The following is a 71,608-nucleotide window of genomic DNA, read 5'->3' as shown; positions in this document are numbered from 1 at the left end:
CTCCTGGCAATGGCAACGCTGATGAAAGTACAGATAATGTATTAATGATTGTGACATACTTTTGTTAATTATACTCTGATGGCACTGTAATTATTGTTGTCCAGCCCAGTGAATGAAACATAAACAGGTGTCACAACAGAGTATTGAATCACGTCTTGTTACCCAAAAGAAAGGGCACGCTTATGCACTGCTCGAGTTTTGAGAGGAGCGATAATGAATAACGACTAAAAAACCCAATATTTTGATCAATCTGTTATACATGGGAATTTTTTTCCTACTCGAGACAAATCCAAGACCTGATCCGTCTCGACTAAAACCCTCATGGAAGAACTTCCTCCAATGGCCAAGAGACAGATTAAAGAGTTGAAAGCAAAGACAATCTATAAGAGGTGGGTGTAGTGTCATGTTGCTTAATACTTGTGGTACCTAGAATCTGGTAGTAGTATGAGAGGTAGAGCCTTCTATCATCAGGCCCCTTCCCTGTGGTAACATTTAGTCGTCTAGTTTGGGTCTGGTAGACACCTTCTCCTAAGAGTAGGCTTCAAACTTTCCTTTTTGATAAAGCTTGCTTTAGCTCTGGCTTGGGCTTGGCGTGGACCAATCTTGGAACCCATCGGCTATCGTCTGACGTCGATATAGCTTCTGGGGACAGCGGTGAACATGTCAAGCACGTGTGGTTTAGCTAGCAATTAGCGATAAACAACTTCCAGCCAAGACTTCCTTTTTCCGTGTGCTGCATGGTTTACAGTCAAGTTAGCAACTTGAGAAGCAACCAGGTGTTTGGACTGCAGGGGTACATAAACACCCATCTCCTCCTCTCTTTCTATCTGTATGCATTCATAAACACGCGTGACTTTGTATGTTCTCCAGTGTTTTTGTGTCACAGCTTCCTGTCGGTGATCGCCTGCTGCTGCCAAATTAGATGATCTACTTTAATCACACAGCTACTGTAGTAATTATCATGCTTGTATGGTTGTTACTTCTAATATTATTGAGGGTTAGGGTTAGCCCTAATCTTAACCCATATTTCTATTATCATCATAATTGATCTTGTTATTATTAGTCTCTATTATTATCGTGGTGTCTTTGTCCAATCTATCACTGCCTACCAATGACTGAATCTTTCTGCTCGAGGTTTCTTCCTGTATCAGAGACGTTTTTTCTTGACACTACTGCAAAGTGCTCTCAGTGGATGAAGTTCAGACCTGGTAAATAATATTACAAAGACTGCAGTTAGACCTTCTCTGTTTGAACTGTCATGAGATAGCTTTTGTAGTGATTTGGCACTATGCAAATACAATTGGTTATTGATGGAATTACCCTAAAAGTGGATTCTTTCTATAAGCCACCAGCTAACATCTTTACCAGTTACAAAAAGTGTTAATTTTGTTAAATTTTACTGTAAATAAAACCTAAATTGACTATAAACTAATGTATGCTTTAGGGTGTGGCTATCTTTGATTGATATGTAGCTCCCATGGCCATCTGTCAACCACAAACATAACAATACATATCCACCGTGTTGCCAAATATGGTCGATTTTGTCTCATAAAAAAAGACGCGAAACCTAAAGCTTCAAAACTGCAGTTCACAAACCAGTGGGTGATGATGTCACAATGGCTACGTCAACTTACATACAGTCTGTGGTTGAAAGTCCGACGTACAAAAGCCGTTAAGTGGGATGACGTCAATGAATGAATGAATGAACGTGCTTCTGAGAGGGGTTTCTGTGTGTAATAGGAGGTGGTTATAATATATTTTGAGTTGCTCGTGTCTTTCTTGTGACACCTAACACTTAATGTTACATTGTTGTCTGCATGCCATAAAGCGGCCATCTTGTAAGTGTGATAGTGTTTCTTCATGGCATGCAGTTCAGCGCCTGAGATAATTAAGGGGTGAATTAAAACATGGAGATAAATTCAGAACAAAAAAAACACTCTGTTGACAGAGCGGAGGTGTGTGTGCTTTGATTAAAAAGCCACTTTGTCACTGATGATTGATCTGCGCGTACATGAGAATGATTGGCACAATGTCATACTTTACATTCTGTAGGTTCCATTTGTATTTGCAAAGACACTTTTGACTCTTAACTCTTATTCAACAATTTCTAGATCAGGGTTTTTGTAACAAGCAGTAATAATTATGACTTTTTTTTCAGTCAATGCAGAATCTATAACTTGACATGTGCAAGATGTAGACATAAACCTAAGCTGTTCTCAGTCATATGAGAAAGCGAGGTGAACCCATGCCGGATACTTCAGTGCCACCTAGAGGAGAAGTCAAGACAGTGCAGACAATACTGGCAGATTGTTGTTTATTCATTTATTCCAATATTTCTTTTGTCCTTTGAGTAAAGAGGTTTGGGAAATACCTTTAATGGCAGGGTAACACACTTATGGTGCATTCGTGAGCATTTGCAGCAACAGGACAGTGAGCATTAGTGATGAGGAATCGTGTCACTTACTGTGGTGCACCTCCATTTCCACCTTTTCATGGAGTAGTAGAAAATAACTTTAATCTTAAAGCAGTGCATGATATAAGTTTAGAAATGGGTCAATAATTATGATTTTTTTAATTAGACATTTTAGTTATCACAAAATACAGTCACACAGAAACTAAATTCCTTATTTCAAATATTAATTTAAAAAAATACCTACAACCATATATAGCATGGAAATACACTATATACTAACAAATAAGTATCACATATAAATATATTTTATACTACATACTCAAAAAATGTATGTGAAATATAATTTTCCCCTGATGTTGGAGGTCAACACACCTGTTTCCTGTGACACCCGGACACAAAAAATCTGGCTTAAAGTTGTGTTTAACAATCCAGGCACATGCATAATGAATAGTGTAATGCTGAATGTATAGATGTTTATTGTAAAACAAAGTTGTATCAGTTTTAAATACGGTCATAAATAGTTGGGTGACTACTTGGCTTTCAGAGAAATTGAACATGCACTATGTAATTAAAACAAAATCAAGAGATGTAGTTTGATTAAGTCTTGGAGCAGCATGGATTCATGGGAGTTGTTGTCCTCATTGGGAAACGACCACTGTAGTGACTATCCAAAGTTCCACTGTTCTAACTTAGTCACTTACACAGGTGTATAAACTTTGGGACTTTGGTTGATGTTCCTGTTTATTGCAGAACAATGAAACAAACAGAAAGTGAGTACCGTTCTATTGAGCTGAATGATGATGAATCCAATACTGTTGCTGTCAAGGTGATCCTGTGTTTGCAATAGGTTTACCTCCACCTATACCCAACTAACTTCCTATTCACCTGTGACCTATAAACACCTGACCTTGTCATGTGACCAATTACCCCAACCCAATACACACCCTAGTGGTCAAAGTGAATCATTCTACCAATATTTATGCACAACTATTTGCATCATAAGACAACAATAAACATCGGCTCCTACAACCACCATGCTGGATGAAAATCTACCTTTTGACAAACAAGATGAAGTTCAAATCAGCAACATTATCCTCATGACATAGCTGCAAGTAAAGTCAGCTGACGTAGACACTAAGCAGTCTTCCATTACCCTTCGTCATGTATCACATTGTTACAATGTTGTTGGAAACATTTGGGATAATGTAAAATACACAGCTAAATATATAATAATAATAATAATAATAATAAGACTTTTTTAAGGACACAGCGTGAGGTCCATAGCACTAAAAAAAAATATGTATATATATATAAAACATAACAGACAATACATACAGCAATACATAAACTGCATCCAGACATTTAAATCAGCGAATGTTTGATACCTTTAAACTTCTGTCTACACTAAATCGTCATTCTTTTCTTCTTTGTGGAAGATATTTTCATCCGGCTTCTTTATCCAGGAAATATTCAAATCTCGTGTAAAACCCTTTTCTTTCAACTTCTCCTCAACCTGAAAAAGAAAAACATGAAAAATTATATCAAAAATGCACAGAAACATAACTTGAACATTTGTAATGTGAAGTTGAAAAATGGTCTCTAAATGGTATGTTACTGTTTTTAGAGTACCCCAATGTATAGTCGTTTCTGATAAATGCAAATGGCCACTCCTACAGACCTGTACAACTACTATGAGAGGCAGTATGTGATGCTTTTGTTGGCCTTCCAGTCACATTTATCTGAATTGTAACTTTTTGCTTGGCTTCAATCAAATTCTCCCCCAATCAAACGGTCTCTCCTTAATCTTTAGCCCCAGAACACTGTGGGCATGTTCCAGGCTACTTACAGCCCCGCCAATACTGCAGGACTTAAACAAAATATTTACCTTGTTGGCTTAAAATAATCCACTTCACTTGAAATGCTCGCAAAACACTCATAAGTATAAAAAATACAAATATAACATGATGCGTTTCCATAATACCAGATTCAAGATGGCCGCCGTCACAGCAGGGTCATTCAGGTCCATCGTGGATTCCCTTGCTGTCAGCTTGAAGTGAAATACCTGCCTTCTTTCTAGCCATAAAAATAGAAAGATCAGAAGTTATCTGTGTTGAGAAATGTATGTATTCAACATTAATAAAGGCACATAAGGAACGCAGGATAACTCACTGTTGTGGCACATGAAATGAAGTTTTTCAAAACAGTTGTCTTCAACCCACTCTCCAGTGTGGTTGGCACCAAACACGCTGGCTGCACAGCTCTCGGATACATTTCTCGGGTGTCCTTTTACCCAGTTTTCAAATGTGGAGCGAGAGTGATCTGCCCACCAGGCCCAGGTCTGTCTGTGACGGCCGATTATTACAAACTGGTCATTTCCTACCAACTCCTGGATGACCGAGTTCTCGTGATCGTTCCTCACACTGGCCAGGTTCGTGTGCTTCTTCCTGCAGTAGGTTTGAGCGCTCCACCAAGTCGATGTTTGGTTTATAAAGACAAATCCCTCATTGGACTTGGATGGTGAGTCTGAAATGATTCACTTAGATTGATTTGCACATAACAATAAATAAATAATAAATAATAAAATATGTGTTTTAGCTTGTTTCATTTGGTCTGTTTTTACACATTTCAATAATATTTGATCAAATTCAAGCAACTATTATGAACTATTATTATGATTACTTACCAATTAGCTTTTTGTCATAGCAGACAAAGGAGAATGTTGTGTTGCACCAATAATCATACCAGGTAAGATTTCTGAAAACAACACACAGTCTCCCACGTTTTCTTGTCTTATCTGGTTGACCTGCGTTCCACCTGGAAAATTTATACTCCCCGTCTCCATAGAAGCTTCTGTCTGCCAGAGACCACCTCCATCGCGAGGGAAAGTCACGCAGGCCTATCCACACTTTTCCCTCATAACCACTGCCGGCAACTGCGACCAGCCGGTTCATGTCCTCTGCGTTGTCTATGGTGGCCAGATCTGAGTACCTTTGTTTGCAGTACTTTTGAGCTTCCTTCCAAGTCTTTGGTTCGTCAACTAAGTGGTACTCATGAAGGCACGAACAGAGAGCTGTAAACAAAGACAGCAAAGGGAAAGGGGTTTTGTTCGGTGGCACTTACAACACCAAGCAGCCATTACAAGTTGATTTTTGGACTAACAGAGGTCAAAAAGTGTCCACACTGTCCTTAGCTGAATGTCGATGTTTCTCATTCTTTGGATTTGAAGTTGATTTTGGACTTTCAACCTATCTTTTATTTTCTTTTTTACAGCCATAACCACCTACTAATCGACCTACTATCTCTCTGGTGGTAGAACTACTGATGGAAGATGGACGCACATTGTGATTTTTCCAGGGAATGTTGACTCAACCGAGTGTATAATACCAAAGAATACCGCCAATGTGAAGGGCTTTCGTCAATGGCCCATTGGCTTAATCATCATGGTGTTTACCTATTCAGCTAAAGATAGTGACAGACATTTATTTAACAGAAACTCTTCCTGAGTGTAGCTTAAATATAAATAAGCTAGGCTAAAACTTTTGTGAGAGTCCAGCGACCTGTTTTTAGCTTGCGTTTATTTTTGGGCACACCAAAAAATCTGTGTAGAAATGGCAGAAATTAGAATTCTTGCAGGACAAAACTTGCATATTGCACATTTGGATGGAAACCTAAGTTGGTAAATCAATACTGACTGTTGGTTGACACAGGTGAAATACTTGAATGTAGTTCTCCAATGCACAGAAACGCCAAGTAGTGTTCATTAAAACCAACCAATCCCCAGTCGTCTGATCAAACCAAGTTGACATTTTGATTTATAATATCTGCGAACTTTGGTCACCTTACAATTCTGACTTAACATTAGCATGCTATAATAGCAGGAAGCTTACAGTATTTCTGAACACAAGTATACATTCAAACTGACCTGATAAAAGCAGAACAGACAACATGGTCCTTCTTAGATCTGAGGATGAGAAACAGTAATTACAAACGTTTAAAATATATACTATTAGCAATAACCTAATGTGGTTTTTAAACTTAGAAATAATGGCAAGTTTTTTTGGCTTTCAATAAATTGATTAATGGGATTATCCATTTTTATTCAAGTCCATATTTTTAAACATATTTCTTACCTGTCCAGCAGGATGGTGTCATCATTCAAATTCTCCTGTCTGCTCAGTCTTTCCCTGAAATTTAACCTACTACATGGACTAACATCGCAACTATGTTTACTTTTAACCCCTACTCCTCCTCCTTCTTCTTCTTCTTCCCTCTCTTGAAAGCAAATTTTCATGCAAAGCATTGACCGTCTCAACTTCTGACAGATGCCACGCAATCTTGCGCAACTCCTTTTGAGACACCAACAGTGATTGAAGAATTTTAGAGAATCTTTGACTTTAAACTGATAATCTTGAAGATCTTTATTTAAATAAATGTCTGTTAAGTCATTATCTATCGCTGAATGAGGTAACACAATGGTGATTGAGCCTATGACCCAGTGATGAAAGCCTTTGCATTTGCAGTATTTCGGACTGGGTGTCTGTGTCTGTCTAAAAAGGAAAGCGACCGTCAGCGAGGAAAATCAAGAGTTACTACCGTAACAAAGGGAGACAACCGACGTCTGGTTAAATTGGGAAGTGTGAAATAGATTTTTCAAATAAAAACTCAACTTTGGAGAAGGACTTCAGTTAGTTAGTGTATTTATAAAGAAAAAGAAGTTCTCCTCTGATTGGCTTTGTTACATGGTGTGTCTAAATGGTACGAGCTTATATGAGTCACTAAACAAGCGTTCAACTTAATGTTGTTAAATGTTGCACAGCGGTAAAAGTAAAGCTAACTGTTAAAACTGAAGTGATTGATAATGTCATGGATGGTTTAGAAAATGTTTGCTGTGGTCTTGTGCCAAGTTCAACGATGTAAATCAGATGTAAAACCACACAGCCTCACCTGATGCAAACAGAATGCTAATATGAGGCGATGTGTGGTTCCTAGTTTGGCTAAGTAAACACACATTTGCAATAAAATCAAGACATGGTGGTTTACAACAGTAGTTGGGAAACCTTTCTTTGAAACTTCTGTTTCACGTCTGTAGATAAAGATGAAGCAGTGCCAGCTGTTAAGTTGTCACTGTCTTGAGTCTAATAGGGACTTAGCAAGATGTTTGTCATCTGATTTAATATTGGGATGAACAACACAGTTCTCATTACGCTATTTATTTTTAAGGTTAGGTTGAGCTGACACGTCAAACCGCTAAAGTTGAACATCATTAAAACTCTCAGTCAGTCAGGAGAGCTGCCTGTATACAGAGGCTGTAGTCTTCGCAGCATAGGCCCCTGGATGGACTGCGACTCTCGGCCCTTGGTGCACGTCATCCCCACTCTTTCTTTCCATGTTTCCTGTCTATCTCCAGCTGTCCTCTTTTAAAGGCTAACAAAGATTGATAAGCTAAAAAAAAACTGTATTATGTTAGCTCAAAATTCCAAACAAATTTAACGTCTGCCCAATGTTGAAGGTTTATGTCAACTCAACGTTGGGTTTTAAAGGATAACCAGTTGTAAATTTTGGTGGTGGTTGGTTTTAAGCCAGTTTTGATGGATTTGTAATTTAATTACAACCTCAATTTAACATCTGTCAAATGTTGAAGGTTGAATTCAACCCCACATTGGATTTTTATGGATTTTCAAATATTCAATTTCAAGCAGAATTCAGTGTCTATTAAATATTGGTGGTTGATGTTGAGCCAATGTTGTGTTTTGATATAAACCCAATTTTAATTTTCAACCACAATTCAGTGGCTGTTAAATACTGGAGGTTGATGTCAAACCAATTTCAATGGATTTCTTATTTAACTACAGCCATAATTTAACGTTAGGCTGATGTCAACCTAGCATTAGGTTTAGACAGATATCCAATTTTAAATTACAACCACAATTGATGGTTAATGTCAAGCCAGATATTAATATCTATACGACGGCCATGGTTGATGTCAATGTTTGTTTATGAAGGATATCCAATTTTAAGCAGGTGTTGCGGCTGCTTGGTGTTTTTAGATTGAAACTTAGGAAGAATCCATACTGACATCACAACCAACCAGTTTGGGGTTAATTACCTCGCCTAAGGATACTTCGACAAGTAGACTGAAGGAGCTGGTAGTCTTCCAAATGGAGGGTAACCCACTCTTCCTCTGGGCCACAGCCACCCCTGTTGCTATGTGTTTTTGATGGCACCTTTAAAAACAACTAATAATGTATTTTGTTTGATCTACTCCAAAGTTCAGCCACATCTATGCTGAAATTTCTGTTACTTAATGCATGTGGAAGGTATATTTTGTGGTTATTGTAGTAGTTAGGTTCATTTGTATACGTGTGTGTTTTATGGACAAGTGAAGTCTGTTATCGCAGATCCTTGTTTTTTGTTTATGGCCTTGTAAAAGGTCCTATCACATGCCTTTGCCACATGAATGAACATCTATGAATTACTAAACTTGAGCCACCAATTTCAGACTACTGTTCTTGTTCAAGGCACTCTGGGTATAAAATGTCACTACAAACCTGCCATACTAACAGAGAACATTTGTATTACAATGCTGAGCTGCAGCATTCTTCAGGTCAGGCTGGTGTGTGTGTGTGTGTGTGTGTGTGTTTCAGGTGTGTCATAACTGGAAAATGTTAACCATTGGACTCGAACACCACACCCATGAGCCAAACACACTCCTTCCCTGTGTCAGAACTATTATTATGTATTCCCATGATCACATATTCGCTCACACATGCACACAAAGTTTGTGCTGAAACGTGAGCATAATACTACCAATGCAGGAACTAATAGTAGGTTTAAATGCCACTGTTGTAAGATGAGGTAGTTGCAGTTAAGGAAACAGTCAGCAGAAAAGAGCTGCTGGGCTCTGGAGAGGGAGGGCCGAGCTGATGAATAACTGTGTTGACGTTACATTTTCCTGTTTGACAGCTAGCCCTGTAATGTATTCATAACCATTCATACAGCAGGAGAGTCACCTGCTCTGCCGTCACTGACGACGAGAAGTGTGACTGACCAGCTTCGCCTTGAAAAGTGGCTGTAAGTATGAGCAATATGCAGAAAGAGCAGAAAAATGATGAATGAATCACTTTGTATGGCTGAGACATGGATTGTTCTAAAAGGGGAACAGCGCTTTTATAGTAAGCAATTGAGGCTTAGGTTGCAAAATATCCGACAAGTATGCAAATATCTGTTCACACAGACTGATGGAAATAGACTTGGTTATAATGTGTGGTGTCTTTGAAATGTTACATTACAGTACATATAGTGTGAGCTAAAGAGGTTTTAAAGTTGCTATACCCAGCTTCAGTTGTGCTAGAGAACTTTTCTTGTTATCGTTTAAAATGTTAACAGCAATTTTGGATCGATATTTAAGTTGATTGATTGTTCAATTTTCTGGTAATTCCAGGGTTGAATCATGAGATTAGCTGTCGTCCTACAATCAGGGCCGGTTTGATTAATCAGCTCTGTTTTAGGCCTTAAGCCTCTGTTGGTACTGTACTAAGGGAATAATGGAAATAACATGTAAATTAGCTAGTTTTGCACTTGCTAATAGGTGGTTTATACTGTTCATGTTGTCACTTTTGGATAGAGCCAGGCTAGCTTTTTCTTACTGCTTCCAGAATTTATTCTAAACTTATTAGCTGCTGGGGAAATAAGCACATTTCCCCAAATGTCAAACTATGAGAAAGGTGGCATCCTGTGTGTTGAAAAACCATTGAGCCAAGCAGTGAAGTAGCCGTTTAAGCATTAAAAAAACGAGAAATAGCATGTTAATTATTCGTTTTAGAAGTGCTAGAGCTAGGCTAGCTGTTTCTAATTGCCTCTAGAATGTATGCTAAACAAATCAGCTGCTAGGCATATTTCTGTGAATGTCAAACTGTGAGTCAGGGCTTACACTACTTGCTGAATTACCCTGGGGCAAACTGTTTCACTTTCATGCCACTTTTGTGTACTTGAACCTGATCTGTGCTCACTTAGCTAGCTTTTGATTGTACCACTAGCTTGCAGTAGCTTGACGAATGTTTAAACCTTCTGTGGTTAGTGTTTCCTCAATTCAGCTTCACAGATCACTACATTAACTACTTCCTTGAAAGATTAAGTTGCTAAATTTGTTAGTCTCAGTAACAGCAAGTGTACCTGTTTTGTAGCTGAGCGGTACAACTTTAGCGTTAGCTTGCTAATATCTCCCACTGAATAGAAAAACAGATACTATAAACATGGTGGATAAATCTGATCTGTGACATAAAATCTGTTAAATTTTGTAAATTCTTATTCTTATTAAAATTCAGTTTATTTCTATCTTCTCACTCTATACAAGAAATAACACAATGTAACACAATGCTAATGTTTGATACTAAGTCTTTATAGGCTAGCACGCTAGTTTAGCATAATTGGATCTTTTCCTCTCATTCTAAACTGCATAAAAACTACTAACTCTGAAACGTATATTTCATTTATGTATAAAGGTCAGTTCAGTTTAATATGTTACTTGCCCTTAAAATAAACTTTTTTGGCAGCTACTGCAAGTGATTTCACAGTGACTGCTGTTTACATGACAAATAGTAGTTAGCAATCTATTTAATCATTCATAATGATTTTATTTGCGAACATTTCTTTACTTGTAGCCTACAGCTGATTTTTTAAATCACTTGCTACTAATGGGGTCGAATTACATAATGACTTTACACAACTATAAAACAAATAGCTTGCGAAACCAAATCCTTCCTTCTTCTTTTACTTTCTTCTTTATCTCTTTAAGGCAAGGCGATTTCTTTTTGTAGCAATGTTATAATTTCTAACTTTATTTAATTACTGGTAATAGCGTCTTGGTGCACTGGTGTAATTATGTGGATATTTTCTGTGGGAAGTGTGGGTGTGTCTGGTGTGATTATTAAGCTGAGAAAACAATGACTCATGTACCATGCACACCAAACACTGCAGGGTGTATGATTCCTGAATTTCAAGCTGTGCATTGCTCTATATTTTTACTCTCAGCATGAGATAATAAGTAGATATTTTAAAGGTTGTTAACTGTGTTTTTATTCTGAGAGCAAACATGTGATCAATGTGTTTGTTTTTTCACAACTTAATATCACATTTAAGACGATAACAGTTGGAACTTCTTCCTGTTAGCGTACCTGTTTGTTCAGTTGATAGAAATCTTTGCCTGCACTTCCTCAAAAGATCACAGATATTTCTGAACAAGCGATCGTCTAACTTCCTTTTTTTTCTTTGCAGGCAATGGCCTCCACAGGTAACATGCTATCAGAAAAACAGTTCCAGTGCACCATCTGTCAGCAGGTGTTTACCGACCCGGTCACAACTCCCTGTGGACACAACTTCTGCCAGTCCTGCATCCAGCGCGTGTGGGACAGCAGTGACGTCTGCCAGTGTCCCACCTGTAACAAATCATTCAACCCCCGGCCTGAAATTAGCATCAACACTGCTTTCAAAGAGCTGGCCGACACATTTAGAAACATCATAGTCTGCTCGTCGGCTTCACCGCTGTCCGCAGCCAAACCAGGCGAGGTGGTGTGCGACGTCTGTGCTGCGACGTCCCTGCAGGTAAAAGCTCTGAAGTCCTGCCTGGGGTGCCTGACTTCGTACTGTAAAGCCCACCTGGAGCCGCACCAAAGGGTCGCAACCTTAAAGGTCCACAAGCTGATCGAGCCGATGAAGAACCTGCAGGACAGGCTGTGTAAGAAGCACGACAGGCTGCTGGAGATGTTCTGCAGGGACGAACAGAAGTGTGTGTGCCAGTTCTGCACTGAGACGGAGCACAAAGGTCACCGGGCTGTCACAATAGAGCACGAGAGCGGAGAGAGGAAGGTACTCATAGCTTTTTATTAGTCTCATTTAAGTGCTAACAATCTGGTCCTCATGGTCAACTCCCAACTCCATCTCAATTCTGGCATCTCTAGTTGTTTGTTGGAATGTAAACAATGGAGCACATGGAAGTTAAGTCTTGGCATGGATTGGCCACACAGGCCTAGTGGTGATATTGAGATTAGTTAACTTTTTCCTCATGATCTGTGTTTGTGCTGCCTTCAGCTTTGGGTATTTGGTGGTCAAAATATCCATAATTGAAGCACTTGGAAGGCTAAAGCTAAAGATGTAACTACATGTCAGAGAGTCTGTGTCTGTAAGTGAAAAGCTTACAGTCTGCAGGTCTGAATTTCTTGATTCCTGTTCTGCCTGTTTAGGTCCATATGAAGAAGACAGAGGCAGACTTTCAGCAGATGATCCAGGAACGACTGAGGAAAGGGGAGGAGATCAAAAACTGTCTGAAGCTCAGCACGGTTAGTCCAACTGAAAATATCCTTTGCTGACTTACCCCAGGTCTGTTTTCAGTTTGAATACACACCTCACTTCCTACTCGAACTAGCTTTACAACTTTTCTTGAATCGTTCCAAAAGGCTTTTGGGAATTGTAGGTGAAAAGAACACAGGGTAGGCTAAAGGAAATAGTTTGAGGGTGGAATATAATCACATCTAAAAGGTATACATTAATTCCATCCATCCATCTATCCATTATCTTCCACTTATCTGGGGCCGGGTCGCAGTGGCAGCAGGCTCAGCGAGGTGACCCAGACGTCCCTCTCCTCAGCAATGTTTTTCAGTTCCTCCTGGGGGATTCTGAGGCATTCCCAGCCCAGACGGGATATATAATCCCTCCAGCGAGCTCTCGGTCTGCCCCGGGGTTTCCTCCCAGTTTTGCGTGCCTGAAAAACCTCCAAAGGTAGGCGCCCAGGAGGCATCCTAACCAGATGCCCGAACCACCTCAACTGGCTCCTTTCAATGTGAAGGAGAGGCGGCTCTACTACGAGCTTCCCCCGGATCTCCGAGCTCCTTACCCTATATCTAAGGCTGAGCCCAGACACCTTCCGAAGGAAACTTATTTCAGCCGCTTGTATCCGCGATCTCATTCTTTCGGTCACTACCCAAAGCTATACATTAATTCTATGTAAGATATTCATGGTTACAGGCCTGCATGGTGTTGCAGTGGCTAGCGCTGTTGCCTCTCAACTAGACGGTTCCTGGTTCGAGGCCGGGTTTAGACGTAGGGGGCATTTGTATGTGGAGTTTGAATGTTCTCCCCATGCATGCATGGGTTCCCTCCGGGTACTCTGGCTTCCTCCAACAGTCCAAAGACATGCTCGTTAGGTTCATTGGTGACTCTAAATTGCCTGTAGGTGTGAATGTGACAGCCCTGTCCGGGGTGTACCCTGCCTCTCACCCAATGACAGCTGGGATCAGCTCCAGCCCCCCCATGACCTTGAATAGGATAAGCAGTATAGATAATGGATGGATGGATGGATGTTAACACTTTTTATCCCTGTTCAGACAAGTGCAGAGAAGGAGATGAAGGAGAGCGACAGTCTCTTCAAGTCCATGGTCCACTCCATCCAGGAGAGACAAGCTGAAGTCAACACTGAGATCACAGAGAAGCAGAAAGCGGCAGAGAGGAGGGCAGAGGAGCTCACCAACGAGCTGCATCAGGAAATCACTGAACTGCAGAGGAGAAACTCTGAGCTGGAGGAGTTGGGGAACAGCGAAGACCACCTGCACATCTTACAGGTTACAATCAACCTTAGAATGTGGGGAATATTTGGGATTTATGGAAGCCTAGAACGGACATTTTTGTTATTATTCTTTTAATGCTGTTATCTGGAGATCAAGAGGTAACAGGCATACAAATGATTGCAAGCAGAACAAGATTTTAGCCCTTTTACTTTAAATGGTTTATCAGTGGTTTGAATAATCTTACACTAGTGAAACTCTCCAGGTCAAAAGCATGGTACCTCTCTTTCTGAATCAATACCATACATGAATTCCTTCAGGAATATTCAACCATCTTATCTCTGTCTTCCTCTGCTAGAGGTTGCCCTCTCTTACGTCACCTCCACCTTCCAAAGAGTGGACGGAGATTGGCATTCACCCTGAACTATGTGTGGGGACAACGAGGAAAGCTCTGTCCAAACTGGACAACGTCATGAAGAATAATTTGGATGGTCTGAAGAAGCTAGGTAAAGTGATCCGACAAGTAATTTCTGGGCAGAGTATTGGCATAAATTAAACGTGCTTTGCCTAGTATTATATTATAAATGAATACAACAGAAAGCAGTCAAACGTGGTCCTTAGTTCTGACTTAAAAATTGAAAGGTGATGGAACATTTTTATCTTCCTGACAGAGATGAAGAAGATGATGAAATATGCAGGTAAGACCTGACTCAACACAACCATGCAGTTTCAATGTACACATCTGTATTTAGGTGACTGGACTAATGATCGCTACAGAAGTATTTGAAAACAGTTGTATTTGTATATTTTATACTGCTTAACTTTTATCCATCTTATATTCAAAGTCGACGTGGTTTTGGACCCGGAATCCGCCCATCCGAACATCGTCCTTTCAGCTGATGGAAAGCAGGCAGGCCGTGGGGAACTGCTGCACATCGTGCCTGACAATCCCCAACGCTTCGACCCTGTCATCTGCGTGGTGGGCAAGAGAGGCTTCCTGTCAGGGAGGATCTACTTCCAGGTCTTGTTTGATGTATTCATTTGTTAGAAATCTTGACTGGCCACAAGATTAAGCTGCAAAGCACTGAAGTTGCATTCAAAATCAACTTGCTCAATGTTTTATATCCTCTCGCATCATCATTCAGGTTGCAGTGGGCAAAAAGACCTACTGGGATCTTGGCGTGATCAAAGAGTCCGTCAACAGGAAGGGTATGATTACCTCCAAGCCAGAGAACGGCTACTGGACTATGCGGCTGAGGAACGGGGACGAGTACCGCGCCTTGGACTCCCCCTCGGTCCTTCTTTCCCCCAAAGAAAAGCCGCAGACTGTCGGAGTGTTTGTAGATTACGAGGAGGGGACTGTGTCGTTCTTTAACGTGGAGGCCGGCTCTCACATCTACACCTTCTCTGGATGTTTGTTCTCGGAGAGGATCTTCCCCTTCTTCAGCCCGGGTGTTTGTGATGATGGGAAGAATACAGCGCCACTGATTATCACAACTGTTAATCACGAGACATAGACCTCTGGATGAGCCTTTGACTGTTTTATAAGACGCAAGAAAGATTTTGACTTAAAGAACAGATCCCAAATTCAATACAAGTATTGTTTGTTTTGTCTTCCCTGGATTCCTACTGTTCACATACCAGCAGTTCTCAGTGGTTATAAGTTCCAAGACCTAGAGACCTAGAGGAGTTCCAAAATCACCTGGTCCTTCTTGATACCCATCCCCATACTTAGGCTTGAGTATGGCAGATACCGAGTACCCCTCTACTATAAGTGCCATTAAAAATATATACATACTATTATATATATTATACGTTTTTAATAGTTCTATACTAACCATATATGGATGTGATACGATTGCTATCTCAGTATGGCCTGGCTCGGTACACTAAAGGAATCCTAACCCAGAAACAAGCTGTGTTTACGTTAGCGGCATCTGAGCTCGCAGCCTTACCAGACGATCTTTATCCTTCATTAAGAACAAAGAACCCTGATTTATCCTATTTTTATATTGCAAAAAACTACAGCCTTAATATGTGTGATGGGAAAACACTTTTTGCTGGCATTTTCCTAGCTTGGACTAAAGTTACCCTGAAGTCCATCAGCGCAACGTTGTTGTTTGCTAACGTCACATGATAATTTCCTTAATATCAGTTATTTTTTCTGCTCTAAACAGTAGTCACAAGTGGCAGCCATGATATACATTAATTCTGAGAAGACTACTGTTTTGGAGAGGAACAAACAAGTCCATATTTGAGTAATAAATTGTTGTTTGGATCGGTGCATCAACGCTCTCCCGGGTTCCCGTACCCACATTTAATGCTGTATTTATGTTTGTGCTTGGGCTAAGGAAAGCATTGCACTATGCTTTTGCAGTTTAGACTTTGAAACTGTATTTAGACGTAGAATTTTAAACAGGTATTAAAGAGGTGCTAATTTCGTTGTTATTAAAAATGGAACCAGTTTCGATCAGTGTTTCTATTCTGATTTGTTTTTAAATAAAGATGGATTACTTGTTCTTCTCTTTGCCTAGGAACCTTTTCTGTTTTGCAAAACCTTTGCATTTGTCTCTGCAGAGCTTTAGTGTTTCCATGTGCTTTGCATTCTTAGAGGCCATATTGCCAACCACGCAAGGATCTCAGTTGTAAACTTTAATTACTCTGACAATATAATTTCCTTTGGGATTAATAAAGTTTTCTTATCTTATCTTATGAGCACTTCACTACGCATGGCCCCTTTAATGTTATTCTTTTATCCATTTTTAAATATATAAATACTGATTAGGAAAGGTAAAGGTCCACAAGCTGATCGAGCCGATGAAGAACCTGCAGGACAGGCTGTGTAAGAAGCACGACAGGCTGCTGGAGATGTTCTGCAGGGACGAACAGAAGTGGGCTTTTTATTAGTGTCATTTAAGTGCTAACAATCTGGTCCTCATGGTCAACTCCCAACTCCATCTCAATTCTGACATCTCCAGTTGCTAGTCAGACTGTAAATAATGAAGCACATGGAAGTTCAGTCTTGGCCTGGATCGGCCACACAGGCCTAGTGCTGATATTGAGATTAGTAAACTTTTTCCTCATGATCTGTGTTTGTGCTGCCTTCAGCTTTGGGTATTTAATGGTGGAAATATCCATAATTTAAGCACCTGGAAGGCCGATTCTTGTAAAGATGTCATTACATGTCAGAGAGTCTGTGTCTGTAAGTGAAAAGCTTACAGTCTGCAGGTCTGAATTTCTTGATTCCTGTTCTGCCTGTTTAGGTCCATATGAAGAAGACAGAGGCAGACTTTCAGCAGATGATGCAGGAACGACTGAGGAAAGTGGAGGAGATTAAAAACTGTCTGAAGCTCAGCACGGTTAGTCCAACTGTAAATATCCTTTGCTGACTTACCCCAGGTCTGTTTTCAGTTTGAATACACACCTCACTTCCTACTCGAACTAGCTTTACAACTTTTCTTTAATCATACCAAAAGGCTTTTGGGAATTGTAGGTGAAAAGAACACAGGGTAAGCTAACCACCAGTTTCGATCAGTGTTTCTATTCTGATTTGTTTTAAGATAAAGATGGATTACTTGTTCTTCTCTTTGCCTAGGAACCTTTTCTCTTTTGCAAAACCTTTGCATTCATCTCTGCAGAGCTTTAGTGTTTCCATGTGCTTTGCATTCTTAGAGGCCATTTTGCCAACCATGCAAGGATCTCAGTTGTAAAGTGTAATGACTCTGACACTATAATTTCATTTGGGATTAATACAGTTCTTTTTTATCTTATCTTATGAGCACTTCTAAAAATATATTAAGAATATTTTGGAATATTTTAATATGTTTTTCTGCAGTGTCAGCAAATGATTTTCCCTGCTTGTCACTACGCATGGCTCCTTTAATGTTGTCTTTTATCCATTTTTAAATATATAAATACTGATTAGGAAATGTGCCTGACTTCGTACTGTGAAGCCCACCTGGAGCCGCACCAACAGGTCGCAACCTTTAAGGTCCACAAGCTGATCGAGCCGATGAAGAACCTGCAGGACAGGCTGTGTAAGAAGCACGACCGGCTGCTGGAGATGTTCTGCAGGGACGAACAGAAGTGGGCTTTTTATTAGTGTCATTTAAGTGCTAACAATCTGGTCCTCATGGTCAACTCCCAACTCCATCTCAATTCTGGCATCTCCAGTTGTTAGTTGGACTGTAAATAATGGAGCACATGGAAGTTCAGTCTTGGCCTGGATTGGCCACACAGGCCTAGTGCTGATATTGAGATAAGTTAACTTTTTCCTCATGATCTGTGTTTGTGCTGCCTTCAGCTTTGGGTATTTAATGGTGGAAATATCCATAATTGAAGCACTTGGAAGGCTAAAGCTAAAGATGTAACTGTGGTGGCAATTTTCTGATGACGAGACCAATAAAGTTCTTAGGGAAACAAAGTTGTCTTTTGATGTCATTTAATTGAAGAATATTAAAAGATGAGTAAAAGCAAATAACAACTCGAGCTGGGCCAGATCAGTACTACACAGAACGCAGCTGTCTGACTGACTGACACAGACTCAAGGTTCACAGTGTATTTTATACATTACAGAAAGAACTCCTTCTCACAGAGACAAAGCTACATGTCATTGTTATGACTTCAGCTGAGGCGCCTGACTATCTAGAGTTTACCCTTGGCCTTGGAGGTCTCAGCCCCAGACAAGGCTACCAACTATCTCTCGAGGACAGAAGGAGCAACAGTAATTCATGCACAAGACCCTGGAGAGGAGCAGACAATACATATCCTTAAAATTAACCTTAGCTGATTATACCATGATTATTGATTCTAGAGTAATAAAGAAATTAAACGCATGATCAAACAGGTTAACATAAACATTTCCTTCACAGTAACTACATGTCAGAGAGTCTGTGTCTGTAAGTGAAAAGCTTACAGTCTGCAGGTCTGAATTTCTTGATTCCTGTTCTGCCTGTTTAGGTCCATATGAAGAAGACAGAGGCAGACTTTCAGCAGATGATCCAGGAACGACTGAGGAAAGTGGAGGAGATTAAAAACTGTCTGAAGCTCAGCACGGTTAGTCCAACTGAAAATATCCTTTGCTGACTTACCCCAGGTCTGTTTTCAGTTTGAATACACACCTCACTTCCTACTCAATCTAGCTTTACAACTTTTCTTTAATCATACCAAAAGGCTTTTGGGAATTGTAGGTGAAAAGAACACAGGGTAAGCTAACCACCAGTTTCGATCAGTGTTTCTATTCTGATTTGTTTTAAGATAAAGATGGATTACTTGTTCTTCTCTTTGCCTAGGAACCTTTTCTCTTTTGCAAAACCTTTTGCATTCGTCTCTGCAGAGCTTTAGTGTTTCCATGTGCTTTGCATTCTTAGAGGCCATTTTGCCAACCATGCAAGGATCTCAGTTGTAAAGTGTAATGACTCTGACACTATAATTTCATTTGGGATTAATACAGTTCTTTTTTATCTTATCTTATGAGCACTTCTAAAAATATATTAAGAATATTTTGGAATATTTTAATATGTTTTTCTGCAGTGTCAGCAATTGATCTTCCCTGCTTGAAACTACACATGGCTCCTTTAATGTTATTCTTTTATCCATTTTTAAATATATAAATACTGATTAGGAAATGTGCCTGACTTCGTACTGTGAAGCCCACCTGGAGCCGCACCAACGGGTCGCAACCTTAAAGGTCCACAAGCTGATCGAGCCGATGAAGAACCTGCAGGACAGGCTGTGTAAGAAGCACGACAGGCTGCTGGAGATGTTCTGCAGGGACGAACAGAAGTGGGCTTTTTATTAGTGTCATTTAAGTGCTAACAATCTGGTCCTCATGGTCAACTCCCAACTCCATCTCAATTCTGACATCTCCAGTTGCTAGTCAGACTGTAAATAATGAAGCACATGGAAGTTAAGTCTTGGCCTAGATTGGCCACACAGGCCTAGTGCTGATATTGAGATTAGTTAACTTTTTCCTCATGATCTGTGTTTGTGCTGCCTTCAGCTTTGGGTATTTAATGGTGGAAATATCCATAATTGAAGCACTTGTAAGGCTAAAGCTAAAGATGTAACTACATGTCAGAGAGTCTGTGTCTGTAAGTGAAAAGCTTACAGTCTGCAGGTCTGAATTTCTTGATTCCTGTTCTGCCTGTTTAGGTCCATATGAAGAAGACAGAGGCAGACTTTCAGCAGATGATCCAGGAACGACTGAGGAAAGGGGAGGAGATTAAAAACTGTCTGAAGCTCAGCACGGTTAGTCCAACTGAAAATATCCTTTGCTGACTTACCCCAGGTCTGTTTTCAGTTTGAATACACACCTCACTTCCTACTCAATCTAGCTTTACAACTTTTCTTTAATCATACCAAAAGGCTTTTGGGAATTGTAGGTGAAAAGAACACAGGGTAAGCTAACCACCAGTTTCGATCAGTGTTTCTATTCTGATTTGTTTTTAGATAAAGATGGATTACTTGTTCTTCTCTTTGCCTAGGATCCTTTTCTCTTTTGCAAAACCTTTGCATTCGTCTCTGCAGAGCTTTAGTGTTTCCATGTGCTTTGCATTGTTAGACGCCATTTTGCCAACCATGCGAGGATCTCAGTTGTAAAGTGTAATGACTCTGACACTATAATTTCATTTGGGATTAATACAGTTCTTTTTTATCTTATCTTATGAGCACTTCTAAAAATATATTAAGAATATTTTGGAATATTTTAATATGTTTTTCTGCAGTGTCAGCAATTGATCTTCCCTGCTTGAAACTACACATGGCTCCTTTAATGTTATTCTTTTATCCATTTTTAAATATATAAATACTGATTAGGAAATGTGCCTGACTTCGTACTGTGAAGCCCACCTGGGGGCAGGGACGAACAGAAGTGGGCTTTTTATTAGTGTCATTTAAGTGCTAACAATCTGGTCCTCATGGTCAACTCCCAACTCCATCTCAATTCTGGCATCTCCAGTTGTTAGTTGGACTGTAAATAATGGAGCACATGGAAGTTCAGTCTTGGCCTGGATTGGCCACACAGGCCTAGTGCTAATATTGAGATAAGTTAACTTTTTCCTCATGATCTGTGTTTGTGCTGCCTTCAGCTTTGGGTATTTAATGGTGGAAATATCCATAATTGAAGCACTTGGAAGGCTAAAGCTAAAGATGTAACTGTGGTGGCAATTTTCTGATGACGAGACCAATAAAGTTCTTAGGGAAACAAAGTTGTCTTTTGATGTCATTTAATTGAAGAATATTAAAAGATGAGTAAAAGCAAATAACAACTCGAGCTGGGCCAGATCAGTACTACACAGAACGCAGCTGTCTGACTGACTGACACAGACTCAAGGTTCACAGTGTATTTTATACATTACAGAAAGAACTCCTTCTCACAGAGACAAAGCTACATGTCATTGTTATGACTTCAGCTGAGGCGCCTGACTATCTAGAGTTTACCCTTGGCCTTGGAGGTCTCAGCCCCAGACAAGGCTACCAACTATCTCTCGAGGACAGAAGGAGCAACAGTAATTCATGCACAAGACCCTGGAGAGGAGCAGACAATACATATCCTTAAAATTAACCTTAGCTGATTATACCATGATTATTGATTCTAGAGTAATAAAGAAATTAAACGCATGATCAAACAGGTTAACATAAACATTTCCTTCACAGTAACTACATGTCAGAGAGTCTGTGTCTGTAAGTGAAAAGCTTACAGTCTGCAGGTCTGAATTTCTTGATTCCTGTTCTGCCTGTTTAGGTCCATATGAAGAAGACAGAGGCAGACTTTCAGCAGATGATCCAGGAACGACTGAGGAAAGTGGAGGAGATTAAAAACTGTCTGAAGCTCAGCACGGTTAGTCCAACTGAAAATATCCTTTGCTGACTTACCCCAGGTCTGTTTTCAGTTTGAATACACACCTCACTTCCTACTCGAACTAGCTTTACAACTTTTCTTTAATCATACCAAAAGGCTTTTGGGAATTGTAGGTGAAAAGAACACAGGGTAAGCTAACCACCAGTTTCGATCAGTGTTTCTATTCTGATTTGTTTTAAGATAAAGATGGATTACTTGTTCTTCTCTTTGCCTAGGAACCTTTTCTCTTTTGCAAAACCTTTTGCATTCGTCTCTGCAGAGCTTTAGTGTTTCCATGTGCTTTGCATTCTTAGAGGCCATTTTGCCAACCATGCAAGGATCTCAGTTGTAAAGTGTAATGACTCTGACACTATAATTTCATTTGGGATTAATACAGTTCTTTTTTATCTTATCTTATGAGCACTTCTAAAAATATATTAAGAATATTTTGGAATATTTTAATATGTTTTTCTGCAGTGTCAGCAATTGATCTTCCCTGCTTGAAACTACACATGGCTCCTTTAATGTTATTCTTTTATCCATTTTTAAATATATAAATACTGATTAGGAAATGTGCCTGACTTCGTACTGTGAAGCCCACCTGGAGCCGCACCAACGGGTCGCAACCTTAAAGGTCCACAAGCTGATCGAGCCGATGAAGAACCTGCAGGACAGGCTGTGTAAGAAGCATGACCGGCTGCTGGAGATGTTCTGCAGGGACGAACAGAAGTGGGCTTTTTATTAGTGTCATTTAAGTGCTAACAATCTGGTCCTCATGGTCAACTCCCAACTCCATCTCAATTCTGGCATCTCCAGTTGTTAGTTGGACTGTAAATAATGGAGCACATGGAAGTTCAGTCTTGGCCTGGATTGGCCACACAGGCCTAGTGCTGATATTGAGATAAGTTAACTTTTTCCTCATGATCTGTGTTTGTGCTGCCTTCAGCTTTGGGTATTTAATGGTGGAAATATCCATAATTGAAGCACTTGGAAGGCTAAAGCTAAAGATGTAACTACATGTCAGAGAGTCTGTGTCTGTAAGTGAAAAGCTTACAGTCTGCAGGTCTGAATTTCTTGATTCCTGTTCTGCCTGTTTAGGTCCATATGAAGAAGACAGAGGCAGACTTTCAGCAGATGATCCAGGAACGACTGAGGAAAGTGGAGGAGATTAAAAACTGTCTGAAGCTCAGCACTGTTAGTCCAACTGAAAATATCCTTTGCTGACTTACCCCAGGTCTGTTTTCAGTTTGAATACGCACCTCACTTCCTACTTGAACTAGCTTTACAACTTTTCTTTAATCATACCAAAAGGCTTTTGGGAATTGTAGGTGAAAAGTAAACAGGGTAAGCTAACCACCAGTTTCGATCAGTGTTTCTATTCTGATTTGTTTTAAGATAAAGATGGATTACTTGTTCTTCTCTTTGCCTAGGAACCTTTTCTCTTTTGCAAAACCTTTTGCATTCGTCTCTGCAGAGCTTTAGTGTTTCCATGTGCTTTGCATTCTTAGAGGCCATTTTGCCAACCATGCAAGGATCTCAGTTGTAAAGTGTAATGACTCTGACACTATAATTTCATTTGGGATTAATACAGTTCTTTTTTATCTTATCTTATGAGCACTTCTAAAAATATATTAAGAATATTTTGGAATATTTTAATATGTTTTTCTGCAGTGTCAGCAAATGATTTTCCCTGCTTGTCACTACGCATGGCCCCTTTAATGTTATTCTTTTATCCATATTTAAATATATAAATACTGATTAGGAAATGTTTTAGCTCATATATTTGTTTTGCAATCGTGATCAAAAATCCACATTTTTTCATTTCTCTGAAGCCAACAGGGAAAGTGAGACTCCCTGACAGAAAGTGGATTTTGCATCAGTGAGATAGGGAAATTTCTTGCGGGATGAAGTGTTTCAAATATAAATGCCGCCTGTTACTTTAAGAGACAGAACGAAGATACAAGAAATAAGAGAGTACTCACATTAGAGATCTCCTGCTTTCTCCTTCACAGGTGAGTTTTATTGTCATTAAAGTTTTGTAATATTATCAATGATGATTTGAATTATGCTGTGTCTCTTTCCTATATTTGCCTGAATCTTGAACTTTCTACATGAGTTCTTCTATTTTCTCATAGGAAACAGACCATGGAGGGGGGGATGTTTGGCATTTTGGTACTTTCAGGTGAAGTATTAATTTAAAAAATCATCAATTTCAGACGAATATACAAATAAATTACACTTATAAAGCCTTAACTTTGCATTGTCCTTAGGTCTGTACCATTTAACATCGCCTTTTCTTCATCGGCAATATCACTTCATCAACACGCCACAAACTTGGCATGAAGCTCAACAATACTGTAGAGAAAAACACACCGATTTGTTCACCATCACCACGGAGCAGGACCTGGAGGAGCTAGCTGGTCTGACTGAGTCCGGCGTTACACACGTCTTCTTAGGTCTGTACAGAAGTTGGGGTTGGTCCCGGTCAGAAGCCGACGACTACAAAGAGGGAGAATCGGCCTACTGGAACTGGGCGAGTGGTCACCCTGTAAAACAATACTGTGGGAGCATAGGAGTGACAGGGCAATGGATTGCTCTAGACTGCAGCACAGTTCTGAATTTCTTCTGCTACAACGGTAAGAGTATGATAAATGTTATAATTTTTATTAGTGATAAAACTCTGCTGTAACTCCGTCTTTCTGCAAATACTATATTTTGTATCAATGGCAGTTGATACAATGCAATGGCAATGGAATGTGTAGTGACAAATCTAAAAAGTAATAGCTACCCAACTCCAGTTACTTCCCACTGTACAGAGAAAGAAAGTAGACTTTGGAATGGACGGTAGAGTCTAGAGAATTCACCCCAGCAATAATTTCAGTAATGAATAAAAAAAAATGTAGAAAGGCCAGCATGGGATGGTAAGAGCAGTGACCTACAGTATGTCTACCAATGTGGAGACCATTATTTCAAATTTGGGGGCGGGCAACCCTCCCAACGCTGAAACGACCATGACAGAGGATTGAATGTTTTTTAGCTTGCTAACTTTTTATCTCATGGGACAGCTCTCTTTAACATCATTTTTAGCTTTAGTAGGAAGCAGTTTTCTGCATATGTTTTCGATTAAACCCTCAGCTCAGCACCTGCTCAGCAGGGGCTGATCCAGAGGGGTGGCTAAGGGTGGCCTGGGCCCCCCTTGAATTCTGGTGCCACCCAAAAATCCTGAACTATGATTGGCTATTTGCCTTGTTAAAATCAACTTTTTGGGCTGTGTTTTAACAGGCTGCTAGTAGATTTTAAAGAGGCACATTTCATTCTTTTTGTTCTTTTTGAGTCCTTTAAAGAATTAAACTAAGAAGATGTCGCCATCTCTGTTGTGTTACTTTATAAAGTTAAAGAATGACACACAGGAATATACCATCTTTTAGATACTTTAATGTCAGCAGTAAATTAGAAATGATTAGCTAACTAGTTAACACTGTCAAGCAAGTAGCAGCTTAAGATGTTTTCCTTTAGGCGTTGGTTGGGACCAAAACAGAGCTAAAAGAGAGCAAATGTTGGACTCATGTCATGCTAAATGTGTAAATAAGCAGCTGTTTGCTAAAAAAGTTTGCCATACCATCTTTTAGGTCATTTTATGTGAAAGTTGTATTCAGAACTTTTTGCTGCCCCAAAGTGCCCAAAAAATGTATTCCACTTTAACATTAATGATATTTACATATATAAAGTTAAAACAAATCCTTATAAACATACTTTATCTGCTTCATCAGGAATGTTTGAGTGTTATTTAGTCAATGTTAACGTATTTATTTCATTCTCTGCTATCTGAATTTGAATTCTGTAGTTGGATATTTTTACGTTGCAGTTGTACTGACTGACTGTAAATTGGACCCATGATACTGATATTGGTGCTGAATTACTTCCTGATGTCTGTAAACTGACTTATACTGTTTATCTTGTGCACCCCTAAATGAAAATCAAACACTCTATCGACCTACTGAAAGTTAATGCAAACAGCTGATGTGGTTCGCAGGATCTGCCACTACTATCTCAGAAAGGTTTAATTTGGGGGAAGGCGCCAAGAACTGGATTGATGCTCGGGCGTACTGCAGGAACCTGCACACGGACCTGGCCAGAGTGCGGAACCAGCTCGAAAATGAGGAGCTGCAGAAGAGTGTGAATTATGGCTCGGTGTGGATCGGGCTGACGCGGTCGTCCTGGGTGTGGTCCGACAAGAGTGAACCTTCCTTCACACCCTGGAAACCACAGGAGCTTGTGTTCAATGGACTGGATGACTGTAGCGGATTTGAGGTCAACAGCAAACCTGTTGGAATAATTCAAGCAAGTTGCGACGGAAAAATGCCCTTTTTTTGCTTCTTTGGTAAACACCTTTTTCTGCCATTACACCTTAATATATTTACTATTGAAACACTTTTACCTTCAGCGTGACTGTATTGCCTCTCATGTGGTTTAGGTTCCTCAATTTTCTACTTGAGGAAAACCATTAAGATAAAGGAAAGATTAATGCAACTTTTGTATTTGTGTTAAAAATAAAGCAAGAGACATGCGTCAGTTAGCCTAGCTTAGCATAAAGACTAAAAACAGGATAATAGTAAGTATAAAAGATTCCTACACGCAGCAACAAATTCTCATCTACTTTGTTTAATTTCTACAGAGCCTAATGCTAAGCTAAGCTAACTGGTTGTAGCTGAAAAGTAAAAACACAGACATGAGACTAATATCAATCTCCTGATCAAAGTATTTGAAATAATAGGCTAACCCTCAAATTCCACAGTATCCGTCTCCAGCACGTTCCGTGTGCGCCGCGACCTCCGGAGTTTATCATGCCCATTCAACTCTTCTGATTCCACAGCACGTGCCGCGGTCCGTCTCCGGCGCATCCCAGAAGCGCCTCTCCGCTCTGTTCCGCTAAAGAAATGCAATGAGTCTACTTTTGACGGAGGCCGCTTCAAGCACACGTCAAGCTGAACAGAGCGTTCCAAACAGGAAGTCAAACAGAAAACAGCATAGAGCATCCGGTCATTAAAAAAAAAACAGACCGGTACAGACTCCCGTTTTTTTCCAATTTTTTAATAAAGTAGTGTACGCAGCCAGACATGCTTCCTGTGGGCGAGGGCTCGCGCCGTCTGACGGACCAGAACCACGACGCAGACGGAACTCGCCGGAATCGGATCCTGTGGGATCAGGGGGTTAGGGTTTTCCTCAAACTGGGTATTTCAAAATCCAGTTTTAAAAGAGGTTTTGAAAACTAAACTGTTCCCTCTTATAGATCCAGGTCCACTGAGGACATACGTGAGACTGTCGCTGACTGCGGACAGCTCCACTGTGGACATGACGGACCCGGCTGTGAGGGAGTCCATCTTGAAATGGGTGACTGTCACTTTCACATTTAACATTTAAAGACAAAAGTGTACCAGGAGTCCAATAAAGTTTTCATATAACCTGTGTTCTGTCTCATAGGTTGACAAGACGCTGAGAGAAAAAGATGTACCTGGATATTTGAAACTGAGCTGGACCAAGCCCCCGAGAAGGACAAAAAGAAAAAGATTTCCATGTAAATAAATATCTGTTAAGTCACTTTCTATCGCTGAATGAGGTAACACAATGGTGATTGAGCCGATATACTGGCACATGCATTTATCTTCAGTAGTTCTCTGTTCTCTGCTATTGCTTTGTCCGTCAAAGCACTATGTAAACATTCTGTTTTAAAGGTGCTATATAAATAAAGTTATTATTATTATTTTAATCCTCATGTCTCCTTTTGTTATTGTTCAGCTTGCTTTAATGTCTGCCTGTCTTATATATAATGCTGTTAGTTCTGAGTTATCCTAACTTATTCTTTCCATTTCAACAAATATCTTTCAGATTCATGCTAACGTCTATTAAGAGTATACTTTGATTTAATCAATTGAAGAATCTAAGCAAACACTGAAATCCTAAAAGGAGAAGTAGGGAAAAAATGCGCCTTGGGGAGGAATGTTAATGAAGAAATGACATGACATGACATGAACTGAAATATCGTACGTGAAGAGCAACTTAAGGTTCTTGTACTTTCTGAGTATTTCAACTTCATGAAACGTTACACTCCATTTGTCTGACCGCTTCAGTTACTTTTCAGGTAACAATTTTTAAACCATTTTATAAAACAACTATTCTCCTAATGTGATGATTTTGAATGCTTCTGATAACCTGATGGCTGCTATGTTAACGCAAAAACTTGGCGGACCAAAGTAAACATTAGCTTAATTGTAATGGCCTCTACGCTGGACTCCCCGATAAGTCAATACACAGGCTTCAGCTCATTCAGAACGCTGCTGCCAGAGTGCTAACCTTGACCAAGAAAATGGAACACAACACCTGTATTGAAAAATCTTCATTGGCTTCCAGTCCAGAACAGAACTGACTTTAAAGTACTACTTCTTGTTTACAAATCTCTAAATGGTAAGGCCCCCTAATATCTTTCTGACCTGCTCACTGGCTATAGCCCAACCAGATCCCTCAGATCATCAGGTATGAGCCTCCTGCATGTACCTAAAATTAAAACCAAAGCAGGTGAAGGTGTGTTCAGTAACTATGGTGCTGTTCTCTGGAACAAACTACCTCCTGACCTGAGATCTGTGGAAACATTACGTTCTGTTAAAAACAGACTTAAAACTTTGCTTTTCTCTCATGCCTTTGAAGGTATTGAAAAAACCCCTTAACATTTTCCATGAAAATATTAATATAAAATATTAGCAGCAATAAAATCCAATATAATGAGGTGTGTCTTATTTGTACAAGTGAGTGTTAACATCTGACATTGATTTAAGGACACTGGGTCACATGAGATGGAAGCTATTAAAAAACGTAAAATTTTCCATAAAAATATTAATATAAAATACCGAACAAAAACTTCGAAGTAAGACATTACTGTAGTAACTGTAGTTATAGTTCTGGTAGTCGTAGTAAGAGCAGTTACATGCTGTGGCCACGACAGGCAGCAGAGCCTCCTCTTTCCTCTTGAGACGGTTGACGCCCAGGCTGCTTGTACGTAAGGAAGGAAGGAGCAGCCTCTCTCCAAGATGGCGGCGACCATAGACAACAGCAATGCCGTACAGGCGACAAAGAAAAAGCACCTCGGGATCCCCGAAGCTGTGTTTGTGGTGCGTAAACCCTCAATCTCTAACTCTGTCGCGTGTCCACAGTGAAATTAGACCGCTGTAAACGCGCTCGTGTACGTGTAGCCTGTGTGTGGGCGCGTCATGCTGGCTACATGCTAGCTAGCTAAGTTAGCAGGAGAGCTAGCTCAGTTAATCCTGCTGTGTGTGCAGGCAGGGCGGTTTCTCACCTCCATTTATGGGCATCACATTGCTAGTATGCTAGCTGCTTCTTATTCACACTTCTGCTCCTCTTTTAGGCTTTTAAGTGTTTCGTGGGCTACACGTTAGCATGTCAAGCTAGCAGTGTTCTGTCTTTGCTAATAAATGTGTTGCTAACATTTAAAGTAGCCTTGGCTTCCTCTCCTCACCCCTGCCTTCACTGATAGTTAGAAACTATTAATAATGTGGAAGATTCAGTTAAACAATACGTAAAGACTGTCAGGCATAACTTAATAGTAAAGCTAGTGGATTTTGTGATTAAAGGGCATTATTATAATTTAAACATGCAGGTTGTTGCATTGAAGGGGGCACTCAATGAACCCAATATTATGTAATCAGCATTAAACAGGTGTTGCTGTGATGCTTGACAGGTTCATTTAAGTCAGTTGCTTTTTTCATCATTCTTTTACACAACAAATGATGCTAGGTGATACATTATTAAAGATTTGAATGTTCCAGACACGTATACAGATATTGGTCAGTATCTATGAGTCTTTAATTTCATTTTGAGCTCTTTCCTCTGCTGGATTTTACAGGAGGATGTCGACTCTTTTATGAAGCAGCCGGGTAACGAGACGGCAGATTCAGCACTGAGGAAGCTGGACGAACAGTACCAGAAGTATAAATACATGGAGCTCAACCTGTCTCAGAAGAAGCTCAGGTAACACGGACAACAGGACAGATTTATATATTTATTGTTACCAGTATTTATTATGTTTGAAAGCTTTAAAGCCACTTTGTATTTAAGAAAATATCCTTGAAGTTAGCCTCGACTTGGTGTCAGAAACGTATTCCTTTTCTTGATTTTGCAGGTTGAAAAGCCAGATCCCACAAATCACACAGACGCTAGAAATCCTACGACACATGCAGAAGAAAAAGGTGTGTATCGTCTTTGTGAACTGACTTTAAAATAACGAGAAATTTACTGTAGTATGTTTCTATAACATTTGTTTTGTTTACCAGGAGACCACAGACCCCATGGAGACATTCTTCCTATTGGCTAACAATGTTTACTGCAAGGCCTCCGTGCCGCCCACCGAAAAAGTCTGCCTATGGTTAGGGGTAAGTAGAGCTCTGATTAAAGCCTTTCATTTGAAAAGTGTTCTTCGAGCATGATAGTGAGCAAATAGGACAACCAAATGTTACAAGAATAACATTAACAACCTCTTATTAGGGATGAATATCGTTGGAAATTAATTTAAATTAATTAAAATCCAACCTTTTAGATAACAAAAATATTCTTTGATCTTTAACTGAACACTTAAGATAGAACAAACAAAACTCCTCTCCTCAGTTTGTCTTCTTAGTGCTGGCTGATGACACACTCACACAATCCCAATCTCCACCCTAAAAGCCAAAGCACTGAATCCTCATAGACTTTAATGACGTCAGGCGTGCAGTGTGTGAGGGCTGAGGAATGGGACACACTATCTTGGCATCACACGTTGCCTGGAAACAAGATGCGCCATTAAATCTAATAAGAAAAAAAGCTGACCTCCAGCATGTATTAGTCCACATCAGAGCCCCCACACACTCAATGATCTGACAGTGGTCAACACTAAGCACTCGCATACTTAGCGGGGAACACGACTCAAACTCTGTGAGTCCCTCGGTGTGGAGATTGTGATCGGACCGCCACACATCCCACACTGTACAGTCTCTCAGATCGATTGACCCTTCGCTTAGCCCCTCCCCTCAACGGCCACTGTTTAATCTTACGTTAGCAACCGTAACTATGCGCAGGAGGCCTGTCAAGCTTTCAAAGCAAGGAAGCAAGAACATTGTTGTCAACACGTGGGTTGTCTGACGCTTGCATTGGGACCGGTGAGCTTTAGCCTCGATTTTTATCTCCTCTTCATTCTCAACACTCCGCAGACAAATTATATTCCGGATCTATCTTTCAAATGTGTGTTATAGTCCTTTCTGTCGACTTCTCTCTGATATTTGAGAACTATTTTTTCCAGAAAGGTGCTGTTATTTCCCTTGAATCATCTCTCACCGTTATGGTTGAAAAATACCATAATATTTACATGCTTGTGCGAAAGCTTGACGGGCGTAGCAACAGTAACCAAGGGGGGCGGGACTTAGCGAAGGGTGAATTGTCTGTGCTCTTAGTAAAGTTAAGTTTACTTTGCTCCATGTTTCACACTGTTCGCACCACTTTGGTGCAATCAGATGAAGCCCAAACGAGCTGTCAGCTCCCCTCGGATTAATTAAAATTCTCATGTCGTTCAGGCCTAATTTGCACATGCTCAGTAAGTCAGCATCAGTGTAGACTCGCTGTTGACACACAGGGGTCACAGTGAGTTAAAGACCCTTACTTTTCAATAATAAATTAGTGACATTTTAGGAACCTTAAAGTAGAACAAGATCAGATATATTTTTTCCCGCCATTTGACATTTTGGATTTGTTTCCAATTTGAAACAAAGTATCGGTTCACAACCCTACTTCTTCTTCACTTCTTTACATCTGTCACCCCCGCCCATCCCCCCCACATTTCCCCCTCCAAAGGCTAACGTCATGTTAGAGTACGACATCGATGAAGCCCAGGCTCTCCTAGAGAAGAATCTATCCACGGCGTCTCGTAACCTCGAGACGCTCGAGGATGATCTGGACTTCCTGCGAGACCAGTTCACCACCACCGAAGTCAGTATCCTTCCACTGTGGATCCCATTTGTTTTATTTATTGTTTTTTATTTAATTAAGGTAAGGAAACGAAGCTGCACTGAATCACTGTGAAGCAGGTTTGTTAAGATGGTGCATTGTTTCAGAGCAAAAATGGCGACATCTGCTGACTAAAACAGGAAACTACAGCTGCTGTTCACCTCCATTTCTACATGTGACATAAGAGTTGCTGCTTGTTTCCTTAACTCCGTGCTCCCCTCAGACATGGCGCGAGTCTACAACTGGGACGTGAAGAGAAGGAGCAAAGAAAACCTCCTCAAATCAGCAGACAAGTCTTAATACCGACCCAACAGCGTCCACACCCCCTTTCTGCTAACTATCTTCTCCTTAGTCGATAAAAAACAAGCCCCCAAAGTCATGTGTATGTTCACCCAGAGCTCTGACAAGCTCAAACTCCCTCCACTACTGTTTTCTGTTGATTTGTTACTTTTTAAAGTATTTTTTCAAGTAAAAATGAACAAAAAAACAAAGGCAACGAGGCAACTTTTGTATTCTTTTTAATGATTTCAGTTTGTTCCTGTGAGTGAGGGCTCTCTCGCATCGTCTTCTCTTCCTGCGTTTCCCCTCCTTCCCCTTCTCATGTGGGACTTTTTACTTGAGTTGTTAATTCTTTGAAACGCACCCAGTTGCCATTGTAGAAAACGACATGTAGGAAAACACCACAGAAGAAGAATACAGACCAGTTTTCACTCTTTATAGGACTCAAAGTTCAGAGGGATCAACCGTAGTCCTCCTCCTCCTGCTCCTCCTCTGTCCCTTTGACTCTCCACACTCGACCATCTCTTCCTCCTCCTCTTCCTCCCCTTTCAGCCGCTGTTCTGTCTGTATTTATTTGTCTCACTGTGTTCATTATAAACATGAATGAAGTAAAAGAAGAACATTTGGGCAAAGAGATGAGACCTCGATCTGCTGTTCTTTGTATTCTTCTTCTCCTGATTAAAACTGGTGACTGGTAACGTTTGGTGCAAAGACGATGAAGGTCATATGCTAGAAATTTCTTCACAAAATATGAAGCCTATAAAGAAGAAATATGTTATGGAAGTGTGAAAATAATGCCTAATAAAGCAGGTAATTAATGGATCTAAGTAAAAAATATATATACATGGGTATCATTTAAATTCCTGTAACTCTAATTTTGATTCTAACCCTTTTTAAAAACAATTTCTTCATTACGAGCTGCAACTTTCAATCATTTTCTTTGATTCACAGTCGGGTATTGATTGTTTGCTCTTTGTTGCGTCTTTTGTCTAGAGCCAAAGAGTTTCCGTTTCTTGTCCTAGAAGAGAAAAGAGACCAGAAAATATTCACATTTAACAAGCTGAGAATTTGTAGTGGGTTTTTTTTTTTCTTGAAAAGTTACCTATCCTAACTTATTATATTAGCTTAGGGTAAATATAATAGTTGACAACAATCAATTACAGTAAAATCCGGAATATATGTCGCACCAGAATATAATACCCCTTTCCCACTTATATTATTCAGACCCGGGAAGACCCGCTTAGAGATGCCGATTGTCTCTTTTCCCATTGCCAGTGAAGTATACTCCTGTCGGCCTCTTTTCTGCTGCGTCACCGTTTGACGTCACAGACGTTACGGTGGTTAGGTCATTGTGTATTACTCATTCAGTCTATTTATCAAACTCGGAACAATGTTCGAGCGCTGCTCGGACGGAGACGGGCGGAATTTGTAGCTGAGATGACGAGGAGCCACTGACGGAGCATAGCATCGTGCTGGAAAAGGGGGGGAGATTAGTGTGTCAACACGGGTTTTGTGTTCCCATCAATGCTGATAGGAACCAAGGCGATAATTACCCGGGTCTGAATATAATTTGTAACCTTTCCCACTAAGCAAAAAATGTCGGGTGTTAGCGGGTTTTTGGACTAGTGGGAAAACGAGTTAAGTCGCAGTCTGTTTTTGGTGTGTATGCCTGAGGGGGAAAAAGGTTTTTCTATAGCTATTTATTAATAAAAATGTGTATACAAGTTATTTCAACACTATTTCATTTTAATTTAAAACACAAAGTACAACCTAACATCTGTTTTCGCCATGTCGTGTTTGCAATCCTGCTAGCTACCGGTGTGCTAGCTTAAAACAGCCCTGCGGCATATTGTAAATAGGAGACGTTGTTGCAGCTTGGACTCGGAAACAGTTTAATGCGGAGATGTGCGACACAGCTTAACAACAACAAACTTAAGCTAGATTATAGCGCCATCGTTTGGGTAAAATACTGTGAGACAATAACATACCTCACTGCATTTTCTACTGGTATATTGGTCACACCGGTGTATAGGACGCAGCCCAGCAGGATTATAATGACCTTTCATAAAGTTTAAAGTAAGCTGACTTTTACAGAATCACATGATGCTGAAATGTTTAGGACTGTTGCTCTGTCCTTCCCTCCTGTTCCTTCTCCTGCAGCTTGCGCTCTAACTTTGCCTCTCTCCACCAAAATGTAACTATTTTCCTTTCTTTTGATCTTTTCCTTTTTCATCTTTACACTTTGCATAATTAAGCCTTATTTAGCTAAATTATACCTGTGTGAAAAGCTGCTCCTTTGACTGTAACTTGAAGCACATCAGCAGATAGCCATACCTGTACTCTCCAGTGTCCTCAGTGCCTCCACCCTGTGGTTATGTTTAGAACTGCAGAACAGCTGACTGTACCTGAACTTTATACCAGGGGTTTAAAGTCTGACACTTTCCTCCACTAAAGGGAAATCACAACAGGTTCACAAATGCTCCCCCTGACCTGAAACACTCTGTTTTATAAGTTTAACTATGTTGTATCCAAACCGAACTGAATAACTGTTTCAAGTTCTCATAATTGTCAGCATAAAAGCAACATCTTTGTGTACATTTCAGTTTGTTGAGAGACAACTTGAGCAGAAGAAGAGAGGCTGTCTGCCTTAACCTGGCAGGATTAAGGACAGTGATAAACAATGTTGTCTGTGCACCTCAGAGGGTTGTAAAAACAGGTGGAACATCGTTTATCATCGCACCACGGCTCGTTGGAGAAGAAAGGTTAAAGTTCGAGCTTTCTCAGAATCGCTCGTTTGTGTGTGCAAGGTCGAAAAGAAAACCAACATTCAGAAAGTCTTCAGGGGTAATTTTTCAGGAATACTAAGACTTATGACGTCTCCTGTCACCAAAATGTCAGCTTAATCCCGGCTGTACCCGTCTCAGTCTTATCAGTTTATTAAAGGCCTCAAACTTATTTTGGCAGGTAGACAAGCTTGTCATAAACTTCACCTAAATATGGAGATTAATTTCTCATCCGCCTCGCCCTCCACTGCGGATACGTTTTCCTACAGAATGGGGACATGTTTCATTTCAAACATCACAGAATTTGACAGTTCAACATGCTGGGATTATTCACTTTCTTTGCGAGAGTTAAATGTGAAAATTGCCACCACTCATATCTGTAGGCTCAATATGAAGCTATAAATAGCAGTGTGTGAGATTAGCTTAGCATTAAATCTGGAAAGTGGAAAGTAGGAAAGTGAGATGCCCAATATTCAGCTTTGTTGAGGGTGCTATTTTATTCAAAGCGACCTCTTTCCCAAGTCCAGCAGTCCTCAGCATTCAGTGCACGAGTGTAGCCTCGGTGAAGCCAAACACTGCCAAGGGTCCCGGCAGAGAAAGGCGCACAGTGCCAGTAAATCATCCTGTTTACGTTTCTCTGGAAACGAGCCAAAAGCAGATCTTAACGAGGGGACGGCCTAGTCAGCCAGCAATGCTGCTTTCAGTTTTGGTGATATCATGTTACCCAACAGCCTGTTTGGAGGAAGCTCATTCTCTTTACTTCTAGTGAAGCCAAAGGCATTAACAGTCTTTCCCAGACCTTTATCAGCTGATTGGGCTTCTAGGAAATAAGAGGCTCTTACACAGCACACACTGACTGAATCGTGTTTAACTGGAATCAGCTGAATGCTATCAAAGCATGGTGGCTTTAAAAGTAGTCCTGACATTTTTGACCATTTCTTGGTTGTAAAACCTTATGAACCCAGTGGGTCAACCTTTCAGAGGTGGTTTATTTACCCTTAGAATTAGTAGAAACTTAGAAGTCTTGTTTATTTTAGCTTCTTTTTGATGGACCGTCGTCAGCCGTATACGTGGGTCTGTATGTGACTGATTGAGTAACTGACTCACTGAGTGACAGTACTTTCAGAGCTGTAGAGAGAGCGAGTTTTGACATTGAACCTCCACTGACGCGACTCTGTGTCCATATGGCTCTGGATACTTTGTTCGGGGAGTAGGCGGGGCTGCTCCTCCGCAGCTCGTCCGCTGTCCCCGTCTACGTCTGCAGCGCGCACCTGCTTTCAAACATGTTGTCACCGGCCTCATAAGGACAGTCCTTGTAACACGTTGCCCACAAACGCGCACATTGACCTGATGCGGTCAGGCACATGCTAGGTTTTGACCAAGTCTTGTTATCTAAAAAATACAAAATCAGATACTTTTTTAGGAACATAGTAGCAGCAGCTACAGCAACAAGAAAGGTATAAACTGCAGATTAGGAAGTGTGAGATCCACTTTCACTCCCTGACATCAGTTTCTGTGCTGAAGTATATTGTGGGAACACAAATAGTAGAAGTAACAGGCAGGGGGGGCGGAAATCAAAGAAGAAAAGCTTTTAGTTTGAAAGTAAACTGCAAGTTTTTAACTGTAATCTTACCCGCTTTCTTGCAGATAGTTAAAACTTGATACCACAATCATGCCTGTCCCCAAAAATTAAGCTGTAGCCGGCAACTGGCAAGCTTAGCTTAGCATTTGCTGAAAGGAAGGCTATCTTGGATCTGTCCTAAGATAACAAACACCTACAAGCTCTCTTGTAGGTGGGAACTCTTGTCGTGACCTGAGTTTGACAGGCAACCAATGCCGATTTAAAGAAGCTACTTCTCCTCGTCTAGACAGATTCCAGCCCATTCGGCGTATAAGATGCACTTTTAATACATTGTTTTTCACCGGTGCAGCCAATATACCAGTACAAAATGCAGAGAGAGGTATTTCATTGTTTCACGGTAATTTACCCAGACGATGGCGCTATAATCTAGCTAAAGCTTTGCCACGGACATGTGAAGTCACGATCGCCAGTGCAGCCGCCGTCCTCACAAGAATCAACATTACAGTAGGCTGAGCTCAACTACAGCACCGGTAGCTAGCAGGATTGACATGGTGAAAACAGATAGTAGGCTATAATTTGTGTGTGTTTTGAATGCGTCTCAAATGATGATAAATTGAAATAGTGTTGAAATAATGCGTAAACACATTTTTATTTATAAAGAGCTATAGAAAACCTTTTTTCCCTCTGGGATAAAACAGACAGCGTTTTATATTCCGGTGCGACTTATATTCTGGATTTTACGGTTATTGCTTTAAGTATCACACGCAAAAGATCTCCTCCAGTACACTTTGATATTTCCCAAAAAAATAGCCTACTGTATCCTGTAACACTATCAAACTGAATGCTAACGTTAGCTGCCCCTGTTTGCTTATGCTTAGCTAAAATTAACTGGCTGCTTGCAGTGATGTCATAATTAACAGACGAGTGGTATCATTCCTTTCAGCTAACTCAGAAGAAGCTAAATACGCATATTTCTTTAAGACAATATTTCAGAGCGGAATCAAGATATTACAAAGTGCAGATATATCCAACGCTGTGTTGTAGGGCAGAGCAGGTCTACCTTCTGGCTGACATCTGGTGAAAGAGTCTTGTCAGCCCATAAGGTGGAGCTGCGCACACACAGGAGACTAGCATCCACCCCCGCCCACGCAGACCTCAACACTTCCTGAACCGTCTACTCTGACGTCCGCTAGGGAACATTTAAACTATGATGATACAGCAAGCAAAGAAAGGACAACAGACGGCCTTGTGAGGGACAAAATAACCCTCAATGTCGAATTTCAAAAACACGAGGGCATCAGGCTTTCTTGTCTTTATTTTTAGAAGGGTCTTTACAGGTCAGTCTTTTCTGTCCGGCAACATTTGACTCATTAAGAATAATTCAGTGTGTATAGGTATTGAAATGGACTGTCATTTGAATGATCTTTCAATCAAGTCCCAAAACATTTATCTCATCTTTGTCCAGCGTTTGTTAAGAAAGGAGTCTGTGGCATTGACAGGAAATATTTCTCATTCACACACTAACACATTTCTTATATGACACCGCAGTGTGAAATGTCACCTCTTCCCCTCGGATACATTCATGTTAAAATAAGGTAACACAAGCAGAATTCTTTGGAGACACGTCAACGGAAGGCATACAGTGTGAGAAAATGAAGCGCTTACAGATTCCTCACAGATCTACAGCAGGGTGAAGGGCATACAACAAATTAATTTAAAGCATCATTAAGGTAGGATTTATTACAGGACTTTTGTATTAGACAGTATTTGTTGAGCTAGGTGTACCTAATAACCTAAAACGTGAGGGTATGCACTACAATACCTGACTAGATTGAATCCCAAACCAACTTCAATGGCATTAAGTTTCTAAGTGTAAGTGAGGTCTTTGAACGGCCTAAAAAACCCCAAATATCTACGCCCCTTACACCAATCTGTAGCATTGGAGTGTATCAAAATGCAAAAAAAGTTATAACACACATATATATTAAAGGCATGTAAACCACTTGCTCAGAACAAAAATCAACCTTGCAGTTTCCTGGGCCTGTATCTCTGTTGGCTCAATTTAATGCCTGCCAATTGGACTATCTATGCATGACTATATTGTCCTTAGGCGTGCATTGTGGGTAGTGTGGTTTCTTTTTTGGAGTCCATGGTCTGGTCCGTCTCTGTTTGCTTTGCTTTCAAGAAATAAATAATCTCCAGCTTGTTTAGCACCTTTCAAAAGTCCCAAACGGAGCTCCACAGTTGGGGTGGGTTGGGCTGTTAAGGTGCTTTCTGTCTCCAACATTCCATTAGGTCCACCTTAACAGGTCCTCGTCAGTTAAGCTGTACACGTTGTCTCTTCCTGCTGAGTTCATTAAGAACTGAATGGGTGATGATGTTTTGTTATAGTGCGGTATTTAGCAGAAGGATAGTGGATATAACCACCTGGCCAATGTCATTGAGCTCACTGGAGGCCTAAATTGCTCCACAAACGAGATATTGAGGTCTCTTGCAAGAAAACCGCAGCTCCTTAAGGAAAATCATTCTTCCCTCGTTATATTTAGGACCTCCAGGACTCCTCCATTGGACTCTGGTGGTGGAATGTGGAGCAAAATGTCAGCAGGTTGAATCTTAAGGTGCTTACTAAACTGTATTTGAATGATATGTGCAAGGAGGATGTCGGAAACAAACGTAAAAGTGATCGTTTCATATGTGATCATGTAATTGCATATTGGAGGAGAGGACGAGATGAAGTAGTGGCAGGAGAGGTGAATGAAGAGAAGGCGGGAGAAAGAAAGATTAAACAAGTCAAGAGTGTCATTGTATGTTCACGAAGAACCAAAATGGATCCTCTTTCTAAGGCCTTTCTAAGACTTTCAGGGAGGGATATTCCGGCAACAAGCCCAAACCAAAACTAAAGGAATTAATCATGGGAGCACTCGCAAGTAAATTAGTATCTGTGATCCTTCCTCTCCGGGAAATCAAAGGTATTCAGAAATGGGAACAACCCTTCAGTTATCCACCCACGTTCAAGGTGTTCTCCGCTTTATTCCAGCCGTTTCATTGGAATTCCTCAAACAGCCCCTCCTGTTTCAAGTCTGAAAAAGAACAACAGAGGGTTGCCGACAGTTTCAGTCAGAGGGCTAACTCCCCAGTCCGCCAGCCCTTCCCCTCAGAATCCTTCGTGGATCCCTCACCCTTTCGCCTTCAGTCCCAAAACTCTTTCCAGATCAACATAGACAGCGGCGGTCACTCTTGGTCACTTCCTCCGAAGAGTGAACCACGTTTGGGACAAACCCGCTCTTCACGCCCTCCCAGCCCTCCTGGATTGTGATATCACCAGACCGCACCAGGGCGAAGATGTCTCTGGTCAGCTCAGTGAAGGCATGCTCCACATTGATGGCGTCACGGGCCGACGTCTCAACATAGCGCATCCCATACGCCCCTGCCAGCTTCTCTGCTTCCTGGCGAGTCACCTAAAAGATCAAATGAGATGACAAGAACTTCAACATACAGGACAGTGCAGATCTAGTAGAGGAAGTGCCCTGCCAACTGCCCATTGCCCTAACAAGGGCGTTTCAGACCTATACTTTGTCTGCTCTAGTCCAAATCATTTGTTGAACTAGCATTTGTTTGGTTTCTCCCCACAGAGAGATAAAGATTCAAGCAAACAAAAATACTTTGAATACTAAGACTCTTGAGGTTTGGCGCATTTGTTTGTGTGTATGGGGCGGGAGGGAGAAAGTAGAAGATCTACAAGAATCTATCTGTGCACGTGCCAACAAGGTACTTTGATGCTAGTCCAGGTAAGACTTCATTTATTCTAAGACTTGCTGCTATTGACTTCATCCAACTGTATGTATGTGGGTATGCCGTGTAGTTGGGTAAGAGGGATGAATTAGGGGCTTCAGGATTAGTTTCTGACCACACCAAGACCACTTCCCTTTCAATGGCCAGTCTTTGGCATTTTGTTCGTGTCTATCTGCAAATGAATAACAGAACAAACTTAAGCTTGTAGTTCCTGGGCAATAAGAAAGTATGGAATCTGGAGCAGAGACTTTTTTGGGCTTGATAGTAAACCAGATTGCATTTCACTCAATGACTTCTTTGCCACTTGATCTAGCCAATGACAAAATGGGTTGTTTGGATCTACTACTGTCCTTCAAAAACTGAGTGCAGTAATGCATTGGATGTGGCTTGTAAAGTGGCATACTAGTTCATCATTATGTGATGATAGTGAACTGCTCAAGGTAATTATTAAGCCAAGGCCGCAAACCTTAATCCTGCCTCTAAAACGCTCTATATTTTGAGTGTAAATGAGTTGTGCAGAGCATTTTGCAGTGTCATCCTGTGTCTGAATTTCAGTAGAGATATTTTTGCTTTCTGCCTGCCAGCTGCGTCAAGAGAATTGAACAAACAATGACTACTTGTCTCTGATCCAATAGTGTTCTGATCTAAATGTGAACAAGTTTATTTTTAATACTGCAGTCTTCGCTAAATTGTATATTACATAACACTTAAAAAACTACAATCCCTTGACTCAACAAAGCCGTATGAATATTGTAGTGTTCACATCTCTATTCATGTTTATACTGTACCTGGCGCTGTGCCTCCAGGTCACACTTGTGGCCAACCAATAGGAAGACTATGCTGTGCGGCTGGACGTGGCTGCGAGCCTCCTCCAGCCAATCGTGGACGTTCTGAAAGGAGCGGCGGTTGGTGATGTCAAACAGGAGGAGCCCGCCTACAGAGTTGCGGTAGTAAGCCCTGGTGATGGACCTGGAGGGGTTGCAAAACGGGAAGAAAGATAAGGAACGGAGCCAGATGCAAACCATTTGCCAAGTCCAACAAACATAGAAGAATTTTTCAAGAAAGTTTCAAGGCGAAGTGACCAGTCCCATGCCCTGATGTCTAATGGAAGCCAGGACAGGAAGCTACTCACACCTGACACTTATTCCTGTGTACCAGCTTCTTTTGCTCCATAGTTTCCACCCTCCTTTTCTCTCTTCACAATTCACCGCTGATTCTGGCGCCAATCCCCAGCAGAATTTAACGCTGTACCTCCTACCCTGAGCCTGAACAGCTTCACCTGGCTGTCCAAAGCTCTAGAAGAGACTGAGTCTGCTAACAGTACAAACGACTGCATGGCTACCTGAAATAAGGAGAGTTTGCAGCGTTTTGACTTAGGCATTCTCCATAAAATCCGATCCTGTTTCACCAATTGACAAAATATAGTTTTGTTTTTGTCTTCTGTTTCTGGCCCCACAAATGACTCCTCTTCAAGGGTCTGCAAACAGCATTGTCTTTGTTTTCGAATTAAACTATATTAATCTCTCAAGAAAAAATGCTTTAATGATGAGAATGTATATAGCAAATGTAAAGCTATTTCAGCTAACGAGTTTGAAATGGGTTTGGCAGAGTGCTCCAAATCCAATAAAAAACGTAGCATTAGCCTAGCCACATTTAAGAGCATCCTGGAGTAGCTCCCCACGGAGGAGAATACTTACTTGATGTATAGTTACTGGGGATTTTCTTAGCTAACGTTTCTTAAGTATTGTGTTCCACTGAGTAAGGTGAAAACAGCAAACTTGGTGGCTGGGAATGTTACAACTTACAGCAGATCATTGCACAGATTTCTCACACTTCCTCTTTATGGTCTCTGACGGATTATTATCTCTGTTCAGGTTTATAGAAGTCAGGAGATAAAAAGGCAAGATAGAACCAGGGGGAAGCTTATCAGGAGGTGCGAACGATGTGATGGAGGAGCTGAGAGATGTTTTGATAGCCGACTTTGAAGAATTAATCCTTAAATTACAGTCTGGATCATTTGCTAGTGCTCATTTGCTTTTTAATCAGTTAGTGTGTACAGTTTTTACTGAATTCATTTCATATTTAATGTATTTTTGGCGTCTTTTTATCAACATCTTGAATAATTTAAACTAAATATCAAATAGAATACATAAGCACTGCCAACACGCCAACTATCTATCAGGACTAACTCTACAAACGGTGGTAACTTTGACACGAAAACATCAATATCACCCTTTAAAACTTAACATCAGTGGAGCTCTAGAGGAAACTAGAATTGTGCTGTTTTTATTTTCCAAAACTTCCACTGCAGCCCGACTGGGAGGAGAGGAGCTGCTAGATTCTGACAAGATGTGACAACCTGCATTCGCACATACACACACCAACCCCCTTGTGATGCGTCTATCATCCCACCATATCCTCACAGAAAAACGTCAGCATAAATATAATGAGAGGGAAAATTACAGAGACGGAAACTGAGACGAGTCATGAAAGAGGAAGGGAAGGGAGGATTAGTCCGCAGAGAGGGGGATACAGTAAGAAAGGAGGAGGCGGTGGTGGAAAAATCAGAACCAGGGAGTGATTCGTTTGATTTGACACACACACGAACACACGTATGTGTGTTTATATGGAAGGAAGGACTACACAGGGACTGAGAGGAGATCTGTGTCAGGAGAAGAGAACACATACTGAGGATGTGGTGGATTTAAATCAGTTGTAGGAGCTAATAAAGACTTAAGATTGACACATAATCCCAAAATATGCAAAACAGTCTGATCTTAAATAGTTCCCCAAAATGGATACAGTACATGAGTCAAAATGGCTACCGGAGCAGTCGTTCCCAAAACTTTACATGACAATATTATATCTAAAAATATTCTGGGGCCCACTCCGATCCACACCTGAGACTAAAATTAAGTATATTGAGGAAAAGATTCACGTGAAGGTAGGCCAATGGCAAAGCAATTAACGTTTAGCTAGATATAAAGACAACTAAAAGCTTATTGGTGGACATCTGATTTAACAACTCTCCTAAAAAAGACATATAGTACCACTCTACCTCCATAACTCATATCCTGCAGTTTAAGAAAGAAATGATCCGATTTTCTCTTCAAAATGGCCGCTTGATGTTTAAAGAAGGATCTGATTTGTCCTTCAGCCTCAGAGAGACGTGTCTCTGTATCCATAGAGACACTGAGGGTGCTGACAGGTGAGATTACTCGCTTCTGTCAAGATGAGCGGAGCTGAGAGTGTGTGTAGGAGAGTGTGCAAACATGTGTGATAGATGCATCTATGGGCCTGAGATGATAGGGGAATTTTAGCATTTCAGAGGTTAAACTTTGAAGTGAAACAGTTGGGAGTCCTGTTGTCCACAAGAGCAGCAACAAACGTTATCAAGTTAATTTACTTTAACACATTATTGCTACTTTGTGTTCCTACTCCAATTCATTTAAGAGAAAGATCATTTACATTTCGCTTACAAGAAGTGTATCTGACATCTTGAGTTACTTCAAGTTTGTTTTTTTGCACACAAAGAGTTATAAAATATGATTTTTTGTTAGGAATTAAACTGCTATGCTATTATTGAAATAGTTTATTAAAAGACTGACAGAAAATTGAACAGTGTACTATCATTTGGACAAAACAAACATATTGTATGTGTGAGTTATTACTAATGTCACGCAACTGTGGCCACATTTTTCGCTATTTTCAAACTTCAAAAGATGAATGGACAAAATGATCAACACATTCATCTATGATAAAAAAGAATCCTTAGTTTCATTCCTTTTAAAGTCGAGCTGAAACGGCATTTCGAGAGTATCTCGCTTCCGTATCGTGACGTATCTCCGAGTGAAACAGGACGTGCAGGCGGGACATATCATTAGAGGGATTTGATTTGATCGTTGAGAAGTGGGCGTAGACAGACGTTCTCCACAGCGCAGTAGCTAGCTAACTGACCGAGCGTTCTTGGTGCTCTGCGGCTAAATGTTGCAGATTGATTGGTTGAAATTGGTTGGTCCTAGCTAACGTAGGTACACGTGATATTTTGTTATACAGGAAGAAAAAATTATAAGAATACGAAGAAATGGATTTTCTGTATTTCTTTTTGCCTATATTGTCAAATAGATGCACAATATTACCGGGGATGATCTAAAAGGATTAAAATGACATTTTTCATTTCACCTCGACTTTAAAAAAAATTGTATTCAAAGTGAGCTTCACTTTAACAAACAACAACAGTAAGTCCTGCTCAGACTGAAACACTTCCTTCTCCACAGCTCAAAGGTGCTTTGCAAGACTGATGTACGATCACACACTGTTTCATTACAACCACTGTTTCAATATGTTAGCTTGAGGCTTGCAAACAGGTTGATGAAAATGATCATTATTTAGCAACATTTTACACAACAGATAAGGGAAACGAGGCTGCAGAGAGGTGATATCTTGGGAACATTGTGTTTACATGCTTTATCTTTGACAGATAATAATCACTTTTATAGGCCCTGCACACTCATGCTGCACACACAGGTGATTCCACTGCACCTGGACTCAGGACTGTGTGGGTGTGTACAGACTGAGGCAAATCAAATGCAATAATAAAAGTTATCACAACACACACTTTGCTTTACACATGTCAATCTCGTCGTACATTGTATAATGACAATAAAGGCTTTCTATTCTATTTCATGCCATTTACTTCATAGCGAATTGTGCAGAGGCAGGTGTCATAGCATAATAAATGTCAGGTTATGTGAGGAAGGAGAAAGTCCACACAGGTAGGAGGTCGGGCTGGACTGATGGGGAAACAAACACGGGACGGTGGAAACCAAAACTCAACGTTTACTGTCACACTAAAATAATTTGACCTACATAACTGACCTGACTCATGTCGTTATTTTAACCCAATCTATGATCATTTCCCCATCCTCATTTCTTTAAACTAAGCAAGAACTAAGACAGTTTCACACCGTCAACGACACGTTCAATACTCTACTACAAATATGAAGGTCACATGACACTCATCTTCCTGCACATCCAGATTTTATAATTGCAACAGTATTTAATGACATAGGAAGCTTGAAGTATGTTGACATGACACGCAAACTGTCCTGTAAAGTGGCGTGCGCCCTCTTATGTCTCATTTCAGTTTGCACAGTGACAAAACTGGGTGAAAATGGACAAAATTACAAAAAAAAATTGAATCGCGTTCAAAAAGTTTCCGTAAAAACCAATATACGACAAAATGCAACAGAAGCAGGCTTAACAGGCTATGAATGAATCATGACGTACCTTAAAATAACCTCTCAGTTTCTCCTAACACCTCATTTATACTTTTTTTAAAATGTGAAACAAATCCATGTTTAAAAAACAACGTTTGCCCCCCAAAAACCGGTTTATTTCCTCGTCCTCGGGCAGAATCTGAGTTTCAGCTCTGAAGAACCAGTCGCCTGTTTACTTATTGAAACAAACCCTGCGGCCGTTTACTGAGCTCGTATCACCTTAAACCTCATTTTAATAACTGCACTGTTTTTTGTGCTGCAAACAAATTAGTCGCGGGAAGTCACTAAAGTTTTAGGAGCTGCAGTCAGCCTTTGAGTTCTCAGTATATCCTAACATTAAACACTAATCATCCTAATTAATAAATAAGAACATTTAGACTGAATTAGGGGAATAGTAACGATCCATGTTTGATATATTTGTTCCTTTAAAGAAAACAGCCTCTTAAATGATACATTACAAGTCTTTATATTTCCGTCTCGTGTTCTGATTCTTTATTTATGTCACTGACAAAAATGGACGTCCCTTTCCACCCTCCAACAAGAGGTCAAAGGTCGGCAGGTCAGTCCAACATTTCTCAGTTCTGTTAAAGAAACTCTTCCCTGATTTAATACGAGTAAACATTTGTCCCTGCATGTCTCTTTCAGTTTCCAAATTAATCTGACGGTTAAATTATAAACCATAAGTTCCTCATTATTAACAGCTTTATGGACATTTGTTGCTCGTGAGTGGATCCTGCACTGCATTTCCCAGAAATCACCAGTCAGTAAAGCAGTAACTCATGAGTACTCTGACCTGTTAAGTTAAATTTTCTGCTGATTCAGATTTCCTTGTTATGCTTGCCAGCTTCCCACGTCCTCATATTACGACTTTGTATTCAGTAAAAGACAACAGCTCTCCAAAAGATTGTTCTTAGTCGTATTAAAAAAAGTCAGTGGTTGGAAAAGTTGCAAAGTAGCTCTTAAAAAGTTAGAATATTATAAACACTTAGACTTAAACCTTTAAATTCAGAAGCAATCTGTAATTTAATTTAATGTAACGCCGCGTGTGCGCTTTTGACTGCAGATTTTCTGTAGGTTCATTAAAGCTTATTTTATATTTTATTCCAATACTATAATAATTTGGCTTTTTTTTAATAATTAAACATTCAAAACAAATTAGAATCTAATTAAATATGATTTTAATAGTTTTCTATTTGCTCAACAAGTTTAAACGTTAAATGCTCTTCACACATTAATGCATTATAAACTGCTCCGTCTGTGTTATGAATACTTTTATTTTAGTAAGATCATTTTTTACTTGACACCTTACCATTAACATAATACTGCAAAAAAACAACTATAAAATACCGTAATTATCGCTCAGAGTAGCACTAGAGGCACACTGTGGCCACTATTCATATTATAGTAATATAATGATGTAGCACTCTCAGATATCACCGTATTTTTAACTTAACTTACACTGCAGTCTTATAAACGATGTAAATTATATAAAAACACACTCGCACACATCAAACACACACCCAGCTGTTCCCACCTGAAGCGCTCCTGACCCGCCGTGTCCCAGATCTGCAGCTTGATCCGCTTCCCGGGCTCGATCTCCACCAGCCGCGAGAAGAAGTCCACGCCGACGGTGGGGTCCGACACCTGGGCGAAGCGGCCCTCCGTGAACCGCCGGATCAGACACGACTTGCCCACCGTGGAGTCCCCGATGACGATCAGCCGGAACTGATAGAGCCAGATCGCCTCCATGACTTGGCTGTGCCTGTCTGTCGCTCTCACAGCTGGGGCTGTCTGTCGGTCGGTCTGTCTGTTTCGGTTGCGCGTGCGCGTGAGAGAGAAACAGAGCAATTGAGGGACATTAGATCGTTTCTACGTCTTTATTATGTTCCGCATATTTAGCAACTATAGGGTGAACTTTTATTTTGAAATCTTTTACTCCATTGATACTTATTCTAGGCTACTTTTACTACATTTCTCATGATTTACTGTAGACTTCTACCGTAAATCAAAGGAAGAAAACAGGAAACATGTCGCCTAATGTTCTTGTTACATCGTGTTTGATTTATAAAAGCTCCTATGACTTTTTTATGCAATGTAACGACGCCTGACTAAGGACAGATTTTACCATGCAGTATTGTGAGGGAACTTCCTGTGATCAACATGACTTTTCATCTATGATCATGTTAGTGTTATATCTTAAATTGATTCCTAACTATTGAAGAAATGTGTCTCATGTGTGCACCGTTGTATTACTTTGTTCATGTTGTAAGTTAATGATAAATAAGACCGCTCAGTGTAAGGACGTTTAGTCTAGAAGATTAGGGCTGATAGGCATGTGACATTCTCAGGAGGATGAAAGAAGAACAATGTGTGATATAGTAAGTTGATTATTTAATGAACTCAAATGACATCCTGAGTGTAATAATGTGCATCCTGTTGTTTCGTCAAACGCTATCAGAAGGGGAAGAAACTGTTACTCTACAGTCATTAAAGGACGGCTCTTGCTTGCAAGCAATAAAGGTCGACCACGTTACTGAAATATTGTGCTGGGTGATATCTTGTTACCCTCTCTCACCAATCCTAGACAAAGATTGATTTTCAGTTGCCACGACAGTATCATACGATTGCTGACGAGGCAAAGTAAAAAAACGCATCAAAACCAGAAAAAAAGAAAAAGAAAAATGCTGCATATCAAGTCATTACAGGGGAAGTGCTCCAGGCCTGTAGGGGGAGCTAAGTGGAAATGCTGTATTGTTTACAGGAGCCTCTGTAACATGGCTTTAACTTAGAGTTATTTATGGATTCACTATTCTATAATATTTTCAATAAACACGTCTACCATACTTCTATTATTCCCAAAATACACATTATTAACTTTGGGCCTTAATAACACCCTTACAGCCTTTAAATCTTAAAAAGTTTTTGTTGTTGTTTTTTTACCTGCCCTGGCATCACCAAGCATTAACACAAACATATAACACGAACCTATGAACACATAGATATTTGTGGCCATTGAATCAGTTTCTCTAACATGACCTTTATTTGGCTCTTTGCCCACACAGCCCCCTCGGCCCCCTCTTACACACAAACTGGGCTTCATTGTATTCAGTGCGTGATTTAATTAAAACCACGAGATATATGAGAAAATCCTCTTATGCTTTTCTCGTCACTTGATGGCTTTAATTGATGTTTTAATAAGCCAGCTTTCTGGATTTTTGGCTGGCGTCTAATGCCCTTTTTGATATGAGGCTCTGGTATTTCAATGTGTGACCCCGTTGGCCTGTTGATGAATTAGGATCAAGCAGCATTTTTCTGCTTTTGTTTTCTGTGACAAGGCTCTACAAAGATGTCTGAGTGACCCCGTTTAATAAATCTTTTGTATTTATGCCATACTAAAGTACAGTTTGGAAGTGCTTGTACTTTACTCGATAATTGTTTTTTTACTCCACAATTATCTGACAACTACTACTTGCATATTAATATTTGGATATGGATACAAATTTGATGAATCTCTATAGAAGTCATAGCTCATTCTACAGTCAAATATAGCATCTGTTATAATAGTATTGTTGTATAAGAATCTGAAATGTTGTATAATAATAAAACTTGTAGCTACTTTTACTGTTTGATGCTAAAACAAGTAGCTACTTTTACTGTTTGATGCTAATACTTCCAGCTACTTATAGTGTTTGATGCTAATACTTGTAGCTACTTTGACTGTTTGATGCTAAGATTTGTAGCTACTTAAAGTGTTTGATGCTAATATTTGTAGCTATTTTTTACTATTTGATGATAATATTTGTAGCTACTTAAAGTGTTTGATGCTAGGACTTGTAGCTACTTTGAGTGTTTGATGCTAATACTTGTAGCTACTTTTGGTGTTTGATGCTGGCACTTGTAGCTACTTTGACTGCTTGATGCTAATATTTGTAGCTACTTAAACTGCTGTTTAATGCTAATACTGATCTATTATTACTATTTGATGCTAATACATGTAACTCATTGATTGTTTGATGCTAATACTTGTAGCTACTTCTACTGTTTGATGATAATACATGTAGCTACTTTGTTTGATGCTATTATTTGTAGCTACTTTTAGTATTATGCTAATACTTGTGGCTACTTATACTGTATTTCAGTGCAGGACCTTTAATTATAATTATTACACTACTGATATTATGACTTATAGGAAAGACCACAGTACATCTTCCACCACTGAATTTAGTAGCCGACAACGTTTTCCCTGGCCAAGCTGTTAACTACATTGTCCCACCACAGCTGTCCCTGAACCGGCCACCAGGAACTGCAGGGGTTCACACACGCAGCCTCCCATCAGCCCCTGTGTGTGTCTGTGGAGTCAGGTTGCGTAGCTCGCTCGGTATGCAAACATTAGAGGCCGAATCCCCAGTGAATAGCCGCCTTATGGGCTCTCACACCGGATGCGTTTTAGGGCAATTTGGAGGTCCAGCACGACGCACAGCGTATCACGTATCCCACATTTAAATATCCATCTGTCTCCAGCCACATCTCAGACCTACAATAACTATATTTGCTATCTCCTTTTGATGCGTTTAACTGTTGTTTGTGGTGATTTAGTAAAGTGAGCATCCAGTTACAGTTTTTTATGACAATATGCTGAATATTTTAATCTCCTGTGGTACCAGGCTACTATTTCTGCCCAACATGAACACAAAACAACGGTTCCTGCTTTTTTGTTCTTAATTGAAGCTAATTACCACGTCTTAGAGGCTAATAATGATCACGATGGACGTCTTTCAGCAGAGATTGTTTTCACTGCAGGCTATTATTAGACCAGTGCACATCATGACTGTAAAATAGGCCTCACGCTTCCATATGAGAACCTCTTTAAGGCTTAGTGACATGCTAAGTAACACAAAAAGGCTGTTAAATCATAAATAAAGACCTACTTGGAGCAGGAGTGGGGCTCAGGCCAGATAAGATGCTTGTTTCCTTGCACCGTTCAGCACCAGGCTGGTGTGGGCTCCATGGCACCGACGAGTCTGTCTGGATCGATCCTCAGGACGCAGCAAAACAACCGAAACTCTGACAACGCCTCCGGGACTCGATGTTTGCCTTGAAAACAGAGGCTGCTGTGTACAGTGCAGGCCCTGGAGTTCAGGGCTGGTTTCCTTGTTAACGTCAGGCCCGATGGAGAGCGCAGAGGAAAAGCGCATCCAGAGCAGGTGCGATGTAAAAAAGCGGATCTTGCTCTTTCAACCGGAGCCACGAATAAACCACGAACGAGCCTCTTTTCTCGGTTTCGGCAGCGAGCGGCGGGGTGTTTATGAAGGCAGAAAGCGCGCTGTCAGAGGGGAATCCCGCGGTATCATTTCTGTGTTTGCTGTGTGTTTGTGGGCTTTCGCTGCTGATGAAATGGCAGCAGTAGCAGCAGCATCATATAGCCTGACTCATCCCGCATCAGTACCACTACCGTAAAGGACCGTGGAGAGGCGCAGCACGGGGAAAACGATCTTAAACACACACACACAGATCAGAAAATGACAGACGCATGATTCATTTGAGAAAGGATATAATAATTTATTGGATTTTTAAATATAAAATGATGAAGTTACAGGTATAAATTCCTGCAGTACGATTTTGAGGACATGGTGGCAGCAATTGACATGCGCATGGACGTTTTGGCGTCTTTAAGTGAGTGAATACAAACAAACAGTCGTGACAGGAGATGAAAAAGAAAGAAACACAGACGATGTAGTAGGAACACTTTTATTTGTATTTGTTTATCATGCTAAACCGTCTTAGTGCAACAGGAAGCTGCACACTCACTGCGCCAGTGTGCTGACCATGTGCGCAGGCAGAAGTGCGCAGACACGGAAGCTGAAAAGCTGCAATGTGGGAGGTGTAGTTCTGTGTTCTACATTTGCGATGAGCAGCTGCCCCTATAAAGATGAGATGACATTTTTCACATTTTCAAGATTTCAAGATTTGCATTTGAGGATCAGATTGTGCAACTGCCTTTACATTTCTCTGTTGGAGACGTGCGGATGCTTGTTTAGTGATTTTTTCTCCTTTTGTGATTTTTGTCTGTAGCTGTGTTTTTTTATTTATGCTGCTGATTCTCTAGGCCAGCAAATCGCATTTAAAAGGAAATGTTTAATGTCAGTCCGTTTAGTTAAAAAAAAATAAACTTGATGAGCATAGCTTAATATTTAATGTACGTGTATTGGCAGAAATCTCACACCCTGGCTATATTGTTGTGGTTTTTTTGATTGATTTTTTTTTATTTTGTACTGTTTTTTTTAACATAATCAGACACTTAATTGCAGGGACACAGAAAAAATAACACTGAAGAAACTAGAAACCCCAACCATGAGAACAACAGACATCAGATCCATCTGAGAAATCGGAATATGTGCATAACTTTGCTCATACTTTTTCACTTTTGCTTATTTTTTTGCCTAACCCAGGAGTGACCAGGCTTGCTGTAATACGTTACCAGATATTGTGCTGTTATAACACAACAGCTTTACTGAATGGGGCGAAATCAGTTTATTCACTTGTCTGAATGTAAATAAAGTCCAGTCCAGTGTACATCACAGAAACAAAACACACAAACTACAGTGAGCTAATCTTATCAATCTTCAAAACCCTTTTGCCTTTCTTGGATCAAACAACTGACAAAGAACATCCCACCTTTATACCTGAGCTGCAGTGGCACAGCGACACCCACAGTATATACAGAAAATTACAACTGAATGCTGGTATAAAAAACAACATACAGAATAAAATCAGACAAGATAGAACTTTATTCATCCTGAAGGAAATGCCATTGCCAGATTGCTCCAAAATTACCGTTCAAAATAACAGTGACACAAAAATAACATCTCAAATATAAACTATTAAGTGTTTATAAGTTTATAAGTAAGACAATAGAACAATACGTTTTTGCAAAAGTAAGCTGAGTAGAAAGTAGTGATGGCAATTACATTGACAATATTAGCAGCGATTGAAAAAAACATACTTTGCACCAAAAGATGAATGTAAAGATATAATGCATTATATTAAACATTATTGTACAGGATAGTAATAAAAAGTAATATTGCACAAGATGAGTAAAACTAATACTGCAGTAATATGATACTAATACTATAAATATAACCGACTTACAGCTTTGACCACAGTAGTAGGCTTCAATAATATAACACCTTATGAGCCATGGCCGCCATGTGACTCTGGTGAATTGGGGACATAGCTTTTGTCCCCGATTGGACCGGCCGTCCCCAATTAGCATATATAGTTTGATAAGTGTCCTCAGAAGTAGGCTAAATCAGAATAACACACACACACACACACAGTCTTGGGGGGGCGTGGTCGTCCTGACGGCTCGTGCACAAACTGCTGACAGGCTCAACGCACACACACGGCGCAGCTTCTTCTCTCTTAAGAGCTGGCAGCGGACCAGGCGGCAGGAGAAGATGTGCACACAAACCGCAGGCTAAACAGATAACAACACCAAAGTTTTTTTTCTCTCTTTTTCTTCTTTGAATTGGCCACGACAGCGTTTTAAATGCAGCAACTTCTTCCTTTTTTAAACGTCTGCGACGGCGGGTTTTGTATCTGCAGCGACTTTTATGGCTGTATTTGAATATGATACTCAAATATTTACCTTTTAAATAGCCTTTATTGTGTTAACATGGGGTCATAGTGCGCGTTATATCTTTTATATTCTTGTGAAATCTACCTTTTAATCTTACTTGTCTTGAAGAATAACTTTTAAAGAGTTCTTTTTGAGCGTTTTTTAAAGTAAAGTGTCGAATATTAGCTTTTTGCCTCGTTGACTGTCACTGGCCAAACCCTCCGTGTTTTGCAACTCTTCCTCATGCGGAACCCATAATTGGAAACCTCACTGTTCTGTGCACGCTCTCATCCGGAGCAGTAATGATGCAGCACGAGCGCCTGCTCAAGGTTCTGGTGATCGGCGACCTCGGAGTCGGTAAAACGTCTGTCATAAAGCGCTACGTGCACCAGGTCTTCTCCCAGCATTACCGCGCTACCATCGGGGTGGACTTCGCTCTCAAGGTGCTCAACTGGGACCACAAGACGGTGGTCCGGCTGCAGCTGTGGGACATCGCTGGTAGGTGAAAGAAAGAGTTTGTTTGTGTGTTTGGAGATGAGCTGTTCTGTCCTCAGATAGAGTCAGAAGAACACCTGAAGAATCGCCTTTATTTACACAGTAGGTTAGTGCACAGTCAAATAAGAGGCAGGGAGCTCCCGGTGTTATAAATAGTGTAATATAGCATAAATATGGGTATTTCTCAATAATCAGGCTGGCTTTTAGTTTGCAAATTAAGGTTAAGTTTACGCAATGCAAGAAATCAGACACCATAGCTTAAAATGTAACAATTATAAAGTTGTGTTTGAACATGCAAAGTCATTTATTTTGTCTCAAACATTCCTGAATTAAGATCTTTTGTGGTACTTTTTCTAGAGTTATTCCACTTTATGCAACTTACTTCCAATCTACATCTCAGAAGTAAATATTGTACATTTTAATACACTATTTTTGTCTGACGCTTTTAGTTACTGTTCAGATTACAATTTCCATAACCGTCCAGTTCAGTGAAACCGAATTTGAATGTTTCTGATTAGCTGAAGAGTGAAATGTTCCTCTGTGGGTTGAGTAAATTCTCCTTCGTATGCTAAATAAACTGCTTAAACCCTTCTTGCATTAGCTGGAAAATGCAAACTCACAAAGCTGAACAGAGCTGTTCCTGTTCCTGACTGCATGGAAAGTGGACCACAGACAGATACGTAGCTCTTGCAGGACAGCAACGGTCTTATAGAAGAGGATGCATTGCTGTAGATTAAACTACCACAGGGTATATAAAGTACTTCAAATAATCCCAAACATCCACAGCAATAAAGTACGACATACACACTATAGAAGCAGTGATAAGAATCCAGCAGTGACCATTTTACAGCAGAATGAGTTTTCTACTTTATATTCTTAACATGATCTTGTCAATAATACTTTTAACTTTTAGTAGCGTATTTTTACAATCTAGTACTCGTTTTTGTACATACGTTAAAGATCAATTAATCTCTAGTCTATAAAGATGGTGGAAAAATCGATTTTCACAGCTTCCCAGAGCACACATTGACATCCTCAATTGTCTTTTTTTTATTCAACACAAACCGAAACCCAAAGATATATATATTGTCTGGTGATTTGTGACAAAGTACAACAAGGAACAGTTGCATTTCAGGCTATTTTCCTTGAAAAATGCTTGAAAGGATTGATCGATTGCGACTAATCAATTCTTTTCCAGTTGTTTCATCTTGAGATTCAGGTTTTAAAGAAGGAGTGTCAACGGCTTAGTTAAGTTAAGAAAGTCAGATGTATTTTTATAAGAGTCTGATATTCATTAAGTTTGTAAATGAAATTGATTTTATGGATTTTGTCCTAAATGTCGAGCTGACCTCCGACAGACTCATACATACTATATTTAGAATATTACAGACCTGTGAAAGTCTGTAAAGATGTTTGGTATTTTTGAGTTGGGTTTTGACTCAAACACTTAAACACATCTAAGATCTAATTGGCTAATTGTTTGACAAAGTGGCCCTTAGCTGAAGTTGTGTAACCTGGTAGTAAATTGAGGACAAACATTAGACTTACCAAGTACAGTTGGCAGAATCATGCTGACGCATCCAACGATGATGATGCATGAATAGAGTGTTGACCGCCTAGAAAATGTGGTTAACCTTCGTTTCTGCAAGTTACACTTCAGTGCTTCCCCTTACTTTACCAAGAAAAGCTGCTTATATTACCCATCATGCCTCCCTGATTGAACGTAATTTGATGTTCTTTTGGCAACACTTTTCTCCCTCGTTTCTAACTTGTCCAGATGCGCTGTAGTTTATCTTCTCCTGCTGAGCATTTGGGTGTTATGCAATATGATAAGAGCCGTTATTTAAATGTAGACATTTGTCTGAGGCTGCAAGTCAGACGGACTTTAGACCAGTGATGACTTCACAGTGGAGTCGCTTCATTAAACTGGGTCAATGGTTTTCTAACACCCCGATTAGCAGATAATCATTATCAGTGCATCAAATTGGTAATTGCATCATTGTTTTGTGACTGGGTGAAAGCTTGTCTGGACGAAGTCAAGCCTAGGCCCTTTTGTTTACTGACTGACCCTTCTTACAGTAGCTACTACAAGGTCCCAGGAGAGTAATAAATACTGAAACTCTCTCTATTCTTTTAGTAGCTGCTTTATCATGATTAAATTAGTTTAAAAGGAAAGGTCTGTTTAAGGTGCTGTTTAAAACACTGGCAAAGTTATGACATTGTTTGTAGACTGACCAAATGTTAGCTTCAAGGCTAATTTAGCAAATTTCCAATGTAGGTTTTGCATTGGTAGATATTTAAAGATAATATCAAACTTTTAGACCCTTTCTTAACTATATACACACTCAACTAGTCCAATAAGAGATGTTTTAAAGAATTTACGTCTTTGGAAATGTGCTTGATGAAAGACAAGAGTGATACCACTCTCATATCTGTGCTGTATGTAAGCTACAGCCAGGGCACAGCTAGCTTAGCTAATGTAAAGAGCGTAAAAGCAGAGGAAAACAAATATAACCACCTCTTAAGTCACAACTTATCATTTTTAAACTTTACTTGTTACTTTAGGACAGAGCAAAGCTAGGTAACTACCACGGTTTACAGTCTGTGCTTGCTAGCTGGCTCACGCACTTTTAAGCTAACAGTGTCTTGGCGTTAGCTTGATGTTTACCCCATAGAGGGTGATTAAGATCAACTCCTTTAAGCGTTTGCGAGAAAGCAAACAAGCATATTTTTCAAAACGTTGAACTAGTTCTTTAATAAAACCATTCTTTCACTGTTACTGAACGTATGTTTCAGCTATAGGACTAGTAGAAAGTGCATATATAGTGCGTATAAAGTATTTGGCTATACTTTAATTCTTTACAAGCTGCAAGCTGTTTTTATCTTATCAAGTAGGATATGAAACCCCAAACACAAGTACATGCAAAACTTCCATTGGAATATGTTGAGACTTTGAGTCAAGGTAACTTCCTGTTTGATGGCATCAAACAGGAAGTTAGCAAAACCGCAATTAAAAGATTGATTGTAGACATGTTGTGTTGTTTTTCTTTGTGGAGTTACCAGTACCTGTTAAGCAATTTGAGATGTTGTAGAACCATGGCATAGAAATTGACTTTATATATTTCACACTGATTCCTGTAGCTAAACCTGAATGTTAAACGTTCCCAGGTGTTCGCACTGACTGAATATCTGCAGGATTGTTATGTTGCCGACTGTCAGACTGCTTGTATGTGTATAAGCTGTTGTCTTGCTGCTTAGGTCATGTGCACACTGTGTGTGTTTATCAGATCCTCATTTGCTGATTCACCACTATATTAGGATCATGTGGAGGAAGTTAGCGTCCAGGATAGAGACCTATTCATGTATTCAGTTACACACATGGTCACGTACTTGTGTGCAGCAACATTCTTCTGCATGCACTCAGACAAACTTTTAGTTTGAATCAGATTCTGCCCTCTTTGAGCAAGACGCAGATATTGGAGTTGCAACATTTTGTCAATTAATCAATTAGTTAATCGACAGGAAGGTAGTAGGTTGTTTAAAATACCAAAAAGATGCTTTATCCAGCCTCTGAAATCTGAAAAATATGCAGCTTTTTTGAGTCAAAGTTGGGTTGGATTTTCGGTCAAATTAAACACGCTATTTGAAAACTTCACTTTAGTTACAGGAATTTATATCAGGCATTTTCCACTAATCTCTTTTTAGGCTAAAAGTATTTGTTTCATTGAGGAAATAATCAGCTAATTATTTGGTAATGATGGTAATTCCCAGTTGCCCTACATTCAGAGAAATAAACGGTTAACCCGTTAAAGAATGATACCATTGGGAATTAAAATGGTGTTTGTTTCAACTGTTTTCAAGGGCAGGTCTTAGAAGAAGTCTCATTTGTCTCTATTTCAAGTTGGTCTGTAATCAAGTTTAGCTCTGAGTAGTCTCAGGTTTCTAATCAGGTTAAATGAAGTCTCAGATCTCAGGCTCTGCTGTTGCACCAGAGACACAAAGTGATGGCATGTCACTTTTTAACAAGTCTTTGGAACCCCTTAATGGTAAATTAAACCCTGCAAAAATAACATTCTTATTTTAAAAAGTATTGATTATTTCATGTTTCCTTTTTCTTCAAAAGGGCAGGAACGCTACGGCAACATGACCCGTGTTTACTACAGAGAGGCGGTGGGAGCCCTCGTCGTCTTCGACATGACCCGACAGTCCACGTTTCAGGCCGTCCTCAAGTGGAAAGGAGACCTGGACTCGAAGGTAAACATGATGAAGGAGAAACAGCAATCCTCAATTTGTCACCAATATTTTCAGTTAAAAACTTATGGTGACAATTCTTTTAACAACTCAGTTTCCCAAGCGTTACACCCAAAGAAAGTAAACCAAGCTTGTGTTGGATGTATTGTTCGGATATTTTCCCCTTACAAGTTATATTTTTCGTATAAAACCTTCATGTAAAGATTCCACAAACACATGCACTACCAAATACATGTGAAGACTCATTGTATTGATTTACTTCCTGGTTCTGTTAGGTCGCCCTCAGCAATGGGAGGACAGTTCCAGCCGTCCTATTGGCCAACAAGTGCGACCAGCGGCGTCACGGTTTGTGCCCGAAGCTGCCCAAACTGGAGAGCTTCTCCAGAGAGTACGGATTCGTCGGCTGGTACGAAACCTCTGCAAAGGTGAGACTCGACTGTCCTCAAAGCACTCTCTATGAACTCGCTCTTGTCTTTGTCTTTAGCCTCTGTTAAAAAATGTCATTGCATACTTTGTCTCGTCGGCGCTCTGTCTTCTACTTCAATTAGTTTCTGTTTCTGTCTTTATTGACCCACATTTTCTCTCTCTACAGTATCTCCATGTCAGCTTTTCTCAGCCTCTGCTTTTAAAGCTGCAATAGTAAACACTCCAAAACCACAACACTTTATCGTTCTGTCGACCTGTATTGTTTCGAGTGCTGGCAGGTTTGTTCTTCACACAGGAAGTAGCACATTCACACTTGAATAAAAGCAGAACACTCTCCCCCTCAGAGTTTAGGGGCACAGTAAAGTATGTCGTTAAGAAGAACAAATATGTGTCAATTACAAATATTTCTTGGTCTTGACGTATTCAAGAATACCAAAAGCTCCGGCACACACAGGATCATGTATGACTGAATTTAATGTTGGTATTGACGTATTCAAACTTAAAACCTATCGCTAACATTTCTAGCTTCACAGAACTAAAGAAGCCTTTTGGATGAGAGGAGAACTTCAACCAAGTCCAGCTGCTTTTTGGATTAAGCTTTCCACGACCTGGAAGACTGAGAACCTTCACAGACATTTCTATGTTTACTCAGCAGCTAAAATTAGCAACAGTAAACTGCATATTTATCTGTAACCGAGAACTCAGGACAAGATAAAAGGATTGGAGCACAAGGGTTGTATTGTTGCACATCTGCTCTGTTTGGTTGATGTGATTTGCTTTTATCTAGTTATTCAGTAGATTGAATCTGAAGGTTCGTGTTAGAAGCTTTTGTAGAGCACAATGAACCTTTATACTGAATCCTTAGCCTCTCGACCCTGCTTTCATTTCCCTTTTGTTAACTCTGATCACTTCTGAATCCTCTTTCTACAAACATTTACAATGAACAAGTAACAAAGATAAACCTGATTGATTCACGTCCCCTCCCCCGCCAGTGTAGGTATCTATTGAATACAGGTTTTCATTAAAAGGTACACCACTTTATAATTACATGGGAAAAGTAATTATGTTTAATATGACAAACTCTGTCAGTTCCACTGAGCATTTTAGCATCCTTCAGTTCAATGTCTGTTGTAAACATGTCCTGAAACAGCCATTTTCAAAGTAAGCTAGCTAATACCCCTTTCCCACCTAAATTAGCACATTGATGCAGGTTTTTCAGGCCCGCTAATAAATGCTCTCTTTTCGCATTGCCAGTGAAGTATACTCCTTTTGGTCTCTTTTCTGCTGCGTCACCGTCTGACGTCTCAAACGTGCTGGAAACAGGGTTAGTAGACAATAGTATGCTCAAAGAGCTTACATTGTACTCTTTTGTAAGCAGCATGGAGTCCGGTGAAGATGTTACGGTGGTTATTATATCTATTACTAATTCAGTCTGTGTGTCAAACTCACCGTCGACAAATTTGGAATGGTGTTCGAGCGCTGCTTGGATGGAGACGGGCGGCAGCATCGTGTCGGAAAGGGGGCGGAGATTAGCTTGCTGACCCGGGTTTTGTGTTCCCATCATTGCCAATCAGAGATAGTTACCCGGGTATGCTGCAGAGTCATCTGACCCGAGTCTGAATGCCGATTGTAGCCTTTCCCACTAAGCAAAAAAGCCGGGTGTTAGCAGGTTTTTTGACCAGTGGGAAAGTTGCTCAAGAGTCGACCCCTTCCTTCCTCCCTCCTTTGCTAACCATCGACCTCCGTCCTCTCTCTCCAGGACAACACCAACATCGACGCCGCCATCACCTGCCTGGTGAAGAACATCATGTCTGCGGAGGAGGAGAGAGCCCTGAATGACGCATCAGCTTCCACCGCAGCCAGAACCGAACCTGAAGGCACCGTTCTGGTTCTGCCTCGATTCGAGTACAACACGAAGGAGAAGGGACTCAGTGGGTGTTCTGGATGTTCGTCGCTTAAACCCAGAGACGGAGACAACGCGTGAAGGACGGAGGGATGAATCTGTGTGAGCTGAGACTTGAACTAAGAGGAGGGAGGAGAGTGTTTTGTTGTATTATTATGTTGTTACTCCTCTTCCTCCCTCCTTTAATCCCGACAAATGTGTTACTTCAGAGAAGTTACGAGATGAGGTTTTGTGGAAAATCCATCAAATGTCATTACTGTGTTTTTATAACTTAATATATGTCCAAAAGATAGTTCCATTATTCCTGTAATCTGTGGATGGACTTGAGAGAAAATGTGCCTCCTTACAGTCGCAGGTTTTATAGAGATATTTCTGGTTTTATAATACAAAATGTATTCTTTCTTTGTAAACAGATAAAAGAACTACTTTACATTCATAAAAGTTCACCTTTAACCTGTGATGCATTCTCTCGCTCTCTCGTTCTGAATATCAAGGTCTGGTTTTGTGGTTTTGATGCTTTTGTTATAAAACTCAGGAAGCAGGCGTGACTCCTCTTTGAACGCCGAAAAGAAGCAATTTTAAAAAGCGAAAACAATCATGTAGATGTAGAAGATAAATTAAAACATTGGTTTGTTTTGTATCTGATCGTAAGCTCTCAGAGCATGGTCCGACCAGTTTAACACCCACACAAGCCTCCCACGGGGAAATTGTTAATTGTGTGAAAGTGCAACCACCGGGGAACAAACACTATTTGAGGAATCATCCTGATTCATCTTGTCTAAAGGTGATAATAACTTGCAGAGAAATACAGTGTTGCAACATTAAGCGTGTGTTTTCTCTGCGGTGCAAGTGAGAGCTGATCCCCATTACCTCCATCTGTTACACTGATATCTATTCTTGTCTTTTGCGTTAATCACTGATACAACCATCCTAATTATGTTTCAGTAAAAAAATGCAGAATAGTCAGTTGAATAAAGTAAAGATATCAGCTGAGGATTTAAAGGCACCCTTTGGTGTTTTTGACCACTAGAGGCACTATTGAGCAGTGCTTTCGTGGGCTGTTCCCGGTACCTCAACCTCTACTAGCATATGTAGAAGGAGGTGTATGTAAACACAAGAGCATGAGGAGCAATAAAGGTATCTTGTAAATGCAAACCACTCTATCCCAGTGTTAAAGGCCGTCCAAACCAAGAACAAACAATGTCACAGTATTTACAGAAAGCTGCTGCATCAACATCACAGAGTACCTTTAAAATGTTGATGATACTTTGATAATGTAGTTGTTGTGTTTGCTTTGTCTCCACCTCTTGCCCCCTCAGAGTTTAAATATTCAGTCTCTTATATCCACACAAGCAGTGTGATTGAAATGTTGGTTTATTAGTAGGGATGCACGATATTGGATTTTTTGCCGATATCCAATATGCCGATATTTTACAACTCATTTAGCCGATTACCGATATTTTTTTCCCGCACACCAAATTGCAGAGATCATCAACTCTCTTCTGTATTGAAATTAGCGTACAGTATAATGGTGATACTCTTATCACATTTGTTACAACGGTCGGGGTGACGGCTCTTGAGATGGTTAATCAAGTTTGTAGTGTTGAAAGACTTTGCCTTGGCTCCTCCTCGCATCACCGAAGCTGAGCAGTCATTGCAAATAGCAGTTCTGCTTTCTATTTCGGACACTTTGAAAAACTTCCACACCACGGACATTTTGGCTTCTAACTCTCTCATGCTGCAGGTAGACACACGTGACGTCATCTCGCTGCGCAGGTCTTCTTCGCGCCGGGGACATTGCGCCGAGGTCGGGCATTTAATCAAGTATGCAGCGGCCCATTATTTTATCGGTTAATTATATAGGCAGATATCGGCGTGTTGGCTGATATCCGATAGTTCATTTTTAAGCCAATATTGGCCGATACCGATAACGTGCCGATAATATCGTGCATCCCTTTTTATTAGTCACTCCACCACTTTAATCTCAACTGTAATTTCTGGACTGCTACATGACAGTTGCAATGGAACTTTGTACAGACATACATCATGCCCAGAACTTCTACAAGAAAAAATACTACATTAAAAGTAGAATACTTGCATTAAAGTTAAAGTAAAGTACAGAAGTATTCGCAAGAAAATCAACACTTAAAAAGTACAAAAAGTGAAAGTATAAAAAGCAGACATGAATAAGGTACTTTAATGTTGTCCTTGATCAATCTTACAGTGATCGATCTTCAATGCTCATACGTTTTGTAGGTAAAATATTTATTTGAAGGGGCGCTGTTTAGCTCAGTCGGTAGAGCAGGCACCCCATGTACAGAGGCTACAGTCCTCCTCGCACTGATCGCAGGTTCGACTCCCGGTCTGTTGATCATTTGGTGCATGTCATCCCCCACTCTCTACTCCGAACATTTTCTGTCTATCTTCAGCTGTCCTATAAATAAAGCCAAAGGCCAAAAAAATAATCTTTAAAAAAAAAACTATAAATTTATTTGAAAAGTAACAACAGCCAAATTAATGAAGAGAAATAAATTCCATCTGAAGTACAACTTACCATAAAATTCGGTATATAAGACGCACTTAAGAGGCACTTTAAATTGCTAATACTTTTATTGTGTTACGGTATTTTACCCAGACGATGGCGCTATAATCTAGCTAAAGCATTGTCACGGACATGCGCCGCCATTATCGCCGGTGCAGCCGCTAGCTAACAATCAACGTTACCGTAGGCTGAGCTCAACCACCACACCGGTAGGTAGCAGGATTGCAAACAGAATGGTGAAAACAGGTTATAATTCTTGTGTTTTTAATGTTTTTCAAAGGAAAATAAATTCAAATCGTTTTAATAATAAATAGATATAGAATACCCTTTTTGCCTCTTGGATACCCCCAAAAACAGACTGCGTCTTATATTCCTGTGCGACTTGTTCTCCAGATTTTACGCTAAAACTTGTATTTCACTCTGACCAAGTTCAGAATTGTAACTTGGTCATTAATTGGTTAATGATCAAATAACTGAAAAGCTTTTTAGATCCGCTAAACCTAAGCTAAGCTAAGCTAAGTTAGACCTGCAAACATCATGATAACATCGCCAATGTTTATTTTCTAAATCATCAAAACCTTGGAAGAGGTTTGCTGCACCTTCCATCCTCCTCCTTTTCACTATTTTCATTCTATTTTTCTCTTCGTCACCGTCTCTGCTCTCTGAATGTGTTTGCCACCACCTCTCCCAGCTGTGTTGCTCTATCGTTAAAAGCTTGAATCGAACACTAATGATATGAAACATTCTCAAAAGCAGCCCACGTGTTCAGCTTGCTTGTTCTTCTGGGTAATGCACTATAATTTTACGCCCACCCATGTGAAAATAATACCAGTAACTGGGCCTGATAGTCACCGCCTGTTGGTAATGAGTTTCTATTTTCCGTCATCCTCCTTCATATATGAAGCATTCACAGTTCTCCAGTCTTGAAAGAATCAATTTAAGTGCGCTGTGAAAGCTTTGCAGAAGAATGTGAAAGAGGTTTTCAAAGAAAGGACAGCAGGTGACAAAACCTGAGGAAAACATGGACGCAGACAAAGTCGCCACTGTGGTTTTAAATGCCAACAGCAGAAAGATGGCGCTACGTGGGTCTAACCTACACTTATTTTAAATGAGTTGAAAAGCAATGTTTTTATATAATACTGTCCTGTCCTACAGTATTCATCCACTCATTCTCTATCAAATATTGATATCTAAATGGGCTACATTTTAAGCTATGTTAGCAGTTGACCTATAGCTCTAGAGAGGGCAGTCTGTCAGTTGGTTGATCCACCGCTTACTGAAATATCTCAACAATTATTGGATAGATTGCGATAAAATTTGCTTCTGACACTCATGTTTACAGTTAACAAATATCTGTAGCTGAAAAAGTTTAGGTTTCAATCTTGAGCGTTTAGCACGAGTAAGCTAATGTTCGCAAGCTAACACACAAAAATGTGAATCCTCGTAAACCTTGTACTGGATGAAAATCTGCATTGTAGTCCACCAATACTGGAAATTAGCATAATAGCATTATTACTGTTAGCATGATGGTGTTAGCATATTTGGGAGTATGTATGCATTGTTCCAAGGTTGTTAGCCTTTTTGCTAATCTTGTTAGGTACTCACAGTAGCTAACCAGACGAGATTAGCTTCTTTGGTTTTTTTTGTAGCATGGCCCACTGATGAAAGCCTTTGCATTTACAGTTTTACAGACTCGGTGTCTGGTGCGACACTAATCACAAGCAGCGCCCAGTTAGTGACGCGTTTTCAATCAGCCAGCAGTGGTTGGTCTGCCAGAGAGGGTAGGCGGAGCTAAGCGGCTGCTTTTCCAGGCTCTGCAAGTGTTGCAAGTAAACAGTAATCTACTATGGCTGAACAAACAAAGAAAAGATGTATGAATACAGATACAACTTCAACAAGAAGTGAAAATCCAAAGAAGAAGAAACAAACTCGACGCTCAGATGAAGGCAAACAGTCTAAAAAGGAAAGCGACCGTCAGCAGGGAAAATCAAGAGTTACAACAGGAGCCAATCGTGGACGTCACACGAGACACTATCTGGATATCTGGGAAGTGTGCTCCCGCAATTACCGTTTATCACCACAGGTGCCGCCAAAGAGAACGAAACTGAGATCTTCAGGATTAGCACTTTAAAAGAGTATGTTGAAACGTCTGTTGGTCTTTTCAGCTCATACATCCCATTAACAGAATAAAAACTCTCTGAAGAAGACAAACCAGAAAAAATATCTTTATCTCTCGAAAGTCGGTGTGGTTTGTGAATTATTTCAGGTGAGCGATCAGGCGCACAAATGAAATCGGTTCCTTGGTGTAGAAGAGAGATTAAGAGAATTGTTTTTGCAGCGTAATTTTTGTCAATTTCTAAAATCTCTGCTGTGAGAACATTTATTTGTTTTTATGTGTCTGCTTTGCTTTGAAAGTCTTTTCTAATGATGCCGTTGTTCACAGGGTGAGCGTGGCTGAATTAACCTGCTACTGATGCCTTATTTATCCCACTTTACAGCCCCCTCTCACACTGCTTTTATTTTGCATGTACCATACACTGATGGTTTGCCAATTATTCCCAAAATATATCTCTTTTGAGAGTGTAGTTTGAACCACTAAAGGGCGCCACAAGCTGTGGTTTTATTTAAAAGCAACAATGGTAACAGTTATTTCCAGCTCATATATAAGTGTAAACTGTGCGTGTGCAATTAATATTACTCATTCAAAATGTTGCCTGCTTTCCCCTCACTGCTCCCTCTTGTTCTACATCCCTCCCTCTCTCTGCTGCTCTCTCAGTCTCCTCCCTTCTCGGGTAGGAGTGAAACCTGTTACAGCTCCTCTCTGTGTTGTAGTCCTCTATTTTTGGTTGATTAGAAACGGTGCGAGATGAAAAGCAAAGCTCTCCACTGAAAAAAGCGGAGCGAGGGGTGATGGACAGTTTTCTGCATTAGTAGAAGAGGATGCTGTTAGGTCATCCTGACAGGTGGATCCGTCGCTTCCTGTGCAGACGCTGAAATCCCTCCACACTGAATTGATTTGTTTTCCTTCACTTCTCTTGAGAAGAAGAAGGATTATTGGTGTGCTTCTCTTGAGAAACCTGTTGCGTCTTAGAGGACTGACGGCGGCGGATGAAAGGACACGCTCTGAGAGGTAACAAGAGAAGTTTATTCTTTTATTTCACATGCATGTTGTTTTTGTTTCACATCTTCATTTGTTCATTTTATTGCAGGTTTTAATTTTACATACATACGTTTTATCACATCTTGTTCTAAGTGTTTGGATTGTGAACCATAAGCAGGTTGTGCGTGTTTTTTTAACTCTACTTGTGTCCTCCTGTTTCCACTCTCTTAATAACTTAGATTATGTTGTTTTGTAGCGTAAAAGACGAGACTGATTCAAGCAGATTATTAAAATATTCTTATATTTGAACTACATACATACTCTGTACCCTCCTTGTATCATCAATAGATTTATTTTCCTTCTTGCTTCTCTCCTATTTGCATTTCAAAAGGCCGCGTCTTTCCCTCACGTCTCTTTGAATTCTAAGTATGTTGCTATAATTGTCCGTATTACCATAATACAGCATACCTGAGCTATATCTCCTCCTCATGCCTCCTATACATTAATGTGGCAAATGCATCTAGGTTGGTTTTATTGTACTAGAATAAAAACTTGTAGTCTTGTAGATTTTTAAGAAGGCATAAATAAGTGAGATGGTTTTGACTCTCATTATTCACTTGTTCTTTTTGTATAATCAGGCTCATATAACCGGTTCCCCGTGAAGATGGCCGCTGTTATGAGGATCCTCATCAGTCTGTGTCTGATGCTACACTTCAGCAGAGGTGAGTGTATCTGAGTCCCTGTTAACCCATTAAGAAGTGCGTTAAAGCCTTTTTCAACGTGTACGATCAGTTTTGACTTTGAGGGAGGTTTTCGTCCCTGCAAGCTTCTGGTTTAATGATGCTGTAATGGCAGGAAAATTACGTCTGCATCATTAGCATTAATTATAATCATTCTTATAATCATAGTGAATTACCGCCTAACTTTAAACGTACATAACAAAATATCCATATGGTGCCACTGAATCTGATTTCCTGTGAGGTATAAAGACGCCTATTTTGTCCTTCATGCTTCTTTCATTTGCTCTCCTTTTGTTTGAATCCAAATAGTAATTCTGGTAGGTTTTATTTATTTAAACCAAACAGTGGCGACTGAAACAAAATAAGAAGGACACCTGACTGAAATAATTCCAAACCATGGTTGAGATACAAATTTGTTTGCTGAGAAATTCACCATAAGTGCAATTTTCTTCAAACTTCACGCTCAGAATTGGAACGTCAAATGGTGTTATTACGTTGCACAGCTTTATATGAGCTTTGCAAGTTGTATAAACAAAGGGAGTCTAAAAAGGTATTTCTTATTTCACCTCTTTTGATTTATCAACAACTGAAAAGATAATAGAAAGGGTAAATCGGGCCATTTACAATGTATACAAATTTGATAACTTATTAGCTAGCAACAACTAAGTCACAACAGCTAAAGTTAGCATTCGACCACTTACAAGCTGAATCACTGTAAGCTAGCTAACATTACCAATTGGTGGCTTACATTATTGTTAACTAGCTACCGTTACTGTTTGCTGGCTCCGGTATCGTTAGCTTAAACTGTATGCTAAGGATATTGGCCCCTTCTTCATTAGATAGCTCATTAGCCAAAGACAGCTAAGTCACAACAGCTAAAGTATGCATTTAACCACTTCCTAGCTGAAAAAAACAGTTAGCTAGCTAACTTTATCATTTGCTTGCTAACATAGTCATAGGCTAACTAACATTACTATTTGCTGGCTCCAGTATCATTGGCTAAAATTGTACCCCTTTCCTTTTGCATCATTTTACACTATCAAATGGTAATGTTAGCTTGGAAGTGGTTGTTTTTCTATGTTAGCTGTTGCTAAACTGCAGCTAATGAGGTACGAAAAATGTTGTTTTATCTTTAAATATGGCCCCATCTAACTAACTCATTAGCCAAAGACAGCAAAGTCACAACAGCTAAAGTACGCATTTAACCACTTCCTGAAATAACAGTTCACTAAATTGACCATTTACTGGCTAATGTTATTGTTAGCTAGCTACCATTACTGCTTTCTGGCTCCAGTATCGTTAGCTAAAAATGTATCCCTTTCCTTTTGCACCATGTTACACTATCAAACTGTAATGCTAGCTTGTAAGCGGTTGTTTTCCTATATTAGCTGTTGCTAAACTGCAGCTAATGAGGTACGAAAAATGTTGTTTTATCTTTAAATATGGCCCCATCTAACTAACTCATTAGCCAAAGACAGCAAAGTCACAACAGCTAAAGTACGCATTTAACCACTTCCTGAAATAACAGTTCACTAAATTGACCATTTACTGGCTAATGTTATTGTTAGCTAGCTACCATTACTGCTTTCTGGCTCCAGTATCGTTAGCTAAAAATGTATCCCTTTCCTTTTGCACCATGTTACACTATCAAACTGTAATGCTAGCTTGTAAGCGGTTGTTTTCCTATATTAGCTGTTGCTAACTGTAGCTAATGAGGTACGGAAAATGTTGTTTTATCTTTAAATATGGCCCCATCTAACTAACTCATTAGCCAAAGACAGCAAAGTCACAACAGCTAAAGTACGCATTTAACCACTTCCTGAAATAACAGTTCACTAAATTGACCATTTACTGGCTAATGTTATTGTTAGCTAGCTACCATTACTGCTTTCTGGCTCCAGTATCGTTAGCTAAAAATGTATCCCTTTCCTTTTGCACCATGTTACACTATCAAACTGTAATGCTAGCTTGTAAGCGGTTGTTTTCCTATATTAGCTGTTGCTAACTGTAGCTAATGAGGTACGGAAAATGTGGTTTTATCTTTAAATATGGCCCCATCTAACTTATAAGATAACTGATTAGCCAAAGACAGCTAAGTCACAACAGCTAAAGTATGCATTTAACCACTACCGTTACTGTTTGCTGGCTCCGGTATCATTAGCTAAAAATGTATGCTAAAGATACTGTCCCCTTCTTCATTAGATAGCTCATTAGCCAAAGACAGCTAAGTCACAACAGCTAAAGTATGCATTTAACCACTTCCTAGCTGAAATAACAGTCATCTTGCTTAAGACCATTTGCTGGCTAACATTATTGTTAGCTAGCTACCATTAATGTTTGCTGGCTCCAATACCATTAGTTAAAAATGTACCCCTTTCCTTTTGCATCTTGTAACACTATCAAATGGTAATGTTAGCTTGGAAGTGGTTGTTTACCAATGTTAGATGTTAACTAACAGTAGCTAATGAGCTACGAAAAATGTTGTTTTGTCTTAAAATATGGCCCCTTCTCGCTCTGGATTTTCATCACACACTGTCATTTCAGTTGCTGATTAATCCTGAAGCTGTAAATTGATAGTGATTTGTCAGATGTCCAATATTTTCATGGCTTGCCACCTGGAACACAGCAGGATGACATCAGAGGAAAGTGGCTCATTCAAACAATTGATCACAATTTGTACTTAATGTTCCTCTGCAAAGATGTCCATGAAGGTTCTCAGTCATCCAGGTCAATGTGGCTTAAAGTTGAATGCAAAAGGTAACTGGAATTACCATGACATGGATGTATGAGACTAACTAAGTCCTGTTGCCTTTTGGATTAAACTTTGAATTCATCTGCCAATTTTCTTCTTTGTGAGTGTGTTTTTCTCTTTCCTGCAGCAATATGGCAGGACACAATTATTTCCAATGCCTCTGCAAGGCAGCTTATTGTTAGAATGAAATTTATTTCCCTAAGCATCAATAGTAAACCTCAGGTTTTGTTGCAGTGCATCTGAATCTAAGATAAAGAGCCTCTGAGAGACACTATTTGTACTTTGGCAGCCGTTATTTGAGAAATGATGGTTGTGCTCGATTTTCATTTTCCAGTTTCATTAAAACATGAATCAAACAGTAAAACTACATTTGAACAAGGACCACCTTTGTGAGGATTAACGTAACCAGGCATTTATCGTTTTGTCCTGTCAACTGGACGAAATTCTGACTTAAAGCCAGCAGCTTTTTACAGCCTGTTTTACTATGAAATTGGAAAATGGAAACCAGAGTATTGAATGTGATTGTATGTCCACTGTGATTTCATAAAGCATTCACCAACAGGCCTAACACACTGCCACGTTGCAGCTGCGTTAAGAAACCAATCTTCTTCTTCTGCCTCTGAATCGCTCGGTAAGAGCAAATTTAGTGTTTCAAATCACGTACGACCATGACTGGATTAACCATCGGGAGGACCATGGGGCAAAAATAGGCCTACTTGACCAGCCGCTTCCTCGTCTCTGTGCACTGTTCATACATCATGCTATCATGAAACACCCTTCAAATAGAGAGACTGAGGGTCTCTGTGTCAGCAGCCTTTGAATTTAAATTAGCCTTGATTAGATGGGGGCATGCATGACCTATGCTGCGTGAAACCAATCTAAATTTAATTTTTTTTTTTACTTTCCCCATCTTTGTAAAATTCATTTTCAGCATCATTAAATGTAACGACACTCTGTTTCACTTTATTTTTCCTCCAGCCCAGAAATCCAGCGACGACTCCATCCAGACGTCCCTCCTCTTGCTGTTCAGAATGAGTCCCCAGTCCCTCATCAGCCTCCTGCTGCTGGGCCTCACGGTCGTCCTGTCTGGCAGCATCTACCTGTGGGTCCTCAGATACATCTGCATCGGCTGCTGCCAGCCCATCGCGATCGGCACCGAATCAGAAGCCCTGGCTGGGATGGTGTGAAGCTATCAGCACTTATCAAAGTGTGTTGGAGTATTGCGCTCTCTTGTGCTGGATTACAAGTCATTCAAGACACTTCCTTTTCTTGGAGGGTACAATGACTTTACTCTCGCCTGTGAATTGGCTCGATTCACAAGAGAGCTGGGGCGCTCATTTAAGGAATGACACTTCTCACACTTGACATGTCAGAGTGTGACAAACTGTTCACAAGACTTTCATACTTTATCGAAGAAAAATGTATATTTTGAATTTTCAAGTGACAGAAATTTTAATGTATTTTAAATGTACGAAGCCCAGAAAAATAGTTATTCTATTTTGGTTCGATTAAAGATATGGATCATTTTTTTCTCTGTCAGGGCCAAAAAACGGACACTAAAATATTGACCAGCAGAGTTAAGATCAACACAGCTGTACAGGTTGTCTTTAGGTCTAAGTATAAGTCTAAGCATACAACAAGAGCCTTCAGAACCACCGCCCCTCCCCTCTACATACTCTTATGTTCTCCCTTCTGTTCCCCATCCTCACACCTGTTCCCGGTTTTTTATTATCCCTACAGTTTCCTGACCTTCCCCATCCATCTGCTCACCTGCCTCCGAATCCCCCATCAGCCTCATTCCGTGTATACCTGACCTTTTCCTTTGTATCATTGCCAAGTCGTCCTTGTTGCCATGTGCTCTTGTTCTGCGTTTCTTTGTATTTGAACCTGGACCTGCCTTCCCTACATACCTACCTCTACCTGTTTCCTGTTACCGGCTAGCCTACCTGCGTCTCTGCCAAAAGCTGCTTGAAAACTGTCTTATGGACAATAAATCCTTATAATGCATTCGTCTGCCTCTTACAGACTACATCTGGGTCCTTTCCTCCTGTCTGCACTCCCAACCTTAACAGGTAACCAATGTGATCCTTTTTTCTGTATGGGTTAGAATCCAAACGTATAAGTAAGTAATTCATTAAATGAATGAATGATGACATTAACAATAACCAATACATTACCTGAATTATACATATGACAGATATTGTATATTGAGTG

General features: G+C 40.1%; 4 protein-coding genes across 4 annotated transcripts; 3 read left to right on the top strand and 1 right to left on the bottom strand.

Moving 5' to 3' along the window:
• The first annotated feature begins 9,412 nt into the window (after nt 1–9,412).
• LOC138600973 (E3 ubiquitin-protein ligase TRIM39-like) lies at nt 9,413–16,587 on the top strand. Its single transcript, XM_069672540.1, has 8 exons — nt 9,413–9,484; nt 11,687–12,277; nt 12,652–12,747; nt 13,792–14,025; nt 14,327–14,474; nt 14,640–14,666; nt 14,814–14,989; nt 15,114–16,587. The coding sequence occupies exons 2-8, from the start codon at nt 11,690–11,692 to the stop codon at nt 15,483–15,485; spliced, it is 1,641 nt and encodes a 546-aa protein (XP_069528641.1). The 5' UTR covers nt 9,413–9,484; nt 11,687–11,689; the 3' UTR covers nt 15,486–16,587.
• Nucleotides 16,588–28,873: 12,286 nt separating this feature from the next.
• vbp1 (von Hippel-Lindau binding protein 1) lies at nt 28,874–33,045 on the top strand. Its single transcript, XM_069672284.1, has 6 exons — nt 28,874–28,971; nt 29,724–29,848; nt 30,000–30,066; nt 30,151–30,249; nt 31,700–31,838; nt 32,076–33,045. The coding sequence occupies exons 1-6, from the start codon at nt 28,891–28,893 to the stop codon at nt 32,150–32,152; spliced, it is 588 nt and encodes a 195-aa protein (XP_069528385.1). The 5' UTR covers nt 28,874–28,890; the 3' UTR covers nt 32,153–33,045.
• Nucleotides 33,046–37,794: 4,749 nt separating this feature from the next.
• rab39bb (RAB39B, member RAS oncogene family b) lies at nt 37,795–50,876 on the bottom strand. Its single transcript, XM_069671846.1, has 4 exons — nt 50,496–50,876; nt 47,102–47,374; nt 41,077–41,257; nt 37,795–39,954 (listed from the first exon to the last, which is right to left on the bottom strand). Exons 2-4 carry the CDS (start codon nt 47,314–47,316, stop codon nt 39,709–39,711), a joined length of 642 nt encoding a protein of 213 aa, XP_069527947.1. The 5' UTR covers nt 47,317–47,374; nt 50,496–50,876; the 3' UTR covers nt 37,795–39,708.
• Nucleotides 50,877–53,016: 2,140 nt separating this feature from the next.
• Nucleotides 53,017–60,713, top strand: LOC138600422 (ras-related protein Rab-38). The gene is made up of 4 exons (XM_069671845.1): nt 53,017–53,683; nt 57,804–57,934; nt 58,207–58,356; nt 60,117–60,713. Exons 1-4 carry the CDS (start codon nt 53,488–53,490, stop codon nt 60,339–60,341), a joined length of 702 nt encoding a protein of 233 aa, XP_069527946.1. The 5' UTR covers nt 53,017–53,487; the 3' UTR covers nt 60,342–60,713.
• The last annotated feature ends 10,895 nt before the right edge of the window (nt 60,714–71,608 follow it).

This window comes from Semicossyphus pulcher, unplaced genomic scaffold (genome assembly GCF_022749685.1).
Source record: "Semicossyphus pulcher isolate SPU_LCO1_2020_fin unplaced genomic scaffold, fSemPul1.0.p SCAF_21, whole genome shotgun sequence".
In the NCBI taxonomy this organism is placed as follows: Eukaryota; Metazoa; Chordata; class Actinopteri; order Labriformes; family Labridae; genus Semicossyphus; species Semicossyphus pulcher.
Note: the sequence above shows the minus strand (reverse complement) of the source record. Positions and strands in the feature narration are given on the sequence as shown.

Bases quoted from the DNA above. Each gene is read 5' to 3' on its own strand.
- rab39bb (XM_069671846.1), bottom strand. From the start codon at position 47,316: ATGGAGGCGATCTGGCTCTATCAGTTCCGGCTGATCGTCATCGGGGAC. The intron at 41,258-47,101 runs GTGGGAACAGCT...CAACCCCTCCAG, and splicing joins GCGGGTCAGGAGCGCTTCAG to GTCCATCACCAGGGCTTACT. The intron at 39,955-41,076 runs GTACAGTATAAA...TTGATCTTTTAG, and splicing joins ACCTGGAGGCACAGCGCCAG to GTGACTCGCCAGGAAGCAGA.
- LOC138600973 (XM_069672540.1), top strand. From the start codon at position 11,690: ATGGCCTCCACAGGTAACATGCTATCAGAAAAACAGTTCCAGTGCACC. The intron at 12,748-13,791 runs GTTAGTCCAACT...ATCCCTGTTCAG, and splicing joins ACTGTCTGAAGCTCAGCACG to ACAAGTGCAGAGAAGGAGAT. The intron at 14,475-14,639 runs GTAAAGTGATCC...TCTTCCTGACAG, and splicing joins GGATGGTCTGAAGAAGCTAG to AGATGAAGAAGATGATGAAA.
- vbp1 (XM_069672284.1), top strand. From the start codon at position 28,891: ATGGCGGCGACCATAGACAACAGCAATGCCGTACAGGCGACAAAGAAA. The intron at 29,849-29,999 runs GTAACACGGACA...TTGATTTTGCAG, and splicing joins CTGTCTCAGAAGAAGCTCAG to GTTGAAAAGCCAGATCCCAC. The intron at 30,250-31,699 runs GTAAGTAGAGCT...CCCCCTCCAAAG, and splicing joins AAGTCTGCCTATGGTTAGGG to GCTAACGTCATGTTAGAGTA.
- LOC138600422 (XM_069671845.1), top strand. From the start codon at position 53,488: ATGATGCAGCACGAGCGCCTGCTCAAGGTTCTGGTGATCGGCGACCTC. The intron at 53,684-57,803 runs GTAGGTGAAAGA...TTTCTTCAAAAG, and splicing joins GCAGCTGTGGGACATCGCTG to GGCAGGAACGCTACGGCAAC. The intron at 58,357-60,116 runs GTGAGACTCGAC...CTCTCTCTCCAG, and splicing joins GGTACGAAACCTCTGCAAAG to GACAACACCAACATCGACGC.